At 24.5% G+C, this 72,089-nt stretch overlaps 2 protein-coding genes across 2 annotated transcripts; both read right to left on the bottom strand.

Moving 5' to 3' along the window:
* Positions 1–10,249: 10,249 nt before the first annotated feature.
* LOC145839301 (uncharacterized) lies at positions 10,250–18,191 on the bottom strand. The gene is made up of 3 exons (XM_082946898.1): positions 18,023–18,191; positions 17,617–17,686; positions 10,250–10,907 (listed from the first exon to the last, which is right to left on the bottom strand). Exons 1-3 carry the CDS (start codon positions 18,189–18,191, stop codon positions 10,250–10,252), a joined length of 897 nt encoding a protein of 298 aa, XP_082803024.1.
* A 2,088-nt stretch (positions 18,192–20,279) lies between these two features.
* On the bottom strand, positions 20,280–49,763 carry LOC145839300 (uncharacterized). The gene is made up of 6 exons (XM_082946897.1): positions 49,189–49,763; positions 38,973–39,481; positions 36,778–36,838; positions 26,592–26,764; positions 26,047–26,223; positions 20,280–20,452 (listed from the first exon to the last, which is right to left on the bottom strand). Exons 1-6 carry the CDS (start codon positions 49,761–49,763, stop codon positions 20,280–20,282), a joined length of 1,668 nt encoding a protein of 555 aa, XP_082803023.1.
* Between the last annotated feature and the right edge of the window lie 22,326 nt (positions 49,764–72,089).

Below are 72,089 nucleotides of genomic sequence, written 5' to 3'. Positions count from 1 at the left end.
TTAATTTACTAGGTTTACTATATAGATCAACTTAATTTTTTAGTTGTTATTTCTATTAATTCTAATTTTGTGAGTCATTTTATAAAATTAAATATAAAAAAACTTTTGATATATTAATAATCTTAAAAAATTGTTTTGTATAGCTAAAACTAAAGATATTCATTTAAGTAAAACATGTAACTTTTCTATAATAAAATATTTTCAATCAACATTTTTAAGCAAAAAATGTTGTTTTTATGATATGGAGCTTTAGTAAAACTTGATAGATCAAATAAAACAATAACCTTTTTCTTAATATCCTATTACTATCCAGTAAATGTTTTTAAATAAATTCATTTTCCCATAACACACTTAACTTTGTTTTTTATAATTTTTTTAATAAAGTTAAAATTTTGATACTCTTCTGAAATACATTAAAAAGTATACTTACTAAATATTTTAAATTTTTACTTTACCAAAGCAATATAGTTTCTTCTATTTCAAAATCAAACAGTTTGCCTATACTAATAACTTAAACTTTAAAAATATTATTTGCATTTAAAAATTGATGTTATATATCAACTATTTATTATACATTTAAACAACAGATTTTTAAATATGTTGATTAAAATATATTTACTTTGCTTTTATACTAAAAGATTAAAGAAATACTGTTTTTACTAATCCATCTACAAGACTTACTTCGTTTATAATCTAATTCATGCAGTTTTAATTTATTAAATAAACGAAACATTATGAAATAACTTCATTAAATGTTTATACATTATCGATAATAAAAACAAATCAATAACTTGAGTGAAATAAAACAAAAATAATTACTAGAATTAAAATACATTTGATTTAAAAACCATTCTTTGTTCTGAGTTTGTCAATAGATGAATGTTTTTACATTAAAAAATTACTTTTAATTCACAAATTAGTTTTATATTAGTTTTTAAAATAATAAAAATTAGTACTCATTATTTGTTTTAGTTTATTTATATTATTTGTTTTAACTTTATTTTTTGAAAAATTTAAGATGTTTGTATTTATCTCACAACAATAAGATTATTGTTAGAAATAAAAAAACTTGAAATTAAATAAGTTAAACACTTTTTTTTATTACCTATTTCAATTTTTTTTTTCTTATTTAAATATACAATAATGACCTTATGGAGTAAAACTTTTCAATATTTTTATGCAATGGTGTTTTACACACATTAATAAATTTTCATAATTTTAAACACCACTTCTTAAATAAATTAAAGTTTGTAATATAATTGCTGTCATTATAATTTTGTTTTAGAACCAATCTTACTTTAAGTAGTTGAGTACTTTACTTTATGTATGCATTGATTTAGTATTATATATAAAGTTATAATAAATAATACGAAAGAACAAATTGAGCATAACAATAAACAGTATGAATATTAACTTAAAAGACAAAACTTTGGAAATATCATATAATGTTTATTTTGACTAGTTTATTTTAACTTTCTAATGTGTTAATTTTTCAAAATGATACAAAAAAAAATGTTGATTAACAGCTAAGAAATTAAACTTTAGCAAAAGTATATAAAACAAAGTTTTTAAATTTTTTTTTTCATACATTTTGCTTAGTTTTAAAATAAAGACAATAAATTTAATAAATTATCTTATTAAAAAATGTTTATGAATAAAAACAGATTTTTAATGATTTTAGATAAGACACAAACTGAATTCAACAAATTTAATATTATAATGCACAAATATGTATAATCTATACATTAAATATTAACTAAAGTATAGTTATTTGTTAGTTTTTAGTTTCTGTACATTTTAAGATAATCTTATTTGAAATTAAATATGTTTTTTAAGTATAAACTGATTCATTTTTGTTATCTAACATTAAGATATCACATATTTTTAGTTATCATGTGTACTAAAAGAATAAAAACAGCAGGTTTTGTTTATATTGTTTAGAAATGGACAAGACAAATTTCAATAAAGATATGAAAATTTCTAATTGTTTTGACTGTGAGGTTTGTAAGAGAACCTTTAAATATAAGTCACAATTGAATATTCACAAAAAAGTACACAGTGAAGAAAAGCCCTACAAATGTGAAGACTGTGATAAAAGTTACAAGCATAAATATGATTTAAAGAGACATATTTTGGTACACAGTGGTAAAAGTGATTTGCAATGTTATGTTTGTCAGAAAAATTTCGATAGGAAAAGTGATTTAAAGAAACATTTTGTTACTCACACTAAAGAGAAAATTTTCAAATGTGAAATATGTCTGAAAAATTTTGCTCGAAAAAGTAATGTGCAAACACATATGTTAGTTCATACTCGTAAGAGAGACTTTCAATGTGAAGTTTGTGAGAAGAAGTTTTCTCTGAAAAGCCATTTGAAAACTCATATGTTGACTTATACAAATGTAAAAGCACATGAATGTGATATTTGCAAGAAGAAGTTCACTCAGAAAGGTAGTTTAGTCAGTCACTTCAGAATTCACTTGGGAGAAAAACCTTATGGATGAGCAAAATGTGGAAAATGGTTCACTCATGCTTCTACTCGAGATAGGCATATAAGTACTTATCATAAAGAATTAAGTAAAGAAAAGCAATCAGAACAGAAGTGTAAAATACAAAGAAGCATTGTTTATGATTATCTTCAAACAATTTCTGAATACAATTCAAAGTACTCATAATTAGCAATTAATTTTAGAACTTTGTCGTTGACACAATTTACGTCTTTATATAAATTTAATTTAATTTGACACAAGTTTACGACGCTCCTGTTTGGTTGTTTCTTCATTTGATTATTCTTTTTGAAAGCATGTACGAAATATTTTTTAAAACAACGAAAGTATATTTTAACTTTTAATAAATATGTATACAAATTTACTTTAACAGATTTATTTTAAAAGTTTATTTTAAAGTACGCTTTAAAGGTTATGGTTTTAATTTGTATATATTATTTTATAAACAGTTTAAAATTTTTTTACATAAAATTATTTAAACAAATTAATTTTTTTTAAATGTGACACATTATTAAACATTTTTGTTGAATCGTAGTTTATATATTAATAATTAGAAATTAAAACTTGTTAAAATACTAAATTGCTAACTGTTGTTATTTGACCATTTTTTTAGTTTTGTAAGTGCTCAACTTCTTAAATAATGTTATAATGTAAACTGTTTATTCAATTCGCGTTTTACATAAAAGTAAGGAATTTATATAAAAAACCTTAAAAAATAAAGTTTTACCTTTAAACGATTTGATAGTCTATCTGAATAAAAAAATTCGGAATTATCAGTTATTATATTCCCAATTAATCGATTAGTAAATTGTGTATTTTTTTAATTTAAATTTTTTGCAAGTTGCCACACTGGTTGTCACATCTAGTTTGTAATTTAAACATTGTAAATAACTAAATAACTAGTTTATTAAATGTAATTTGACTGTTGACCGTTTGTGAAATACATCGCATAAAGTGTTTATCTAAGTACGTTTTAAATAACCTAAATAAATTGATATTTTAAGCATTGTAAATAGATCCCTTGCAAAATTTTTAGGTAAGGTTTTTTAGAAAATACTTAATAACTTGTTTTCTTAATTAGTCTATTATTAAAATTAAAAACTTTTGAGAGCTTTGAGATCTAGGATCATATTTTTCTAAAAAACATTTGTTTTTAGCAAAAAATTCTTAGTTTTAATAAATATTATTATTCAGAACACCAGTAATTTTACTTTAGCTTATTTATATATTGAAATATGCTATTATATTTTTTTAGTAAGCATACAGTTTATATTAAGCGTTTTAAGTAAATTTTCATTTGTTATATAAAAATAAATCATCTTTAAAATATAATTCTTTTTGTGCTTTTTATCTAGCACTTAGTATAACTAAACTTGAATTCATCTATGCTTTTAAGTAAAATGTTTTCTTTTGTTCAGTATGGTCAACTACTCTTTTTAGTAACTAGTTTTTTTTTAGTCTATACAATAAACTAAACAAAAGAGGCCATTCTAAATTCGTACAAAATCTTATTCTGCTAATGAATTTGGATTTAAACCATAAAAGAAAAAATTTCAGAGGCTAGAAAATCATCATCATCCAATAAAGCAGTCAGCGAAAGTTCGTCCCTAGATCCAATACTAAAGAACCGAAAGCAATTGACCAAGCTTGTATTGAGAGTTATCGCCCTTTTATACAATGGGAAATAAACGATCAAAAAGCAATCAAAACTCATAAAAGTTATGAACATGATTGCTTTGAACAACCAACCATTTACAATCACTAGCCATCAATGTTCCATAGACTTGCTTTAGAGCCAGGTTACTTGATTCACAGCACAAAGTACTTTAGTAATACAATGCTTCCTCAAATTTATGATAGTTTGAAGATAAGTTTTAAACTGAGCTACCAGAAGCTTTGATTTTTGTCATTTACAAGTGACATATTTAGAAAATTCGATTACAAAGACAATTCGAAAAAATACTTGTAACTTGTCCAAGATAATGAAACAAAATGGAACTCAATCTACCTTATGCTGAAAAGACTATAAAAATTAAAAACACGTATCCAAAACTACGTGGCTAACAACAAAAACCCAAAAGTATTCTTACAGGTGATGATTCAATAACAGTACATTTGTTAAAGAAAAGATTTGAGCTTTTCAATTTAATGAATATGAAATCGTTCACATTTTCTTTATTATTTTTGAAAACATATAGGAGATGCTTAAATTTTTTTAGTATTAATATGAATCGCATTCACGTTTTTCTGCGAGACAATGCATTTTACATGAGGGCTAGTATAGTGATATTTGAACTGGGTAGGTGTCAGAATGACACAGCGACAAAATGACACGGAGGGTCACTTTGGCACGGTGCGTCACTTTGAAACGGAGGGTCACTTTAGCACGGCGACAAAATGACACAGTGCGTCACTTTGGCACAGCGACAAAATGACACAGTGCGTTACTTTGTCACAGCGACAAAATGACACGGTGCGTCAATTGAGCACAGCGAAAAATTGATACGGTGCGTCACTTTGACACGAAGGGTCACTTTGAAACGGAAGGTCACTTTGGCACGGCGACAAAATGACACGGTGCGTCACTTTGACACAGCGACAAAATGACACGGTGGGTAACTCTGGCATGGTGCGTCACTTTGGCACATCGGCAAAACGACACGGTGCGTCACTTTGACACAGCGACAAAATGACACGGTTCGTCATTATAGCATGGATTAACTTATAAGCAAAACTAAACTTCTTCAGTAATATAACTTTTAATTATAAAATTTTGATAGTAATCAGTTAAACAAAAGATTTATTTTATTTTTTCTAAACTATAGTAGCTTGATACATTTGAAACTAATATGATACAATGCTTTAAAATGTAAGTCATAGTATAAAAACAAAAATATTCTTAAGTTTTCTTTTTTACGTTTCACGACTTTTCATATTTATGTAATGAATACAATTTAGTACTTTTTGTTAAACATTTAAATAATTATTATTAGGAATTGTTATAAAAAATAACTAAGATTTAGTTTAATACAGAGTTATTTTGTTGTAAGAATAAGTCATGCGTGTTTTAACTCTAGTTTTTAAAAATACAGAGTTAAGATGCTTTTGTAGTAACTAGTCAGTTATATTAATATGTTTGATATTTTAACCTAGTAGTTTTTTTAAACATAAAAGTTTTTTCATTAATGTTTTTATAAACGACAAAAGATTATAGCTCGAAAAGTTATAACAAAGAACATTTCAGTTATCAAGTCGTAAATCACATGCTTTAACAATCTATTATGAGCGGTTAAAAATATTTTTTTTTAATGTTAAGTCCTAAATTTTCAACAACTTACAAAAAAAAATATTCAACAAAAGTTAATAAGTCAGGATGTTTACTTAAAACTCTGTATTAAAATTTGTATAATAAACTTGTCTAAAAGCAAATAATTAAAATAAACGATCCTGGAGCCTAAATTTATAAAAAAGTTAAAATAGTGTTATGAACAGTTGAGAAAAATTTAAGAGTTTGATACAACCATTCATGCGCATCTATATATTTATCAATTCTACGAAAATTAAGCACTAGAGGTTATAGATACAACATTGCTGCTGCAGCCTAGAATCAACATGTTTTTGAAGTTGTATTTGTTTATTGATTTATTCTAAGTCTTTTTAAATCAATCATTACTACTTTTGAGTATCTTTTGATTTTATTTCTAAGTAGTTGAACACCTTTAAACATAAATATTCTAAAATAGCTTTCTCTGAGTATTAAACTGTGTTTTAAGGGTCTTAAAACATTCAAAATATTTTGTAAAGTAAAATGTACCATTCACTTATTATAAAGCCTAGTTTGTATAAAATAGCATTAAGTACAATCCAGTGATTTTTAAAAATAAGTTTATTAATTGAGGTAATTTTGAACAAAAAAAGATTTTTTTAATATATTACTTTATGAGTATAACACCATAGTTTTATAATAAATTTCTAAAAACAAAATTTAAAATTAGTTGCAATAGCAATTTAAGTTTCTTATATTAAGAAAAATCCTTATCTAAAATTTTAAAAAAATTTCACAATAGAAATACACTGTTTTATAATTTACTTTTGTATTCTATTGTTAATCCTTTATGTTATGTTATGTTATGTCATGTTAAGAAAAAATTAGGAAAAATTTTATGAAATTAATATGAGCTAGAGGGTAGAACTGTTGTAGAAAATATTCATTGGGGCTCATTCAAATCTGAATATCATAGGGGTTAATGACAGACAAATAGCATTTTTCTGGCATTAACCAAAAATTTGTATTTTGTTAAAGCAAATCTACAATTTTATTACAAGTGTGTAGTAGTGGTTTATTGAGTTTTATTTAAATAGATGCTTGATGTAGGGAATGTTTTGCTAAAAAAAACTAATTTATTTGCGGTTATTGGTACTTATACTTTTATCTATGCATTTTTAGTGCTTAGGTGCACAATTTTATTTGCGAAAGAGCATTATATTTCTACTTTTAAGTTCTAGATATATGTTGCAACTAACATAAGTTGCATAGAGACGCAAAATTTCGATCATTCAATCATTCAATAACAAGATTAAAACACTTACAAGTATGAGAACTTTTATTTGTAAAAATACTAAATGAAACATCACAAAGAGCTATTCGAAGTTTTACTACTGCATTAACTTTGTTCTATCACAAAAAACTTACAGTAAGGATAAAATTAGTATTTATATATTGCCTTAAGATGCTTCTCTGTTTTTTTACGAATCAGTTGTGATTATTCTTCAACTATTTCCTTATGACAATTAAGTATATGCCAAATTCGAGTAGAACCTATAGTAAACTATTTTCTACGTTGTGCACAAAAGGTTTTGCTCATAAGTTAAATCGTATATGATAAACTATCTCGCTTAAAGATTAAACTTCTTATTGCTAAAATATCGTGTTCAATAGCTTTTACTTTATTTAACTTAACTTATATATCCTTACTTTACTTTTAATACAAATCTTTTTATGACAAGTTTCGTGCGACTTAACATTGGAATTCTTTATTATGTATGAGTTATGTTCGAACTTAGACGTGTTCCTAACATTACATTTTAAAGTAAAGTTTTTCTCACAGAAATTAATTTTTTTTTAACTATGAGAAACTACATAAAATTACACGTGATCATACTGTAAAATTCGTTAAGGGAGTATTTAACTATGTTTTTAATATGATAATATTTATCATTTTGAATACGTAGTTTATGAAAACTTTATTCATATTACATTATTAAATAAATTAAAATTATCCAAAGTTTTTCTGTGATAGTTTATACGTACTACACTACTTTTCGTCAGAGCTTAAGTGTAAAAAAAAAAAAATTATGAAAAGTTTTTAAACAAAAACACAAAAAGTTAAAAATAAAGAAGTAATCTAACTTTTATACGTAGTTCTAATATTTTTTTCTATCCACATTTATTTTTCTCTTTTTTTTAATATTTAATTTGGTTTTTTTGTCATAATTTTCACAATCACTATTACCCCTAACCCTAACATTTTTTAGGTAACTTATTTTTTCTTGTTTTATTTTTTGTTTAATACAAAAGTTTGTATTTATAATTCCGAAGTGCTTTTATGAATATATTTGGTCTAAAGATGTGTAAAATTTAAATTACAACTCTTAAAAGTAAAAAAATACATAAAATTTGGTAAACAAGGTCATAACTTTTATATAACCAGATTAAATGCCACAAAACCACTGAAAAATATTCTAAAAAGAATGATAAAACACTGATAAATAAGTTTTTTTCTTTTTGATACGAAGTGATAAGATATAATTTTATAACTTTGCGAAAAATAATTTCAACACAGGTTTTACAACTACGTTTTTTTGTTTCATACTGTAGTTCGCGAAGATTTTTTCAGATGACAAACTGTTTAAAAATCAATGACAAAAAAACTTTTTGAGTTGTTAATTAACAGTGTTGATAAAAGTAAACGTTTTTTAGTAGATCACATTTAGTTTATAAACGTTAAAAAACTAAGAATGTTACATTAAAACCTAACTTACAAACATAAATACGATTAGTTTGTTCATTTGAAGTACTAATAGTGAATAATTTAAGCATTTAGTAATCGGAAAAACAGTTACATCAAAAGTATAATATAACATTAGTGTTTAAAAAAAAGGTCTAATAATCGATTTGATTTGATTAAAACTTCATATTTAATTTAAACTTGTCTCACGGTATACGAAATCAAAGCTAAGGCTCTGTGAAGTTATTGATTTTTTTTTGTTCTTACTTAATAAGAACATTATTTAAACTACTTAAACCATTTTTACCTTATTTACGTCGAAAGAAACTAACTTTCATGATGTTTAGCTTTGGTTCAATATCTATCTTTAAAATGAATGTTATATTTAAGATACCAAGAATTACGATAAATATCTACCGAGAAATAAAATACTTATAATAATAATACCTTAAGAAAAAGTTAATTCGTCTGTAAAAGTATTAAGTTTGTAAGCTTCATAAATACAAATAAGTAAAAAATCTCAGTTACAAGCTTAAACTATAGTTCTAACATTGTTATCAGATAAAAAGTATAATAGAAAATATACTGTTTAATGCATAATTAAATTTTTTGTTTAGTATTACAAGTTTTCAAACTAAATTATTAAATTGTAATTTTAACCTTTAACCAAGTTCAGTTACTCTGTAAATAGGTACAATAAATAATATTCAAACTTTTTATGTGGCTCTTTAGTCACTGTGACTAATAAATCAATTGTTTTATCACAGTTTATTGCAATAAATTTAAAATAGAATCTAAACAAAAAAAATTTGAAACTCACAAAGTAGTTAATAAGAGTAGTGAAAATTAATGCAAAGCTTTAATTAAAACAATATATATTTCTACTAAAGAAAACAAAATGGTTACTTTAATTCAATAGAGACACATTATAATTAAACTATTTGTTTTTAGAATGATTTTTTTTTAACAGCTTCTAAATTAATGAAGTCAAACACTTTTGCTATGATATATAAATTTAGCCTAGATAAATGAAATTTTTAGCACAATCTATAGTATTTAGTAAATGTTTGACAATTAAGGATCTTTTAACAGTATTTGTGGCTACTGCCTTTTTTGATATATATTATCGTCGATACTTACATAATTATAAATAATTAGTAGATACTAAAACATTTTAAAACGCAGAGTTAAGTGAAACCTTTAATTAAAAAAATTTGTGGAAAATTCGTGTGTAATTTCAAAAAACTAAAACAATTGATTTGATTTAAAATAAAGTTTATTTTTCTAAATTTTAAAATTAATTAAATAAAAGGTATGAATTTAATCCTATAAGGTTACCTATTAAATAACTAGTTAAAATATTCCTTGAATTAAAATCGTAACCTTAGTTTTGAAAACATTAAAAATTTAGTTCAGTAGTTTAACGAAAATGAATTCACTTCCTAATGCAATTTTGTTTTATTAAAATTTGTACGAACTAAAATAATAAAACAAACAAGTAAATACTAAATTGTAGTTTAAAGTATTATATATGTTTTAATTTTTGCCATTTGAGCTAACGTATCTTTTAAGAGTTTGGTAACCTTCATACTTTTTATAGGTTATAAAACTAGTACAAGGAACATATAAATTAATAAAATAAGTAAATCACTGTATATGTAATCAAAACTTTTCTATATCATTTAAAATATATTCAATTTTTCAATCTTATTCATACTTATAAAAAAAACTGCTATTTTAAGGATAATTTGAATTGTATTCAGAAATTGTTTTAAGGTAGTCATAGACAATGCTTCTTTGTATTTTACATTTCAGTTCTGATTGATTTTCTTTACTAAGTTCCTTATGGCAAGTACGTATATGATGATTTCGACCAGAAGCTTGAGTATACAATTTTCCACATTCTGCACATCCATAAGGTTTTTCTCCCAAATGAATTCTAAAATGATTGACTAAACTACTTTTATGTGAAAACTTCTTCTTGCAAATATCGCATTCGTGAGCTTTTAATTTGGTATGAGTCAACATGTGATTATTCAAATCACCTTTTCGAGAAAATTTTTTGTCACAAACTTCACACTGATGTTCCTTTATACCGAAATGAACTACCATGTGTGTTTTTACATGAAATTTTCGACTAAAGCTTTTTTCACAAACTTCACATTTAAAGATTTTTTCTTTAGTGTGAGTAACCATATGCCGATTTAAATCACGTTTTTGAGCAAATGATTTTAAACAAACAAAGCATTGAAAGTCTTTTTTACCATTATGTATCAACTTGTGAACTGTTAAATTACTTATTTGATTAAAACTTTTATCACAAACATCACACTTGTATGGCTTTTCTCCTGAATGAATTCTTTTATGCCTCGTAAGACTTGATTTAGTTGAAAAACTTTTCGCACAAGTTTCACATGTTTTTGGTTTATTAACTGAATTATTAATTGCACGCTTATTATTAACCATCCTGCTGTAAAACTGAAAAAAAAAGTAAAAATATATGTACATTTAGGTTTGAGTGTATATGTTTTAGTTAGTTTTTTTTTTATTTTACTACTAACGTTACTAAGCATACAACTTGCATAACTTTTCATGTAATAAAATATTAAGTTTTAATGATAAAAATGTAAAAATAATATATAAAAAAAAAACAAAACAACAAAACTTTTTTTTTTTTCACACATATCAAGCACTTGTAGCCTTTCAACAATTCATTTATATTTTTTTAACGTAAGCCATGACTAATTATACTATTATCAATTAACAAAAACCGAATAGTTTTTGAAATTATGAGTTTTTATTTAATTTAAAAAGATCATGGTTGAATATGTGTATTTTTAAGTTTACGGAACTGTTTTTTGCGTAAAATAGTATAAAACTTTAAAGTATGTTATATAACTTTTTTGTACTACATATACTAAACAGAAGTTTGGGACATGATTTATTCTAAAAAATTTTTATTAAATAAATCAGATTTTAGCTAACCATTATCAATTACTTTTGTTAGCAATTAATTTTGAATTAAATTTTTAAAAAATAAGCAGAGGTTTCATCAAAAAATAATAGCAAAATTAATTAGAGATAGATTAACAGTTTATAGTTATACAATTACAAATAAAATAGTTATTAATTTAACTAAAATAAGCAAACTTATATAAACAATAACAAAACAAACACTAAGGTAACACCTTTTAAAGATTAGTCTATAACGTATTGTTGCTTTCATAAATTAGGTTTAAACGTTTTATACGTAAAGATTCTAAAACACTTGGATGATAATTATTACGCGCTTACTTATAACATAGAAGTCAATATCACTATAGTTCTTTGCATAATCAGAACTGTTTGATAAGTGTTAGGCAATCGGTGATGAATTCTAATGTAAGTAGATATTTAAAAAACCATCTAACAGGTCATCGACGATTGCCGAACTCTTATTATACAATGTTTAAAGTATATTAATTTTCCTACTTGAGTTACTATATAAATTGAAATCTTTTTTATTTGCTTTTGTTTGAGGTATAAGTACATTTACAAAAGTGATTAAATTTTTTTATATTTTATTTAATACAAATCAGATATAACTTTTAACCTTTTTATATTAACAAAGTTTATACTTAAATTATTTCTTAGTACGTTTAGTTAGTATAAAATTATTAAAAAAAAACAACATTAAACTTCTTATAAGTCCATTTTTGTACGAGTAATAAACAACTTGGACTTGAGATTTTTTACAGGTTTAAGGATAAACTTCAAATAAATAACAAACAATTCGTCAGAATACAGTTGATTAGAATAAGATCAATCAAGTTTTACATTTATATTAAATTATAGAGTTACTCATAACTTAAACTAATGTAAAAAATAATTTCGGCTCAACAGTGTTGCCATTAAATATTTTTCACAGAAGTTTAATTAAGTTTATTAATATTGACTTTTGAAAATAAGTGTTAAGAATATTATTAACAATTAGGAAATTATACATTATAATTGCTCTGATATTATTTAGAAAAATGTTAATATTTTGTGCAATGAATTAAAAGTTGTCATTTGTGAATTTTAATTAGTCAAACCAAAATTGTTTTAGTTTAAAAAATTAAAATTAACAGTTTTCAGAATAAAGATGAAGTATTCTATCAATAACATTAAATAAATATTTTTTAGAAATTTATTTAGAAAGTGAATGCTAATATTTTGTGGTTTTTTCTAAAACACTTGGATGTAAACTATTACGCGTTTTATTTATAACTAAAAAGTCAATACCACTATAGTTCTTCGCATTTTTATAACTGTTTGATAAGTGTTAAGCAATCGGTGATGGATTCTAATGTAAGTAGATATTTGAAAAAACCATCTAACAAGTCATCGACGATTTGCCGAACTAATATATACAAAAATGGGGAAAAAAGAAAATTGTTTTTATTTTGTTTTATATATTATTGATATATTTTATCAATAAAACTAAATATTTTACTACATAAAAAGTTTTGCAAGTCGTATGCTTAGTAATGATAATAAATAGAAATAAAAACTAACTAAAATATATTTTACATTTTACCAGTTTTACAGCAGTATGGTTAATGACAAGCGTGAAAATAATGATTCAGTTTATAAACCAACAACATGTGAAACTTGTAGGAAGAATTTTACAACTAAATCAAGTCTTAAGATACATCAAAGAGTTCATACAGGTTAAAGACCATACAATTGTGATGTTTTTGATAAAAATTTTAAGCGAAAAGCTCATTTAACAACTCACATGTTGGTACATAATAGTAAGAAGGATTTTCAATGTTATGTTTGTTTGAAAAAATTCGCTCAAAAATTAGGTTTAAACCGGCACATGGTTACTCACACTAAAGAAAAGGATTTAAATGGGATATTTGTTTGACAAAAGTTTTACTGAAAAAGGTAGTATAAAGAGACATATGTTAGTTCACACTGGAATAAAAGAGCATCAATGTGTGGTTTGTGAGAAAAAGTTTTTACGGAAAGAAAACTTAAAACGACATATGTTGACTCATACGAAATTAACAGCCCATGAATGTGATATTTGCAAGAAGAAAATTTTGCTAAAATTTAATTTAGTAACACACTTTAGAATTCATTTAGGAGAAAAGCATTTTCGCATTTTTGATATTTTTAAAAATAAACACAAAAACATTGGCATGATCAACCCTTCTGTTAAACTTTAGCTTGTCTCATGGCAAACGACAGTCCGGACTTCTGTTGTGCAGACTTTCGCCGATGTTTTTTGTTGAAATACAAAAAATGTTTATAAACTAGACAAAGAATACTAAAAATTAACTTTCTTTAAATAATTGTGATAGTGGTGTTATTGATTTATCAAAGTTACTTACTTTACTCAGAACTATTGGTCTTTATTCTATGCAGATATAATTGTTTTTAACGCATTATATTTCAAAAAACCAAAGTAAATTGTTTTTAAGTCTTTTTATAATATTTAAATTAACTTTCTTCAAAACTTGATTTAAAAACCTTGAATACAAATAAGAAAAATACACTTAATTGAAAATCTACACCTAGCTCTGCATTGCTAAATTTATTTTCTTTATTATTATTTAGCAATGCAGAGCTGTTATTTCCTACAAAAATATTCATCTACACATATAATGAGTAACGAAATAAGTCAATTAAGAGTAGATAACAAAATACAATTTATTTGATGATTTAAAAATCCTCAAAAAAGTTAATTTTCCCTAACTGTAAAAATTTAGTCTGTCGAGACTTTAAACTTATTAAAAAAACTAGTTGTATTTTTTTTATTGCTTAACAAATTAATACATTTGATGTTTCTAGTTATTATATTATATTTCTAGGTAATATTGATTTAACTAGCTGTATTTATTTAATTAGTTTATAAATCAGTTTGCTTTGTATGTATAGTAATTTCTTTATTCAATTAATTTATATGTATAAAACTTCTATTTACACAACCATTTGTGATAAACGATTGTTATAAAGACTATGTAAGCTTGTATACATATATTTTTTAAAATTATGAGTGCTGGATTTACTTTTATAACTAATTTAAATAAAAATAAGGAAAAAATTTATAGAGCAAGTTTGTTTTCTTAAGTTTAACATATGAAATATGTTCTTTAAATAAATTATGTTTGTAATGTTATATGTGTTGTTGAAAAATTTAGTTGTTTTATAAATGCATTTACTCAAATATAGATTAAGTGTAAATTATGTTATTTAATTTAGTTGTTTAGATAAGTATAAAAAAACATATAAAACTAAACCGAAAGCTTAATTAAACAACAAAATCTTAATAAAGTTTTTATTTAAAACCCATAAACGTCACTTTAAATAAAAACTTAAAATAAAAAAAATTACCGTAATTGTTATATAATTTGTTTCATCAGTCGGAACATCTAGTCCAATGTTCCATCTAAGTATAATAAGTAAAAAATATTATTCAATACTTAATAAGCAAATTGTTAGTGACTACGTTGGAAAATAAATCTTCAAAGGTTTAATGTAAGAATCGATTAGCATGATCTAAAAATCTTGAAAAAGCTGGTTTGATGTTCGTTCGGAGAAACCAACAAAAAAATACTTCTCGGCAATTGGGCAACATTTGTTGGACAATCAGAAGTGTGCTAAAAACTATAAAATTGAGAACTTTTTAGATTTAGTGAGAGCAGAGAACTCTTTTCAACTACATATTCTGAAAGCCTTATGCATTCAATTTTTAAGGCCCAGTTTAAGTAAGCAGAAAAAGTTTGTATACTAGACTTTTGAAATCCTTATATTAAATAAATTTAAAGTAATTAGTTTCCTGTTAATTTTTTTTTCAAAGTGTAGTTTTATCGGTTGTTTATTTGAGTATGATTTTAATCTAACGAGTTTTATTACTACAGCAAAGTTCTTTAGCATAAGCTTTTAGTTAGTTTTAACATTCGATTATTGCGTCATTAAAACTTTAATCTACAGTATAATTTTATCTTAATTCAGTTATAGTAAGATATAATTTTTGATAAGCATTACTACAAAAGTACTTAAATAAGTTTAAGAAAACATGAAATATGTCTTGTTATATTTTCAATATTTAAGTTTAATTTATTTTGAATTAAAATTGGACGGCAAACATTCAATTTTATTCAAAACAAACTATATGACCTAGTTTTGTTAACAAAAAACAACTGAAAAATATTGTCCATTTAGAAGTGCAAATAGTTTTTAAATAATTAAGAATGAATTTTTTTAATAGTTTTCTCAAAACTTCACCATTCTTTTAAGCTAACTGCATGTTTTGAAAAATTATATGTATAACAACGTGATGTCCAGGAAAAATATTTTAGTAGCTGTATCAATAATTAAAACTTTATTTTAACTACTAATTAAAAATTTTATTTTAAATATGCACTTATAAACTGTTGTAAAACATTTTTAAGACACTTCGAAGAGCTTTATACTTGTAACAACTATTATATTATTTATTTTAGTTTTTTGTTTACATCTGCATCTTTTTTAGTTTATTTGAAGAATCAGAGGTGTTTTAATAATGGGAGGGTGTATATTGATTCCTGCGCCGCATACAACTTTAGTACTTCCAATAGTGAACAAAAAATCTTATAAAATCTAATATTGTGCAAAGTATGGAGTAATTATTAACTAGTTACTACAAATTGTCTACAAATTGTTAGAAATTTTGCGAACGTCGCAACAATTTGCTTTACTACCTGCATTCGTACATAAAAGATTTACACCTTATACTCAACGAAACCTACCGAATAATTTTAAATAATCCATTAATTAATTCGCTGTCATTTACTTAACTTTTCATAAATTTTGATTGAATTTGAGTTCTAACAAAATACTTATATTTTGAAAATCGTTTACTTCGTTGTAGTTTAACATTTAAACATTTGCTATTTGAATAGCTATTTTGATTTTTATATTACAAAGTATGTATTATATTTCACAATAACAAAAAAGTTGTAAACTCGAAACAAACTACATTTAATATTCTTTCATCTTTAATCATCTTTAGGGTGCTTACTTTTTCGGCCACTTTTGATTTTTTGGCTTACAGTTTTATTGTGCTCGGGAAATATCAAAAAACCACTCTAAACTTTAAAAAACTTACAACCCGGCAATTTAATTGAAATAAATCCAATAATGACCAAAAAAAGAACCTCAGTCGCCCAAAAACACAGAAAATGTCTGCCAGCATGTAATAAAACATGTGTGTTATTATTGCGTCATCAATCAACTTTTATTCATAATAATAAACGAGCGTGAACTTGGCTTGAATGGCTTTTTTGTAATTATTTTTAACAAACTTTAAAACCATTTAGATTTAATTTCTTTAAAGCTAACTTGGATTTTTTTTATTCTATATAACGTTCTTTTGCTTTACTTTCAAAATAAAATAAAATGTTCCAAATTAGCATTAAAGAAATTGAATCTAAATGGTTTTAAAGTTTGTTAAAAATAATTACAAAAAAATCATATATCATCAGGAATAAAGATACGAAAAATATACGAAAGTTATTAAGATTAAGTAAACTCTCAGTAAACTTATTACTTTAAATAAAAATAGTTGATTACACCAGCTAAACGAGTTTTGAAATTTTTTAACAAATTATTCTACTAATTTTTTGCTACTGTTTTTGAAAATATTCAATTTGACTCTTAACCAACTTTAACTGTATTTGTTTTTTCATTCAACGTCATTGTATACCAATAAAAGTAAAGTTAAAACACTTTATTGGTTGCTGAAAGAAATAAGTTTTAAAAAATTTGAATAAAGTTTATTTTTTTATGAATGTTATTATGTGCAAATAGTTTCAGATATTATAGCAATTAAATTAACTTTAAAATAACAAATTACTGTCAACTTATAAATTGTGGTAATCAAAACTATACATCTAAATAAATTTTTCTCTAATTTATACATTTAAATTTCATAACAGTGCTAAGAATATTTACAGTTGTATTCAGATATTGACTTAAGGTAGTCATGAACAATCGTTCTTTGTATTTTACATTGTAGCTCTGATTGCTGCTCTTTACTTAACTCACTATGGTGAGATCGTATATGATAACTTCGATTAGATGTTTGAGTAAACCATTTTCCACATTTTGCACAACCAAATGGTTTTTCTCCTAAGTGAATTCTAAAGTGTTCAACTAAACTTCCTTTCCGTGAAAACTTCTTTTTACAAACATCACATTCATGAGGTTTAACTTTAGTATGAGTCAACATATGTCGTTTTAGATTATGTTTACGAGATTAATTCTTTTCACAAACTTCACACTGATAATCTTTCTTACCCGTATGAAGTAACATGTGTGTCTTTACACTACCTTTTCGAGTAAATCTTTTGTCACAAACTTCACATTTAAAATCTTTTTCTTTAGTATGAGTAACCATGTGCCGCTCTAATACTTGTTTATATGCGAATTCTTTTAAACAAACAAAACATTGAAATTCTTTTATACCACTACGTACCAACATATGCTTTCTTAAATAACCTTTTTGAATAAAACTATTTTCACAAACATCACACTTGTATGGCTTTTCACCTGAATGGATTCTTTCATGCTGCGTCAGGTTTGATTTAATTGAAAAATTCTTCCCACAAGTTTCACAAGTGTTTGGTTTATTAACTGAATCATTATTTGCAAATATAGTATCAACCATACTGCTGTAAAATTCTATTTAATTTAACTCTTTACATTTCCATTAATAATCAGATAAATATACCAAGCACTTATAAATAACAAAACAATCATCTTTGTTTGTTATATTATTATTAGTTAACAGAAACTTAACCTCTTTTAAAATTTTTTATTATATTAAAGCAATAAAAATTTATATTATGAAGTTAACAAACTATCATCTGCATTAAATATTATAATAGTGGTGACTATATTTACATGCGTATATGTATTAGTATAGTAATTGAAATTCAATATATTTGCTTGTGTTTGTTTTTGGACTCATACACTTAAAAAATCATTTAATTTTGTTTAACGTTATTTGAAACAAAAGAAACATAGCTTTGAAATCTTTATTATCAAATATAACAGTAAGAAAGCTAGTTCCTAACTATTTTTAATTGAATTAGTATTTCACTTATTCTTATCTTAAACATCTCAAAATAAACAATTGCCTTTAGTAATTCTAAAGTTTTTGCTTAATAGAAAAAAGTATAATGGTTGCCTAAAAATATATTAAAAGTTCTTTATATTTACTTACTGAGTTTAAATTGAGCTATATAATATTTTTGTTTAACTTAGTTGTTGTTTTTAATACTTTACAGTTTAGAAACATTTCAAAGTAGTCTACATTGGTTAAAAAACTTTATTTCTAATTTTGAAATTGGTGAAAAAAATAAGTTTTAATTCCAAAATAGATAATTTAGCTATGCAAAATTACTATTGGTGTGTTTATTTATTACTGCTTATATAAATAGTTTATATAAAACTATTTAATTATCATAACATGAATACAAAAACTTTGATTTATTTTTAAAAAGTTGTTAGAGTTATATAGAAGTTAATAGAAAAGCAAACATTATAATATTTATTTAAACGATATAAATTGAAAACATAGAAAACATAATTAGTTTCTAAGCTAATAAGCTTTTAAACTAAAATAACTTAGCTCATGTGAAGATAAATAACTATACCTTTATATAGTTAGTATTAAATTGGTCGTACATGCTTGTTCTGAAAACTGCTAATCTAAAAACTATAAATTTGATAAAATAAGCAATATTATTATTAGACGCTTAAAAATGGCGATTAACGTTATTATTTAGACTCGTTTCAGAGCTATTTATAGTAAAACTTTAGCTTATGCACAACTTTTATATCTAGTAAACAAGTAATTATTATTTCTTTGTTTGTATTTAACGTCTATTTGTTTGTAGTATTTAATTTGAAGTTTTGAGAATAAGCGTTGCTTAGTAATAAAAAGTCAGACCTATAACTTAATTTAAATTTAATTTATACCAACACTTTTGTTTTAAAAACTTATTACCATTAAAATAAATAGAATTTAAACGAAAATTTTAAAGATTTAAATCATTGCTATCTATTGCGCCACGAAGACGATTAATAAAAAAAATTACAAATTTTAATTAAAACATTAATTAATTTCTCAGTGGATGATAGAAATCTATAACTTATAAACTTTTATTTATTAATAAAATGACTTTAAAATTAAATCAAGTGTTGCTTATTTTGCAAAATTCTACTAAAATTGTTGGAGATTTATGTTAAATTAAACTTATTTCACTTCATTTGTCCATATATCGATGCATGCATTAGAATAAATTTAAAAACTTTTTTAATTAAAAATTCTTTTTGAAAGACAAGTTTCAAATAATAAATAACAACAGTTCTCTAATTTATATTTTAAATTCTATTCGATATTTTTTGATTGACAAAGGCAAAATAAATACAATTTTGTATCCATTAATTGCCGTGTGCAAAGACAGATGAGTATGTAAGCTGGCTATTAAAACCGTGCCGAAACACTTGCAGCTTCCAACATGCCGAGACACCTGCAATTGTCAACATGTCAAGACACTTGCAATCGTCTACATGTTAAGCCACCTGCAAAAGAGAGAGTAAAAATATATATAAACGATGAAGCACATCTACAAACAGGTTATTATACCTTAACTACCCTACGAAGCGGACCTAGGCCGCTTCAACGGGGCGACTCTTCCTTCGTGGAAGTAGTTGCAGCTTTTCACAAGAGACTTCGAGGCCGGAGACATTAATGGCAGTACGTTACAAAATAGTTGGCTTGGGACTGCGCGGCCGCAGAGGTTAAATAAAGAACGATATAAAACAGCTTACGTGATACTTCGAGGTCTAAGACGTAAGCTGTAGTACGATATGAAGCAACTTTGATAGAATTTCTACGTTCATACATATCTTCTTTTCCACCTTTATCGATATTAAAGTTCGTATAAGATTAATGTGTAGAAAACTGAAGCGTCGCGTACCATTTTGAATCGTTCGTTTGTGAAATAAACAAATTGTACATAGTTTTTGTTGTTTATTTTATAACTAAATTAAGTTGCTATACCTGTTTATACCTGTTAAAGATAGAGATATTTTAATATCACTTTATTTTACTTATAAATGAATATGGAATGCAATAACTTCTTTTACTTAATAAATACTAATAAAGCAAAAATGTTGCAGTAAATATTTCATTTATCTTGTTCATTAAACCTTGAAGGTTTGTAGGGTTATATAAAAAGTAAATCAAGTAATGCAAAGTTTAAGTTAAACCCAAAATTTCTAAATTAAGTTACAAAGATACAAAAGCGTATTTATAAAAATATGTATATTTATAAAATATATATTATCTTTTTTACTATATATTGATGTTATTGAAATATTTAATTTTTATCAAAGTGTTATGTATAATTTTTTACAGCTGTATACGCTTAAAAACTTATTTATTACCCAGCACTGTAAGGCTAAAATGAAAAATAACTTTTAGATGGTTTTAGTATTTACTTTCAACTTAGTTTGTCTGATACCTAACTTTTTTACTAAAACATCGAAAATTAACATGCTTGATTAAACAACTACAATCAATGCAACTGCGCTCTACAATGGTAATTAAAAGTATTTTAAATTGTTTTTAACTTATTTCTGCCCATATTTTTTTTAAATTAAAAACTTTAAAATTTAGAAAATTTAAAATCTTTGAATTTGTCTAAATAATTAAGTTTCAATATTATTTAGTTTTATTTACTTGTATCTTAATCTGTTATATGTTTGTTTTATATGTTGCATCACTGTTTTCTATATTTATTTTATCATTTATTTTTATTATCTTTGTACAATTACGGATAGCTGATCTCGGCTGATAGCGAGCCTACATTATTTTATTACTAACGTTTTTTCATATAGATTCTATAAATAGTAAACTAGTTTAAGTAAGTACAAATACTTGGTTACTTCTGGTTAGCGTGATGTTTTAAACTTGAGTGAACTCTTTTAGAAGGTAAATTTTCTTAATTACATGTGTAAATTAATGTTTATCAATTGTATTCGTAGTTTATGAGCTAATGTTTAACTGTAATTTTTTCAAAGTTGAAAAAACTGAGTTAAATTTATTGTATTGTACTGTGTGTATTTTTTTTTAAAGGTAAATTTTCGTTATAACATATTATGTAAATTAATGTTTATTAAATGTTAACGTTTAGTGTTCAACTGATTTTTTTTTAATTCTCTTTAACTTTTATGATTTTATCTATTCATTGAGCTTAAAGTAAGGTAAACTTGGTAATAACCTTTCAATAAGGGGTAAAAAATGAAAAAAAGTTTAGAAACCGCTGCTTTAAACTATATAATACAGTGGTCTGTTTCTAAGAAAATATGTAGAAACTTTGATTAATTTTTTAAAAATTGAATAATTTAAAAATCATGAAATACTTGTGCTTGTCATATAAATCATAAAACTCTAATATTTTCATTATTTGAGGAAATCTTATTTTTAAAATAAACGTCTTTAAAACGTACTTGAAGTTTAAATTTATTTTAAAACAATAATCAGAGTTTATAAACATTGATTTAATTAAAACTCATAAAGTATAAAACATATTAAACTTTTTGAATAAATATATATCATTCTTTAAGTTAAATGTTGATCTAAACCAGGGTTTTCAAAATTTGGCGATATTTTAGCAAGTCTTGGGGCAATAACTAGTAAAGGAGGGAGGCATTTTTAAAACATTGGGTTGTCAAAAAAGTTTTAAACTTACACTAGATATTCTTAAGTTGCAGATGAAGAGCAAAAAAAGGTCTTAGGTGTTTTTTAAATGGTAATGTTTTGATAAGTCTGGTTAGCCATAGCCTTTTTAATTTCTTTAGAAGGAGCGATTTGAAAAAAAAATTGAGAAGCCTTGATCTAAACTGATGATATGCTTTTATATGTAGGATATATTTAATTAAGATGTTTTTTCATTGAAGAAATATTTTTTAACTCACGATTTTTGCTTTTGTCTAATATGTTTTAATTTTAGATAGTGTATTAAGTATGGTATATGGTTATAGTAAAACATCTAAGTCAAATGGAAATAGTTTTACACGCAAAGTTTGTGATAAAAGTTTCATAACAAAACAAAGTATAAGTGTTCATCAAATAATTCATACGGGAGAAAAACCATACAAATGTGATCTTTGTGACAAAAGTTTTACTAAAAAAGGTAGTTTGACAAGACACATGTTGGTACATAGTTGTAAGAAAGAATTTAAGTGTTTAGTTTGTTTATAAGAGTTCTCACGAAATACGTAAAACTGCACATGGTTACTCGATATAAAGATAAAGACTTTAAATGTGATTTATGTGAAAAAAGTTTTACTCAAAAGGGCAGTATAAAGATACATACGCTAGTGCATAATAGTATAAAAGATTATCAGTGTGAAGTCTGTAAGAAGAAGTTTTTACAGAAAGGCGTTTTAAAACGTCATATGTTGACTCATACTAAATTAAAAGCTCATGAATGTGATATTTGCAAGATGAAGTTTTCACGGAAAGGAAGTTTAGTTGATCACTTCAGAATTCATTTAGGAGAAAAACCATATGGATGTGCAGAATGTGGAAAATGGTTTACTGCTAGTTCAGCTCGTAATCAGCATATACGTAATTGACATAAGGAACTAAGTAAAGAGCAACACTCAGAACTGAAGTGTAAAATACAAAGAACTATTGTTCATGACTACCTCAAGACAATATCTGAGTACAATAAATCAAATTAGCTTGATTCTTGGTGGTCATTCTTGATTCTGAATGAAGCTTGGTATGAAACTTTTTAGTTTCCTTATAAGTTTATAGTTTTGTACAAATCGTTATAGTTCTAATCTTTAGTAAGATGCATGAGCTTGGTTTGTTACTTTATATGTAAATTGTGTTAAATAAATTCATATAAAGTTATAAAGTTAATTATGAATATGTTGTATATTGTTTTTCTTCAATAAATTTATTTAAAAACATACTAGCTATGTCAAAAAGAGTTAATAGTTTCTAAATAACAAGTTGTATACATAGTTTTAACTATTACCTTTTGTTCTTTTATTGTATTAGTTAAATTTTGTCGGATCTTAAATGTTATCGTTAGATATATAAGTATAAATACATAATAAAACTAACTGAAAAACACTTTGGAAAATTCAAACTTATGAGGTAAATTATATAAAATAAGTTAAATAAAAATTTATGAAAGAAAAGTTAAACTATCAAGTACTTTGTTTTAAATTTATAGTTCATTATTAACAAGTAGATTTATTTTAAATAGAATTAGAAACAGGAGATTATAGTAAGTTAAATTTTAACAAGCTTTAAATTTTTATTAACTTTACACAAACAACATAAATATCGAATGTTATTAATGAATTTTTGGTGTTATTTTGTCAGATGTATAGTGCAAGCTAATTAAGGTAAAAAATATCTTTTTTTTAAACTAATTTACTCAAATTTTAAAGCTAGTAGTCAATTAATGACAGTAAAAGGAATAAAAGGGTAATCTACGTAAAATCAGGTATTTACCACAAAAAAAAGTTAGTTAACTAAGTTAATCACAGATATTCTTTTCTTTTAATCACAAAATTGCACTTATATTTTTCTTTATAATGAATCAAAATATTTTTTTGTTTACGTTTAACATGAGAGTTATATTTTATTGTTGGTTTTCGTCAAAAACCTTTTACTTGAAATTGTTTTAGTCTTTATATTTTAAAAACCGTTTGTTGGAATAGTTGAATATGTTTTTTATAGTCTTTATACAGTTTTTGGAAGTTTTTTGCCTTATATTGGCAACATTTTTTTTAGCAGTAATTAAAGTTCGCTGGTTTTCATTGAAAAATTACTTACAAAGATTCTTGATTAGTTTATAAGTTTATTTACTTAACTTAAAATATAGAGCAATTTAAAACAAAAATTAAATAATTTATAATTAAAAATTAAAGACATAATATGCATATACAACTATAGTGTATTATTCTCATAGTGTGCATAAGAGTTCGTCAATTTAGACATAAAATATGCAACATAGCAGAGGAACTTAGTTAACAATTCTAATTGTGGAGATAAATAATCCACAACATAATATGCATATACAACTACATTGCAAGTAAAATTACCAAGTATTTACTGAATGAGACTAATGGGTAATGACGTAATAATTGTAAATAAGTAGATTTTAAAAACATTACAAAATTACTTAACAATTGTGGACAAAAACAGTAACTCTTATAAACTTGTTTTCTTAAAATCAAAGCATATAATAATAAATTTGTTTCAAAATTAACATTTATTTATTATCGTTATTAACGAATTAGGGGTAAAAATATACAAATATATTTTTTTAATTTTTCTTTGAAATTTCATTCCAAAACTACAAATTAGTTAAGTAATTTTTATGAGTTTTTTTGGTATTACAATTTTAAAAACATCAAAAGTTAACCTAAACAAAAAACCCTTAAAATCGGCTGAAGCAAACTTGTGTGACTTGTGTTAAATACTGAACCGAATTTATAAGTTTGTTTTGAGCTTTAAATTCATTAAAAGTTTGACTTTCTGACCAAATAAAACCATTCCTAATCGGTATGAAGTATTTTGTTCAACTTGAAGTTTTGTTATATGGTAGTTACAGCTTAAACTAATTTTAAGTTCACTAATATTTAGCAGTTTTTACTAACGTTAGTTTAACTTAGTAAATGCTTATGCTCTGCTACCAAGTGCTTTTTTGTTTAGTAGTCACATTTTTGAAAAAACTGATAGTTAATATTTTTCTGACGATTTAAATAATACTATTATTGTTAAAAAATAAAAGTTATGTTGGTAAATTTCAAAACATTATAAAACTGCTTGTCATTTGCATAAAATATTTTTGAAATTGATTAAATTAAAACATTTAATTTCTACTGAGCAGCTTAACTATACAAACAAAAACGTAATTGTACACACTGTTTGCTATTAAATGTAAAACAGCACTACTAAATTATGTTATGTACTATATATGTACGAAAAAGTTACTAAAACTAAGTTAACTCTCAATAAATTTTTTTGAAAGTAAGTTTTTTATTCGCTTAAAAGTGAACAAACAAAAATTCCGATTACACTAACTAAACGAGTTTTGCAAATTCATCAATTTTTGTAGCAATTTAGTCTACTATTTTTTTGCTACTGTTTCTATAAGTTTTTTATATAACTCTTAAATAGTTCTACAAGTTTGTATTCGTTTTTTTATTTTACGTCGTTATATACAAACAAAAGTAAAATTTAAAGACTTTATTGGTTGCTGAAGGTTAAAAATTCTAAAAAGTTGGAATTTAATTTATTTTTTTATGAAATATAATAATGTGCAAATAGTTTTAGATATTAAAGCAATGTAATTAACTTTAAAATAACAAATTATCTTAAACTTATAAATTGTTGTAATCACAACTGTACGTCAAAATAAGTACTTCTCTAACTTATACATTTTTAACTTTATTACGGTTCAAGTGCTAAGAATATTTACAGTTGTATTCAGATATTGTTTTAAGGTAGTCATGAACAATGCTTCTTTGTATTCTACACTTCAGTTCTGATTGTTGCTCCTTACTTAGTTCCTTATGATGAATACGTACATGATAGTTTCGATTAGAACTAGCAGTGAACCATTTTCCACATTCTGCACAACCATAAGGTTTTTCACCTAAATGAATTCTAAATTGTGTGACTAAATTACTTTTCTGTGAAAATTTCTTCTTGCATATATCACATTCATGAGCTTTTACTTTTGTGTGAGTCAACTTATGTTTTTTTAAACTGCCTTTAAGAAAAAACTTCTTTTCACAAACTTCACACTGATATTTTTTTTACCAGTATGAAGTAACATGTGTGTCTTTACATTATCTTTTCTAGAATAACTTTTGTCACACAAATTACATTTGAAGACTTTTTCTTTTGTGTGAGTAACCATGTGCTGTTTTAATATATATTTACTTGAAATTTTTTTTAAACAAACAAAACATTGAAATTATTTTTTGTCCTTATGTACCAACATGTGTTAAGTTTAATTACCTTTTTGAGTAAAACTTTTATCACAAACATCACAATTGTTTGGTCTTTCACCTGAGTGAGTTCTTAGATATACCTTAAGACTTGATTTAGTTGCAAAATTCTTTCCACAAGTTTCACATGTTGTTGGTTTATCAAATGACTCATTATTTACTAGCTTTTTACTGACCATACTGCTGTAAAAATGTAAAATATACTTACGTTTTTGTTAAACGGTATATATTTTGTTTAGTTTTTATTTCGTTTACTAGTTACATTTTTATGTTTACCACCTACATAAAATTTAGTGTAATAAAAGTTTTAGGTTTAAAATAAAAGTATATTTACAATACTATTCAAAATTAGATAAAATACAATTTATCCTTTCTATTATTAGCTGAAATTTTCAAAAGTTCATGTAACTATGTATTAAATCATTTATGAACTAAAGCTATAACAATTTATGTTATAATCAGTAAACAGAAACTGAACGTCTTTTAAAGTTTTGAACTATCTTTAACTAATTTAAGTTTATATTATGAAGTCAATCAAAATGCTTTTGTTTGATATACAAATACATTCAAAAACAAACTTAAAATAGTTTCTATCCAATTCACGACAAAACATATTACCACATATATTGTATTTTAAACATTAACAACAACTGTGAAACTATTAGAAACAAAACAAAATGTTATTATACTAAATTATTAACCGTATAACGTGTACTTTAAACAATATGTAAAGCTGATTGAAAGACGAGTTAGTATAATAAAACATTTTGAACAGTTAAAAAACGGATTAGCTAAAATAAAATCTAGTTGTTTTTGACATAAAAAGTAACTCAAACCGATCATAGAACTTTTATATGTAATAGAATAGAATTAAAAAGTATTTTTAACTTATTTGGTATTTATTTTTAAGTATTTAACAAAAGAAAAGCTGTTAATCAAGAACTTAAACGTTGTTAAGAGTTTTATTAGTTTTATATTTTCAGTTTCCGAGAGATATTTTATATTCATCGTTAATATTTGATTAAGAAAAATTGTTACTTATGTTGACTGGGTGTCAACAGAAATGGTTTGGTTGTAGTTTTAGTAAATGATTTTTTTATCTCACATTAATTTAATTTTTACATATAATTCAGCAAAAATTGTTTTTTGTTGAACTTCACAGTTCTCTTTTCACCTTTTCTTTTATAAGAATTCTATTAACTAACTTAAAACTTTTTCATAAATAGCTCTAAAATTTACTCTCACTTATAAAGTTTTTTAAACATGTTCAAATATTAATTTTATTTTTTAGTTTGGGCCTTTTAGTTAAAATTGGCCCACTTGGAAACCATGACAAAATCTAAGTGGGTCAAGAGCAGCAAAGGAGCCACAGAGGTGCCTTGAGGTGACAATTTTAAACATATACTAAACATTCATGATTAATGATGAAGAGCAAAAAAATAAAAAGGTTTTAGATGTATTTTGAGTAATTTTGTTTGAGGGTACCATAAGACTTATTATTTCTTTGAAGGAAGCTTTTATAAAAAAAATGGGAAACCTTGCTTTAAATTGATATAAAGTTAATACTTTTAAAAGATTTTAAGTCTACTTAATTAATAAAAACCTTAAAATTTTACCAATACTTAAAAAGTTTTTAGAGCTTTCCAATCGCATATCGCATATTTGAGTTTTTTTATTAATATAAAATAGATATTGAAAATTATCTAGAAATTGCATAGAGAAAAATTTTTAAAGTTATGAATTTGTTTTACTTGGTTGACGTTTTATTTGTAGTTTAATTTACATACTTTTTATTTTAAAAAATTATAAGTTAAATGTGCTAAATAAATTTTATAAATATAGTTATATTGTAGGTTGAGTGATAAAGAGTTTCATAAAAGTAGTTTGTTTTCGAAATTCTATGCTTTGTCTAACTTAAATTACTTTTATTTTGAAATTATCTTCGAAAAAATTTAGCTATTTTATATAAAAATTTTTTAGTTTTTTTATTATTTCAACTCACTTGATGTGAAATATTTTTTAAAGTATAAAAACTTTTTTATATTTATAACTCTTTAAGCAAAATTTTTTATGCTTTTTTCTTGTTCTTTAGATATTTTTTTTATAGATTTTTATAAAAACACTAAATTAACTACTTTTATACAGTAAGTTAACAAATTATTGAAAAAGTTGTAAAAGTTTTATAAAACTAAATAAAAGGTTCAAAATTAATACTGTTCTTTAATTGATATATACTTTTTTGATAAAGTTCACAAAAGCTTATTTTATTGGTTTTATAAACCATAACAACATGTCTATTTTAATTTGAACTTTTTTTTAATTTTAATATTGATACTTTATAACTAAAATATTAAAAGAAAAAACAATACAATTCAAGTTTTTATATACCTAAGTACAAAAAATTAAATTCTACCTAATTGCACAACATTTTAAATAGTCATCATTAAACTTTTAAAGATATAATTTTTCTTTACAGCCGGAAACAAACCTTTTAATGCGTTTAACAAAATTAATCAAAACATCGGCAAAAATCTGCTAAGCAAAAACATGGACTTTCGTATAAATTTGTATGATCAATCTTTTTGTAAAGTGAAATTAGTTGGTATAAATTGAAAATTTTTTAAATGTTGTTTTACTAATTGATATAGAATGTAACTTCATGTTGTCTTCATCATAAAAATTGAAAAATTAGTGTACATGTAAAACTATAGTAACAAAAGAAAAATCAAAGGTTAAAATTCATAAGCTTTTTTATAGTGTAAAAATTAACAATCAATATTTGGTGTCACAGAACTTAAAAATTTAGATTGTTTTCATTGAATGTAAGTTGAACATTATTTCTAGCCTAATCATTTATAACATTTTAAACTTAAAATTAAATTGCTTAACTGTTGAATACATATATAGTACTACGTAGATTAGTTACATACAAATAGTTTAAGTCTGGCACCTAAAACCACTCAGCCATCGTAAATTACGAGTACAAGAAAAATATAGCTTATATATATATGTGTATTTATATTGTTCAATTTTAGTTGAAACGTCACAATGTGTTTTTTTGTTTTATTCTTTAAAAATCTTACTTTGTTCTTTATTATCGTTCTGAGGAGATGCATAAAGCATCGAAACTAAGTAAACAATTTGAAACTAGTTGTTTTTCATATTATAAATATATGTATTTATATGTTGCACAGCTTACAACTATGTTTAGATGTTAAAGGTAACTTTATTAGTTTTTAGTGAATTATAGCCTTATTCTTTAATGTTTAAGGAACTTCGTTAAAATCATTGAAAATATGTAGAACTTTTTTGAATACTTTTGAATGTAAGAAGAAAAATATATGTTACACTAAAAACAATAAAAACATTAATAAAACCTTTTAGAGACACATAATCACATTTAAAAATCAAGTTTGTTATAGCAAGGCTAATAAGCGATACAAAGGGGAAGCAATAATATAAAAGAATTCAGAAGTAGGATTCGAATCCACGTCCTCAATTGTGGACCAGAATACATCGTACCACGATTAAAGCTAATTACAAATAATCACAAAACTAATAAATATCTGGAGTCTGGCGCCTTAGACCACTTGGCCTCCCTAACTTACGAGTTTAGGAAAAATATGGAGTTTAAATATACTACTCTAAGTAGACCATATTTTTAATGTTGAATCTTGAAACTATATTTAGATTTTTATAGTAGCTATATTATTTTTAAATGAATTATATGCTTATCCTATATGTTCATTATACGCTTTTCTATCAATTAGCTAATATTAATTTCTAAAAACAGTGAATATTTAGCTATCAGTTAAAGAGTGTGAATGAAACAGGGTACTAAAGAGGATTCTAACATCATTATACCAGCCTTCATGTAAAATGCATTGTCGCGCAGTAAAACGATGAATGCGATTTAATACTCAAAATTTCAAGCATATCTGAAAGATTTCTATTTCCTTTATTATTATTTACATTGGAAAGCTTAGTTATATACTCAAAGCTTTCATTTAACCAATGTATTGTATTGAATCATAAGATGTAAGAATATTTTAGAGTTTTTGTTGTTAGCCAAGTAGTTCAAGGCAAGTGTTTTCAAGTCTTTTCAGCAAAAAGAAGGTTGAGTTCCATCTTATTTCAACATCTTGAACAAGTTAAAAAGAATTTTTCGAACTTTCTTTGTAATCGAATTAGCTAACATGTCACTTGAAAATGACAAAAAACAAAGCTCCTGGCTACTCAGTATAAAAATATAAAAGTACAGAAATCGCCATTAAAAATAAGTCTTCATTAGATTTTTATCTGGTTTTTTCAACTATATTTTCTCTAATAAAGTTAAACAAACATTTAATAAAAATTAAAGTTAAACTTAAAACTTTTTGTTAATTAAGGTCATAAGATACCTTTTTTAACAAGTTGTTTTGTAAATTTCTAATTAAGCTACAAATTCATTTTACTGAATTAAAAATTAAAATTGTTTTTTCGATAAGGCGATTAAAAGTTAGAGACTATTATAAGTGTCTCAACGGAGGGGAAAACAAAATAATTAATTTAAATAAACAACTAAATCTTTTATTTTCTTTTACTATTTAAGCTAGTAACCTAACTTTTAAAAAGAAATGTTCCCAGCAGTTGAGTAGCGTAATATTTTTTTTAGGGTGGCGTAAAATTTAAAATTTTACGAATTAAAAAAAAAAAAGCCTAATTTAAATTTTTATTAAAGTTATATATAAACATTATTTTAAGTTCGACAATTAATATAAGCTATAGTATATAAAAAAAATTTTTGTTAGTGTTCCAAAAACAACTTAATTATTTTAAAATTTGGCTTTATTTAAACAACTGTAGATAATTTTATAAAATTAATTTTTGATTATAGTATTCTGTAGTTGCACAAAAAGCTGAGGACTATAGGCTAAACTGTAAATATTTTGATAGAAGTAAGTTTGTCACAAGACTTCATCAAAAAGTTCGATTTCCTGTACTATCTAAACAAGTTTTAAAATTATTGCATAAGTTTGTTTACGCGATCGTTATCTTTTTCAAAGAACAACTCATTTTTTTTAAATATAAACAACTAAAATTAAGCAAAAACAAAGTATTTAAAAAAACAAACAAAGCAGTTACTTTACATTCAGATGTTGTAACAGCAACTTGTTTTTTTTATTACTTTGTGTTGGGTCTACTGAAGAACCTTAAAAAATAGACACAAAAACTTACCAGACCGAAGCTTTGAATCAAAAAAATAATGTTGTTATGGAACAGTTAGATTAAAAAGTGGTTTAAGTGTCAAAATAGTTTTTCTTTGAGAAAATATAACTATAAGCTTACATAGTCTAAATAAAACTTGTTTGTAACGTTATTAATATATATATTATTCATAAAATGTAAAGTTATCAAATTACTTATTACTTAGACATGTAGTACACAAACCATTTCTGTTTTTGAGACGCACATTAATTGGTAACTTTTAACGTCTTTACAGGACTAACAATGTATAAATTAAAAATAGATATAGTATAATATAATAAATAACACAAAAAATATAAATTTAAAATATTATACAACAATTAAAGTCGCGATTGCAAAAGCCGACAGAAGAGATAACTTGAATAAACAGTACGAGCATTTTTATTCCTGCCGGCACTTCAGAAAACTCCATTTCAAAACTTAAGTTTAAGTTGCCCGTAATACAGGTTTTATGCATGCTCTTTAAAAGTTTGTACCTAATATTTTCTTGAAACTAAAAGTTTTTCTAAAAATCGTTAAAGCAGAATTTCAAATTTTCGTAGCTATTACAAGCACTAAACTGTTTGAATTTTTAATTGTTACGTCACAATTAAACTTAGCTTAATCAAAAAGCATCTCAACTAAACATCACTTAGTATTCGAAGCATAAAGAAAGCTACTCACAGCTTTTTGTTGTTATTTTTGTTGTTTTATTTTAAAACTTAATTAAAATTTAAACTTAATCATAAATTCAATCTTAATATTAAAAATTAACTTGTTTCGTTTTTGAGTAAAAATTTGTTTTTAACTAAAAGTTTTATAAAAAGCATTCATGCAAATTTAACACCTACTACAAGTACAAACATTTTGCAGTTTTCAATAGTTACCTCACAATTAAAATTAGCCTATATTAAAATGAATCTCAACTGAAAGCTCTGTAAAACTTTTGTCACACAAATCACATGAAAAACGAATGTTTATTAGTTTTTATTAAGTGTATTAACCACCTAGAATAATGTTAAATTATGAATAGTCAATAGGTAATCTAAACTAAATGATTTTAAAATTTTACAAAACTAATAACTAGTGTATAAACATATATATAAGTAATTTTTTTGAAAAAGTAAACGAGATACTAACTAAAAACATTAAATCACAGCAAATTAAGTTAAAGTAGATATTTTACATAAAAGTTTATTATTAAAAATAAAATAATAATACATTTTTTGGAAGTTTGAATTGCAAACTAATAGATAAGTTTTATTATCTCAAACAATTATTAACAACTGAAGCTGTATTTTTTAACTACTCATACTAATAAATTAAAAGTTGGTTAGCAAGTCCTAACCTTTTTGACTTGTTATACTTCACTACTACTTTCATATGTTATATTTAAAATGTTTAATTTGCAATTAATAACAAAACTCTTAAATGAATTTTCACATGCATGTACTTTTTAGTGTATAATCAATCTTAACTTACATTCGAAATTTTTGCTGAAAAATTAACAATTAGTTGGTTTAGTAAGCTCAAAATTACCAGTAATATTTATTTTTTATCGATAAAACGTTTTAAAAAGTTTTTGTATTAAATGAACATTTAACTTTACGATTTTCTGTGCTACGAACACCAAAAACTTTAATTAGAAAAAAAGGCACTGAAATATTAGTAATTTAATCGCTAACTGTCTTCGTTTAATATTTTTTTTAAACACAAGTTTTTTTATATTTCAAAAAGTTTGTTTAAATGTTTTAATAGTATTTTTGCACTCTCTTGGCGCCATTATTGTTTAACTATCTTGTTAAATAAATGTTTAAAAACTTGTTCATAATAACAATAAAAAGTATTAAGTAAAACACAATGAATAGCTGACTTTTATTTTAAAATATACTTATAGTCGTAAAACTGCCAAGGTTCGCATTTTAAACCGGGTGAAAAATTAGCTACTTCCCAGCTACTACCAATATTTCAACTTTAATGTGTAACTAGCCTTTTTGTAGGTGGTTTGGGTGTAATTGAGGATATGGCGACTGCAGCTACTTCACAGGAGATCCACAATTGAAAATAGCAAAGACTAGCATTTTGTATTTTCTCTGTTAGTTTGTATGTAGAAAGCCAAGGTTCTAGCGCATTTAGTGCTTAAAACAAAAATTTAATCAACGGTTAAAGATTAGAATTATTGGAAAAAGTTAATTATTTTTGGTTATTATCGTTAAAGTTCTTGAAATTAATTTTAAAAATCTACATTAGTTTGTATTTACTTTTATAAAGTTTAAATGAATACAACTTATTTCATCTGTGTTTACCTGTGTGAATATTACTGTTACATAAGTGTATATAAATTTCTTTTATAGAGACAGAAACTTTAGTATTGATACAAAAATGTTTGGTTTGTTTAAAACGCTAAAAAACAAAAGTTTATAACACGTGGTTTATACATTAGGAAACTTAAAAAATAAAAGTAGTGACAATAGTAATTTCGTAAATACCTGATAGTCAGTTTTAGTAAGTAGAGTTTTCTGAGAAAATGATTTCAAACAAACATGACATTGATAGTCTTTTTTACAACTATGTACCAACATACTTCGTGTTAGACTACTTTTTGAGAAAAATTTTTTCTCAAAATTACAACATTTTTATTGCTTATCTCCAGTATGAATTATTTTATGAATAACTAAATAAGGTTTACTTTTGAAAGTTTGTTTAAAATATAAAAAATATATACTTTAAGTCTCCATAATCATAAAATATAAAAAAGATGTAATGATGAAATATACTGTTAAATATTTCTTACAATTAAATTTCAACATAGTTATTACTTTTTTTTTTGTTTCTTGTGGCAAGGTCGTTTTCAGATGGCAACCTGTTAAATAGTCAAAGACAAAAAACACTTTTTAAATTATTAACTAACAGGTATTTTATTAGAGGAAAACTAAAAATAGCTTAATTCGTCACATTTAGTTTGTAAACATTAAAAAAGTTAACAATGTTTAGTGATGTACCGGACCCACAATTTCGGGTCCGGCCGGACCCGGATCCGGACTTTTTTTTCAAGTTAGAATCCGGCCGGAACCGGACCCGGACTTTTTTTTCAAATTAGAATCCGGCCGGAACCGGACCCGGACTTTTTTTTCAAATTAGAATCCGGCCGGAACCGGATCCGGACTTTTTTTTCAAATTAGAATCCGGCCGGATCCGGATATCAGACAAAAATGGCAATATCCGGCCGGACCCGGACCCGGATAGTGAGTCCGGTACATCACTAGTATAAACTAGCCTGAGTCAGAATGAGGTTTTTAAAAACTGAAAAAAAAAGAATTTTAATCTAATAATAAGTAAAACAGCTAGCCACAAGTTTTACAAATTTAGGTTTTATTTACAATTGAAAATCTGAAATCAAGTTCTTGAACCAAATACACTAGAAAATTACCAAATATTGAAAACTGGATTAGCTCAAACTCACTCAAAATTTAAAAGAAAACTAGCCTGTGCTTTTATAAAAAACTAAACTAGCCTAAGGCAGTCCAAGATTTTCAAACTAGCAGGGTTGCCACTGTTTAAGTCAATAAAACTGGCTAGAGTGAGTATAAACAAGCCTGAGTCAGAATGAGGTTTTTAAAAACTGAAAAAAAATACTTTAATCTAATAATCAGACAGCTAGCAAAGGTTGACAATTTGGTAGTAAAGTTGTAGACTGATTGTGGTACACTTAACTTTCTAGTACTACCCACCATAATTAAATCCTACCTTGTTTAATTAATATCTAACAAATACTAAATTCTAACTGAGGCTACTTTCTATAATCAGACACGACAGTTTTAAGTGATGAATCTTTTATATAAAACACAAAAAAAAATACTAGCATATACAAAACTTTTAAATACTTTGGTAACACTTTAAAAACTGGAAGCTATTTAAATCTATATCAAAAGGCTTAAAACAATAAACTAAAAATTAAATAAAACTTTTAGTAAACAAAAAACAGTGAAATTTTTAATAAACTACTAAACTATAAACCTGGCTTAAATATTAAAACAATTAAACACCAGTTAAAATATTCACTTATCACAAAATTTCACAAAAAAGTTCAAAATATATTGTTGCTTCAAGCTGCACACCAAACTAACTAACTGCTTACATATAAACTGCCTGTCATGTTCTGATGTTTTTTTGAATCAGTATTTAGTTTGAAACATTTTGTCATATGATTCTCATTGGCTCGTACATTCAACCGTATTAACTCTAAATATTCTCTGAGCTCAACTTTAAACAAAAAATAATGCAAGTATTCATTTTAAAGTTTTCAATTTTACAACAAATGTAAAAAGTTGCATTTCTGAAATGTTTATTTCATAGTTTAAATTTAAACAAATGTAAATTATTCACATGTACAAAATGAGCCAATCACGGTAGGTGTTTAATTTTAACTGACGAAAATGACTCTTATTAGTTTACACATGGTTTGTTTTTAAAAAAATACTTTTTAGTATGCTCTTTTCTACTAACTAGATCCGGGTCCGGCCGGATCTCTGTTAGGATCCGGCCGGACCCGGATTCGGACTTTTTTTTCAAATTAGAATCCGGCCGGAACCGGATCCGGACTTTTTTTTTAAATTAGAATCCGGCCGGAACCGGATCCGGACTTTTTTTTCAAATTAGAGTCCGGCCGGATCCGGATATCAGACAAAAATAGCAATATCCGGCCGGACCCGGACCCGGATAGTGAGTCCGGTACATCACTAACAATGTTACACTAAATACTAACTTATTAATATAAATACGTTTATCTTATTCATTTAAAGTACTAATAGTAAACAAATTAAAACATTTAGTAATTAAAAAAACAGTTTCATAAACAGTCTAAATTAATATAAAAATTTTAAAAAAAGGTCTGATTATCGATTTGACGTTATTAAATCTTCTTACGGTATGCGAAAGTCCTCTTTATATTAAATAAAAACTTGTCTCACGGTATACGGAAGTCCAGGTTAAGTCTCTGTGAATTTTTGTCGATGTCTTCTTTGTTCTTAGCTGAAAGTAATAAAAATTTAACTACTTAAACCATTAATTAACTTAATTAAGTCGAAAGAGACTAACTTTCATGATATTTAGCTGTAGTTCATTATATATCTTTAGAATAAATATTATATGTAAAGTACGGAGATATCAAATATATTTAACATTAATAACTCGAAAAAATAGTTTATTTGATAATCGTTTAATACTGTCTGAATTAAATTTTAATAAACTAAGTAAATTAATAAACTTTTAAAGTTTGTCCGTTTGTTTAAATTCCATAGTAACTGATTTAGTAATAGTTTGAATTTTTTTTTCACTTATTTCTAAATATTTATTTGTTTTCTTGTCGAACTTTAAAATGTAGTCGTAAATTTAAAATTACTTTAAAATTTGTTTATTTAAAGTTACTAACAATCTATTATAGACAAGTTATTAGACAATTAAAGAAATTTTTGTAATAAACTTGTAAGAAAAAGACAATGATAATTAAGAATAATATTATAAGTAACAAGCAACGTGTTTCAAAATGTATTTTAAATAGTAAAAGTTTATAATTATCATTCAAAATTCAAAGTCCTCAAGTTCAAAGAATTAAAAATTATCGAGACTTTTGTCTGTAAAAGTACTAAGTTTGTAAGCTTTATAAGTACAAATAAGTAAAATTAATCAGTTACAAGCTTTAATTATATTTACAATATTTGCTATAAGATATAAAGTATAACAAAAAGTAGTCAATTTAATGCATAAGTAAAGATTTTGTTTAGAATTATAAGTTTTCAAACTGAATTATTATGTTGTAATTTAAATCTTTTAACCAAGTTTAGTTACTCTGTAACTAGGTACAGATAAATAACACCTTAAATTTTTATGTGACTGTTTAGTCGCTGTGACTAATAACTGATTTGTTATATTACTGCTAAGTATGTCAAAAACTTAAAAGAATATAAACAACAAAATTTGAAACTCACAAAGTAGAGACACATCTTAAATAAACTATTAGTTTTTAGAATGTTATTTTCACTATTAATAGTGTTTGAATTGATAAAGTCAAACATTTTTGATATGATTACAAAGTTAGCCTAGATTTTTTATAATTCTAGTACAATCCTTAATATTTAGTAAATGTTCGACTTAGATGATATTTTAACCTCATGTTTGTGGCTGCTATTGCCTTAATTGATAAACATTATCGTCAATACTTACATCATCAAAAATAGTATTATATTAGTAGAAACAAAACAATTTTAAAACGCCTAATTAAAGTAAAGCATTATTGAAAAAATTATTGTTGAAAAGTTTGTGTTAATTTCAATAAGCTAGAATAATTGATCTAAACTCAATACATGTTTTTTCTTCCAAACTTTAAAATTCATCATGTAAAAAATATGAATTAATCAAACATTAATTAAATTAAGCAAACAAGTTTAACTAATTTGTTTTATTATAATTCTTCTTTCATTTTTAACCTTATTTATTTACATTAACTCGTGAACTTAATAACTAGTTTAAAATATCTCCCAAATAAAAATCGCAACCTTAGTTTCGAAAAACATAAAACATTTAATTCAGTATTTTAACAACAATGAACTCAACTCCTAATCTAATTTTGTTTTATTAAAATTTCTACGAACTAAAATTGCAAAACAAACAACAAAATACTAAAACATAGTTAAAAAGTAGTATATACGTTTTAATTTTTGTCACTAGAGCTAACGTATGTTTTAAGTTATAAAGTAAATAAAAGTTTAGTAAGCATAATAGTTTTTAAGGACTTTTATAGATTATAAAACTAGAACAAGTAACATATAAAATTTAAACACAAGTAAATCATTGTAGATTAATATTCAAATTTCTTTTACATCATTTGAAATATATTCAAAAATTTTTAATCTCATACTAACTTATAAAAAAAACCTTTAACATTAAGGATAATTAGAATTGTATTTGTCTATTGTTTTAAGGTAATCATAAACAATACTTTTTTGTATTTTACACTTCAGTTCTTGTTGCTTTTCTTTACTTAGATCTTTATGCTGAGATCGTATATGTAAATTGCGATTGGAACTATCAGTAAACCAATTTCCACATTCTGAACAGCCATAAGGTTTTTCTCCTAAATGAATTCTAAAATGTTTGACTAAATTACCTTTTTGAGAAAACTTCTTCTTGCAAATATCACATTCATGAACTTTAACTTTAGTATGAGTCAGCATATGTTTTTTCAAGTTACATTTTAGAGAAAACTTTTTATCACAAACTTCGCACTGATGTTCTTTTATACTAGTATGAACTAACATATGTGTTTTTACACAACCTTTTGTAGTAAAGCTTTTATCACAAACTTCACATTTAAAGATTTTGTCTTTAGTGTGAGTAACCATGTGCCGATTTAAATCGCTTTTTCGTGCAAATTCTTTCAAACAAACATAGCATTGAAAGTGTTTTTTACCACTATGTACCAACATGTGAACTGTTAAATGACCTTTTCGAGCAAAACTTTTTTTACAAACATCACACTTGTATGGCTTTTCTCCTGAATGAATTGTTTTATGCCTAGTAAGATTTAAATTAGTTGAAAAATTCTTCCCACAAGTTTCACATGATTTTGATTTATCAACTAAATCATTTTTAGCAAGATTTTCATTAACCATAATGCTATAAAAATAAAAAAAATGTAAAAATATATGCACATTTACGTTTAAATGTATATATTTTAGTTAGTTTTTATTTAATTTTACTATTAACATTACTAAGCATACAACTTGCAAAACTTTAAATCTAGTGATATAATTAGTTTTAATGATAAAATTATATCATTAATTTATAAGACAAAATAGAAAACAAAACTTTTTTTTTTCCATTTTTACATATATTAAGGTTTTGTAGCCGTGTAAAGGGTCATTTATATTTCTTTGAACCTAAGCCACAATTAATTGTATTATTACCAATTAACAAAAACTGAACATCTTTTGAAATAATGAGTTTTTACTTGATTTGAAAAGATCATGGTTGAATATCTGTATTTTTAAGTTTACAGACATGTTTTTTGCGTTTAATAGTATAAAATTATTAAGTATGTTTTATAATTCTTTGTACTTCATATACAAAACAGAAGTTAGGGACATGATTCATTCTAAAACATTTTACAAAACAAACAAGTAAAACTGATTTCAGCTAACCGTTATCAATTACTTTTGTTAGCAATTAGTTTTGAATTAAACTTTGAAAAATAAGCAGAGGTTTCATTAGAAAACAATTAAACAAAATTATTTAGAGATAGATTAACAGTTTATAATTATGTAACTACAAACAAATTAATTAGTAATCTATCTAAGATAAGCAAACGTATGAATATAGTTACAAAACAAACACTACATCTAATAAAATGAGCGACAATAACAACCATAACACCTTTTAAATAAAAGTCTATAACGTATTAATGCTTAATAAATTAGGTTTAAACGTTTTATACGTAAAGATTCTATAACACTTGGATGATAATTATTTCGCCCTTTACTTATAACTAAAAAGTCAATATTACTATAGTTATTTCAATAATCAGAATTGTTTGATAAGTGTAAGGCAATCGGCGATGAATTCTAATGTAAGTAGATATTTGAAAAAACCATTAAACAGATCATCGACGATTGCCGAACTCTTATTATACAATGTTTAAATTTTATTAGTTTACCTACTTGAGTTACTATGTAAATTGAAATCTTATTTATTTGCTCTTGTTTGATGTATAAGTACACTAACAAAACTATATAAAATATCTTATATTTCATTTAATACAAATCAAACACAACTTTAAACCCTTTTATATTAATAAAGATTATACTAAAACTATTTCTTAGTACGATTAGTTAGTATAAAGTTGAATGTTGCATCTTAAACAGATAACAACATTAAACTTGTAATAAATCCATTTTTTTACGTGTAATAAACAACATAGACTTAAGATTTTGTACTGGTTCAAGAATAACTTTAAATAAATAACAAACAAATTGTCAGAATACTGTTGATTAGAATAAGATCAATCGAGTTTTATATTTATATTAAATTGTAGAGTTACTCACAACTTAAATTAATGTAAAAAAATATTTTCGGCTTATAAAGTTTATTAATAAACATTTAGGCAATTATACATTATAATTGCCTTGAAGTTATTCAGAAATATGTTAATATTTTGTGCCTAATATTAAAGGTTTTCTCTGTGAATGGTAATAAGTCAAACCAAAACTATTATAGTTTTAAAAATAAACATTAAAATTTTCCGGAACAAAGATTTATTATTCAAGTCAAAAACATTAAATAAATATTTTATAGAAATTTTATTAGAAAATATATGCGAATGTTTAGTATTTTTTTAATATTAAAAGAAAAAGACATTACAAGATGTATTTATATAAACAAAAATCAGTTGAAACTACTGAACTTGAACTTTTTTGTGAATGCTTATTGTAAGTATTGTTTTGTTTTAATAGTGAATATTTTAATTGGTGCTTAATTGTTTAAATATTTAAGTCAGGTTTATGGTTTAATAGTTTATTAAAACTTGTACAGTTTATTGTTTATTAAAAGTTTTATTTAATTTTTAGTTTACTGTCTTTTGAAATAGATTTAAATAGCTTGTAGTGTCAAAAGTGTTTGTCATAGTAATTTATATTTTCAATATTTTGTTTTTATTGTTTTGTGGTTCTTAATATAATTGATTCATCACTCTAAACTGTCTTGTCTGATTATATGAAGTAGTCTCAAATAGAATTTAGTATTTATTAGATTATATATTTATAGTTAAATAAAATTTTATTTAATTATGTTGGGTAGTACTAGTAAGTTAAGTGTACAAATGCAATGCTACAAAGTGATTTTGATCAGTTACATATATTTAAAAAAAAAAACCAAAGTTTTAATAGTTTTATACTTGTTCTATTTTTTTTGATTTTTCTTATTTAGAGTTAAGTCTTAAAATTATTTTTTTTTTATTTTAAACAGTATTTTATGCACGATGTAATGAGTAGTAATATTAATTGTTACATATTTAGCTATTAAAAAAAAAAGTTTTATAAAGTTAAACTGATTAGATATGTTGTTTAAGCTTTTTACGCAGTTTAAGTAATGCAGTTGCTTATGTTCAATTTCAAAACAAATTCACAAGTTTAGAATTCTTTTAGAATATAATTCATAAAAATAAACCTGTAAAATGAAAAATTGAATAGAAATAGATAAAATAGTAAGTTTTTTAAAATTATACTTCTGTTATTATTTAAAAACACTTTTATTTATACACTATTGAGTTTATAAAATTGTATTTCAATTAATAATTCAAAAAACATTGCAAAAGTATGAAGTATTCAAGTTTTATCAACTCTTTGTAAAAATATGTTAATGACCCTTTTAACTTCAACATTTAAATTATAGTGTGTTTAACGTTTATTGTAACATCAACTTAGATTTATTGTTTAGTTCTGATTCGTTATTTATTTTCTTTTACATATTATTTATAAAGTGGTACACGTACTGTACTAATACAAACAAATGATTTAGTCTAAAGTAAATATAAATAAACTTTTATTTCTTAGGCTACTATTTGCTAATAACAAAAATAATTTCTGTAAAGACTTCGCAAAATACTGTTTATTCTTAAGATCTTAACGTTTTTTTTATGATAAATGTTTAGGTTAGAAACATTCATCATAAGTTTTATTTCCACTCTTTAAAGCAAAACAGGCAGCCTTAGTTTTTCCTATATTTTTGTATACAAAAATCAATTTAAGTAAAAAACTGAAAAGATAACTAATTTGCCTGAGATTTAAAGTCTTCAAATAGTCTGAGTGTGTGCCAATGTTTAGTTATTAAATTGCTTAAATTTGAACTATTTTGATTAAAAAGGTACAAACTAAATAAATTCATCATCCCTAAGTTTACTTTGTATTAAATAGGTAGTTTCAAAAAACAGCAATTGTGTATATTAGTATACCACGCATAAAATTTAAGTTAATTTGCCAAAAAAACACTGTTTTAAAAATGAAAATGTATACTTAAGAACAAGTATTTTAATTTATGTCATGTATGAAGTTTTAAATGTGTCTGTGCACACTTAGGTATTACATGTATAAACTAAACTTAATCTAATTTCAGTATAAAAAAGTGGTTTAAAATTTGAGAATCTCTGTACATTGGTGTGCAAATGATTTAATTTAAAGTGCAAAGTAAAATCAAATAGTGTCAAAACCAAAATCAAATATCCTCATTTCTTATAATTATATTATTTTAAATGTTTTTGTGCACACTCAAGTATAACATTTAGTAATAAAACATCTATAAAATAAATTTAGGGACATAAACATTTAAAAAGAATGCCTTAACTGTAAAGAAATTACATTTTAGTTAATTACTGTGCATTACTTTTGTACAAAACAGAAAACATTTGCACTTATTTATTTTAATAAATTAGTAATATATAACTAACTTACTTGATCCAACCACTCTAGATCTAGTCTTTACACCTTTTTTCAGATAGTTACTTACTGTTGTAAGAAGAAAGTTATTATGCAACTGAGAAAAAAAAAAACCTGTTAGAATGCTAATCTATCGTTTTAGCATTTTTAATCTAACCGATTAAGTCTTTTAATTATTTAAAAATTTTATACAGGGACTTAAACGAGATTAATTAAACTATATCAATTACCGTAAAAACTTAATTTAAAATAATTTTTTCTTCAACGGGCCACATTTACATACTTGCGGGCCACAAAATTTTCTTTCGCGGGCCGCATTCCATTCAAAAAAACGTGCTCTCGGGCCGCAGATTTACCCTTTGAGAGCAGCAATTGGCCCGCGGGCCGCAGTTTGCCGACCCCTGGTCTAACCATTTACTTATACAACACTACGACTTTTTTCTCAAATTTTAAACAAAATAGATTATCGGTCAGTTTATTAAAAAAATAATAAAATTGAAAATCAGTCAAAATATGGTTAAAACTATATTAATCTTCTAGATTTTACGGTATTAAAATATCAGTTTATATATTATACACGCTAAGCTTGCAAAATAATCAAAACTTCTAAAAAATAGCTTTAGAAATATTAGAAATTATAAAGTTCATTACGTTCATTTAAAGATAAATTTTTGTGTATTTATGAGATCTCATACTTTCGGTATTGCAAAGAGAAGAAGCAGATGAGTCACAAATTGTTTGTTTTGACTATGCAACTTGAGTTTGCAAGTAGTTTGTGAATGATAAACTATTTTCAGTTATATATCATGCTGAATAACAATACTTGATTTTAAACTGTGTGTTTTTTTTAATAAGTTACTTACTTCATCTTGTGTTTAGAAAATACCTTTAGAACTTAAGATACACAAAAAATCAATTCAATATAAAAATATAGAACTGATTAACTAAATATTGATAAATTACACTCAACTAATATCAGTTTAGAGTAATAAGCAATTTTTTTTTAGGTTCTGCAAAAATCCATATTTTTAAATTAATATTACTGACAATATTTATTTCAGCAACAAAAATATCTTCCTTTGGTAAGGTTAATTTACTTAAAAAGGCATCAAAATTGGCAACTCTGTTTTATAGTTGCTTTTCATTTATTATTATAAGTGGTAGAAAGGTAAACAGTTAATGTAACGATTGTATTGCGTAACGATAAGTAGTTTAAATATGTTTCTTTAATTAATTTGGTCCCGTTGTATAATTGTTGTCACACTGGACTTTAAATCAAATAATTCTAATTCAGGTTTGGCGGTACCTCTTTTTTTAGTTTATTTCTTAAATACAGTTTTTGTTTATTTGATATAAACAAATTATTTATTGTGATAATTAAGTATTAAAACCTGTAAAAATGATTAAAAGTATTAACGTTAGTAAAAAAAAATTGTACTTATAAGTTTATAACACACAGTTTTTTTTACTTTACTATACGCTTTGAGGGTTTTGCTTTAAACCAAAGTTTAAGTTAGTCATATGGGTCCCTTACAGGCCATTACAAAAATTTAGGTTACCATCTAGGCCATAGTTTGAAACTTTCACTAGATATTTTGGATTTGATGGTAGACCAAAAAATATGTTTAAGTTTTTTTGAGGGTAGTTTTTCGAAAAGTCTTGTCCGGTGAGGCAATAGCTTTTTTTTTAGATTTTATTTAAGGAGGCCCTAAGGAAAAATAAAGGAAACCGTGCTTTTAATTATTGACAATTTGTTAGCAAAAATAAGAATTAAAAAATTTTATTTCATAAATAGACATTTATACTTTTCACTGCAGAACATTTAAAAAAGTTAAAGTTTGTTTTTGCTTAAAATTTCTATGAACAGATTTAAATCAGTATACTGTTTAAAACTTAAGAGTAAATTATTAAAAACAATAATTAATTGCTTTTATGTATACTATCAAAAGTTTTTCTAAACATAATAGTTTTCATATTGAACGTTTTTTTTTTTTTGAAAACAAATGATAACAACTGATTGTATAAACTTCATTGCTAATGCATGATAAATATATATAATTATTTGTAATTAACATATTAAATAGAGCCTTATAGTGGACTTGAACCTCAATAATTAAATTTAAGCGTTTAAAAGTTATACATCGTGCAAAATATTTTAATTTTTGTGATCTAATATTGCAAGAATAAAAAGGACATTTTAACAGTTTTCTTTAGCTTTTAAACAATTGCAAACTATCGCTATTGCAACACTGTTTATAATATTTGAATTGAAAATGTAGTACTACTATTACAATATTAATTAAAGTTGCATACACTAAAGCAATTATTTCCAATTTTGTTGTTTTTAATATTTATTTGATGATAAAAAACTCAGAATATTCTTATGTATTTTACTTTGAACAGTTAAGCAATCAGAATGGAAGATTTTTAATATTTAGTTTAATTTATTTATTTAAAAACAAACTGTTTATTGGACGGTAAAAAAGCGCTTAAAAAGTTTTGTCTAAGGACCTGGTGTACAAAGGAGCCTTTCAGTTATCAGATCATACACCACATGCTTATAAAGTTCCAAACAAGCTATTACACATATTTTTTTCAATCAATTAAATATTTATATCTACAATAAAAAAAACAGTCAATTAAAGGAAATGAAATAAACGAAAACAAAACGAAACAAAAATTGACTGAATTTAGTGTTTAATAATGTATATAGAAACTTGTTTAGTAACATAAGAACAAAAAAAAAATTAAGTGTAAACTCACATATAAAAGGATATAAACAATACTAACAGCAAACGTGTGAATGTATGAATGATAATAGTTTATACAACCTCTTTTAAGAAAGTAAAAGTAAAAGAAAGTGTAATTCGCTTTTAATTAGTGTTGTACCGGACTCACTATTGTCTAAGGACCTGGTGTACAAAGGAGCCTTTCAGTTATCAGATCATACACCACATGCTTATAAAGTTCCAAACAAGCTATTACACATATTTTTTTCAATCAATTAAATATTTATATCTACAATAAAAAAAACAGTCAATTAAAGGAAATGAAATAAACGAAAACAAAACGAAACAAAAATTGACTGAATTTAGTGTTTAATAATGTATATAGAAACTTGTTTAGTAACATAAGAACAAAAAAAAAATTAAGTGTAAACTCACATATAAAAGGATATAAACAATACTAACAGCAAACATGTGAATGTATGAATGATAATAGTTTATACAACCTCTTTTAAGAAAGTAAAAGTAAAAGAAAGTGTAATTCGCTTTTAATTAGTGTTGTACCGGACTCACTATCCGGGTCCGGGTCCGGCCGGATATTGCCATTTTTGTCTGATATCCGGATCCGACCGGATTCTAAATTAAAAAAAAAGTCCGGATCCGGTTCCGGCCGGACTCTAATTTAAAAAAAAAGTCCGGGTCCGGTTCCGGCCGGATTCTTATTTAAAAAAAAAGTCCGGATCCGGGAAAAAGAGCATACTGAGAAATATTTTTTCAAAAACAAACCCTGTGTAAATTAATAAGAGTCATTTTCGTCAGTTAAAATTAAACACCTACCGTGATTGGCTCATTTTCTACACGTGACTAATTTACATTTGTTTACATTAAATTATGAAATAAACATTTCATGAAATGCAACTCTTTACATATGTTGTAAAATTGAAAACTTTGGAATGAATACTTGCATTATTTATTGTTTAAAATTGAGCTCAGAGAATATTTAGAGTTAATACGGTTGAATGTACGGGCTAATGAGAATCATATGACGAAATATTTCAAACTAATTACTGATGCAACAAAACATCAGAACATGACAGGCAGTTTCATAACGCTCTGTGGACTTTTGCCGATGTTTTATATATTCTTAGCTGAAAGTTATAAACTTTAAACTACTTAAATCCTTAATACCTTAATTAAGTCGAAAGAGACTAACTTTCATGATGTTTAGCTGTAGTTCAATATATACCTTTTAAATAAATATTATATGTAAAGTACCGAGAAAATAAATAAATTTATTAATAATAACTTAAAAAAAGGTTATTTGATAGTCGTTTAATACTGTCTGAATTAAATTTTAATAAAATAAATTAATTAATTAACTCTTAAAGTTTGTCCGTTTGTTTAAATTCCATAACTTAGTAATTGATTGAGTAATATTTGGATTTATTTTCACTAATTTCTAAATAATCATTTGTTATCTTGTCGAACTTTAAAATGTAGTAGTAAATTAAAAATTACTAAAAAACTTGTTTATTTAAAGTTACTACTAATCTTTATTATCACGAGCGACAAGTTATATAAAATTAATATAAACTTTGTAATAAAATTGTATGAAAAAGACAATGATAATTAAGAATAATATTATAAGAAACAAGCAACATGTTTCAAAATGTATTTTAAATAGTAAAAGTTTATAATTATCATTCGACGTTCAAAGTCCGTTTTCAAATTAAAAATTCTCAGTATTTGTTTGTAAAATTACTAAGTTTTTAAGCTTCATAAGCACAAATAAGTAAAACTAATTAGTTACAAGCTTAAAATATATTTATAATATTTGCTATAAGATAAAAAGTATAACAAAAAGTAGTCTATATAATGCATAAGTAAAGACTTTGTTTAGTATTATAAGTTTTCAAACTGAATTATTATGTTGTAATTTTAACCTTTTAGCCCAGTTTAGTTACTCTGTAGGTACAGATAAATAACACCCTATCGTCACAGCGACTAATAACTGACTTGTTATATCACTGCTAAGTATGTCAAGAACTTAAAAGGATATAATAAACAAAATATGAAACTCATAATGTAGAGACACATCTTAAATAAACAATCAGTTTTTAGAATGTAATTTTAATTATTAATAGTGTCTGAATTACGAAGGTTAAACGATTTTGCTATGATTATAAATTTAGCCTACATTTTTTATAGTTCTTACTAAAATCTTTAATATTTAGTAAATTTTTGACAACTGAGGATATTTTAACAGTGTTTGTGGCTGCTATTGCCTTTATTAATAAACATTATCGTCGATACTTACATTATCAAAAATAGTATTATATTAGAAGATACTGAACCATTTTAAAACTCCTAATTAAAGTAAAGCATTTGTTAAAAAGTTTGTGTGTAATTTCAGAAAGCTAGAATAATTTATTTATACTAAATACATGTTTTTTCTTCCCAACTTTAAAATTAATTAGTTGAAAAATACAATTTAACCAAACATTAATTGAATTAAGCAAACAAGTTTACCTACTGTTTGTTTTATTACAGTTCTTATTTTTTTAAACGTTAATTTAGTTACAATAACATGTGAACTTAATAACTAGTTTAAAATATCCCTTAAAGAAAAATCGTAACTTTACTCATGAAAACATTAAAAATTTAGTTCAGTTTTTTAACAAAATAAACTCAACTCCTAATTTAATTTTATTTCATTAAAACTTCTACAAACTTAAATTACAAAACAAACAACAAAATACTAAAATAAAGTTAAAATTATTATATACGTTTTAATTTCTGCCACTAGAGCTAACGTATGTTTTAAGTTATATAGTAATTTAAAATTAGTAAGCATTATAGTTTTCAAGGACTTTTAAAGGTTATACAACTAGTCAATGGGCATATAACATTTAAACACAAGTAAATCATGGTAGATTAGTATTCAAATTTCTTCTACATCATTTAAAATATATTCAAAAATTTTGAATCTCATTTTAACTTATAAAAAAACCTTTAACATTAAGGATAATTAGAATTGTATTTGTCTATTGTTTTAAGATAGTCATAAACAATACTTCTTTGTATTTTACATTTTAGTTCTTGTTGCTTGTCTTTACTTAAATCTTTATGCTGAGATCGTATATGTAAATTGCGATTAGAACTATCAGTAAACCATTTTCCGCATTCTGAACAGCCATAAGGTTTTTCTCCTAAATGAATTCTAAAATGTTTGACTAAATCACCTTTACACAAAAACTTTTTTCTGCAAATATCACATTCATGAACTCTAACTTTAGTATGAGTCAGCATATGTTGTTTTAGATGATGTTTAAGAGAAAACTTCTTCTCACAAACTTTGCACTGATGTTCTTTTATACCAGTATGAACTAACATATGTGTTTTTACACAACTTTTTCGATTAAAGCTTTTGCCACAAATTTCACATTTAAAGATTTTGTCTTTAGTGTGAGTAACCATGTGCCGATTTAAATCGCTTTTTCGTGCAAATTCTTTCAAACAAACATAGCATCGAAACTGTTTTTTACCACTATGTACCAACATGTGAACTGTTAAATGACCTTTATGAGTAAAACTTTTATCACAAATATCACACTTGTATGGCTTTTCTCCTGAATGGATTCTTTTATGCCTAGTAAGACTTGATTTAGTTGAAAAACTCTTCCCACAAGTTTCACATGTTTTTGGTTTATAAACTGAATCATTATTTGCAAGCTTATTATTAACCATACTGCAATAAAACTGATACAACTGTAAAAATAGATTTACTCTTTCGTTAAAATATATATACTTTAGTAAGTTTTAATTTCAATTTTCTATTAACATTACTAAGAATACAACTTGCAAAACTTCAAATCTAGTGAAGTAATCAGTTTTAATGATGAAAATTTATCAATAATATATAAGACAAAATAAAATACTTTTTTTTCCGATTTTTTCATATATAAAGCAATTGTAGCCATGTAAAAGTTCATTTATATATCTTTTAACCTAAGCCACAATTAATTGTATTATTACTAATTAACAAAAACTGAACAGTTTTTGAAATTATGAGTTTTTACTTGATTTGAAAAGATCATGGTTGAATATGTGTATTTTTAAGTTTATAGACTTGTTTTTTTGCCTTAGTTAGTATAAAATTAATGAGTATATTAAGTAACTTATTTGTCCTACATATACAAACAGAAGTTTTGGGCATGATTTATTTTAAAACATTTTTATTAAACAAACAAAAACAAAAACGATTTCAGCTGACCATTATCAATTACTTTTTTAGTAATTACACTTTAATTAAATTTTGAATAAATAAGCAGTTAACAGTTTCATTAGGAATAATTAAGCAAAATCATTAAGAAATAGATTAACAGTTTATTATTATATTATTACAAATAAAATAATTAGTAATTAAACTAAGATAAGTAAACGTATAAATATATTCACAAAAAAAAAACAATAAACAAACACTACATATAATAAAGTATGAGAGAACAACAACCATAATACCTTTTAAAGATTATTTTATAACGTATTGTTGCTTTCGTAAATTAGATTTAAAAGTTTATACGAAAAGTTTCTAAATCACATGGGTGATAATTATTACGCGCTATACTTGTAGCTAAAAAGTCGATATCACAACAGTTATTTGCATAATCAGAACTGTTTGAAAAGTATTAGGCAATCGGCGATGAATTCTAATGTAAGTAGATATTTGAAAAAAACATCTAACAGGTCATCGACGATTGCCGAACTATTATTAAAGAATGTTTAAAGTATATTTATTTACCTACTTGAATTACTATATAAGTTGAAATCTTAATTGCTTTTGTTTGATGTATAAGTACACTAACAAAACTTATTAAAATATCTTATACTTTATTTAATACAAATCAAACATAACTTTTAACCCTTTTGTATCAACAAAGATTATACTAAAATTATTTCTTAGTACGTTTAGATAGTTTAAAATTAAATGTTGCATCTTAAACATAAAACAACATTAAACTTTAAACAAATTCATTTTCGTACGAGTAATAAACAATTTAGACTTAAGATTTTGTAATTTGTAAGGATAAATTTAAATAAATAGCAATTAAATCGTCAGAATACCGTTGTTTATAATAAGATCAATTAAGTTTTATATTTATATTAAATTACAGAGTTACTCACAACTTAAACTAATGCAAAAAATAGTTTCGGCTAAATAGTGTTGCCTTTAAATCATTTTTACAAAAGTTAAATAAAGTTTATTAATATTGACTTTTGAAAATAAGTGTTAAGAATATTATTAACATTTAGGAAATTATGCTTTATAAATGCTCTGAAATTATTTAGAAATGGGTTAATACTTTGCCATAAATTTAAAGGTATCATTTGAGAATGTTAATAAGTCAAACCAAAATTATTATAGTTTAAGAAATAAACATTAACAGTTTTCAGAAGAAAGATAAAGTATTTTAGCCAATAACATTAAATTAATATTTCTTAGAAATTTATGTAAAAAAAAAGCTAATCTTTAGTATTTTATTTAAAATTAAAAGAAAAAGACATTACAAGATGTATTTATATAAATAAAAAACAGTTGAAACAGTCGTAAGATTGTAATAAAGTGTACTACCGTACTAAAAATCATATTTAAATTTTAACTTAATTTAGATTTAAATGATACTTCCAGGCAACGTTGCCATAAGTACTATAAGCTTGTAATGCTTATAAAAAGGAAAATAAGCTACAGCAAATTGTGTAGGAATAAAATAGTCACATAAAGCTTAAATAAATTGATACAACAAAAGTTTCTGCTACGTATTAATAACCAGCTTAAAGAAAAAAAAAACTTTAAAGGAGTTTGGACTATTTAATTGGAGATTTAGTAAAAAGAAAACTAAACATAATCAGTTATTTTAATTTAATTGACTAACTTAACTTTAAAATAAAGTAAAATATAATAAAATTGTTGTAACTCACTGATTATTCTTAATTTTTTTTTGCAAATAATTTATAAAATATTTCTATACACTATTCAAAAACTATGTTTATTTTTGAATAAGTTTTTGTGAAGCATAACACAAATTGACACACAAACATTTTTACTACTCGAAAAAAACAGTTTTATAGCATAGTTAAAAAATAAAATTAGCTTAAAAGTTTAAATAAATTGATGTAAACTTATTGCTAAACTCAATTGAAAAATTTTAAATTAAAGATGCAAATGAAAAAATTTATAATTATTTTAATCAATGACGTGTTGCAATGAACTTGGATATGAAACATTTTTTATGTATATAACAAACAAATAGATTAATAGTTTATTTTTAGCTATAAGAATTTTACTTACATAATATAAAAGTATGTGTTTATTAAAAATATCTAACCATCTATTTAAGGTTTTTCATCTCATCAAATTATTTATTTGATCAACAAATTGAAGAAAAAAATCAATTATCACCTTTTTTCTTTCTTCACTTCAGGTGATAGTGTATTATTACTTTCGTTTAACAACATTATTAGTGCATGACAAATTAAAACAAACAATCGAATATCAAATGGTATCCCACAAGTATTCATTCAATAGTAAATTTAATATTAAGTATTACAAAGTTCAGTTTTGAGTAAATTCACAAAAACTATTGTGCATATTAAGTATCATTGCAATAATTTTTTTTATCTAACAAAGTGTTTTGTTTATTTAAATTCAAGTAAACTTTATTATCATCTGTTTCAGAATTTTGTCTTTGTTTTAAACTAGCTTTGTTAATTTTTTTTAATGTTCATTAACTGTGATAATCAATGATAAAATGTACGTTTATTTTTGTTATAAAACTACTAAGTATTCTCATTTTGAATGGATTGAAACCAAATATAAACTTAAAAAAAAAGTCTTTTAGAAACGAATCAAAGTATTTTAAATATATTTGCAATTATTAATTTTTACTTTCATGTAGCTAAGACGAGAAACAAACTTTCAAAACCATAACATACTAAATAATGTTTTCAAAATTAAAACTAAATAATGAGAGTACTTTACATAAACGTTATACTTGACATTTTACATAAAAATTAAAAAATAAAAATATAGGTGGAAGCTAATTACTCTTTTATTGCAAGTTTTCAGTGGATCCTACCTTACCAAGTATCAATAGTTTTGCGAATTTTACATCTGTTATGTTTTTTAGAAGATAACATACCTTAAAAAGGCGTACAATATTAAAACTTTTAGTAAATAAAACTTATATTGTATATCAATGGCTAGCGTGGTATTTTGGTCAGGGGTGCGCAATTTTTTTTCTCAAAAAATCCTCTAAATTAAAACATTTGTAATATTCTATAAAAAAACTTTTTATAAGTAATATAATTGAAATAAATTTATTAATTGAAATAAGTTTATTAATTGAAATAAGTTTGTTAACTGTTCTAGAAAAATATTAATATATTACAAAATTAAATACTTAAATAAAAGTACAAATTTCATAAGAATTACTTATACTTCCAAAAATGTAAACTTACTAAATAAAAATTGTTTTTATTACTTACAGTAAGCTTTATATCTTTAAAAATTAATATATTCAATAAAACGAAAATATCTGTTCTTTTTTACGAAAAAATACTAAATAATCAATCTCTTTAATATACAATACAACAGTGATAACAACACCTCATTGCACATAATTTTAATAAAACTACACAGAAGTTAAAATAGACCAACTTTATAACTGTTATAACAGTTTATTACAACTTTGTAAAATAGTTAAAAGTATACTTTTTAAATTTAATCCATTTGATTGTATTTTTTAAAATAGAAATCACAAACAAAGTTTATTTCTCATAGGCCGACACGCTTTTTCTTGTACGTTTACAAAAATAAAGTTCAGAAAACTAGCAGTAGTCTTAACAATGTAGCTCAGGAAAAAGTTTTGTATAACTGCTTAATTTTTCTTTAAGCGTGACGTATTTTTGTAAACTTTTTGTAGAAAAATAATCTGACATAAGGTTATACTACAGCGGTGCGCTATATTAATTGTGTGCTTTTTGAGTCTAAATTCTTATGAAGTTAATGAAGTTAAAAAAAATTTCCGTTTGGAGTTTTTCATCAACATCGGTGCGCATTTGCAATTACGCACCGAATCAGTATATTGAGTAATAACATATACTTTCCTAACTTTTCACTAATTGGTATTCAAAATTTCGTTTAACTTTTTGAATATTAGATAAACATAGTTGAAAAAAGGCAAATTAAGCAGAAAAAATAAACTATAAACGATAAAGATACTACATTCTTTTTTTTTACACTTTTCTTTTTTTGGGTTGCACGCATGCGCCAGTGTCCCTCCCCACACTACGCCCCTGGTGTATACTTAATTTTATTATTATGAAAATGATGTGATGGACTTTTAAAAATAATAAAAATAGAAAAAACTAGCTGTGCTTTTTCAAAAAAGTTTTTTTAAGAACAATCGATAAAAATGTTGTAATGAAAGTGCAAAATTCCTTGCATTGTCATTGTTTTGGAGAATATATAGAGTTAGATACGCTTCATTGCACGAGCCAATGAGAATCATCTGATGTAATGTTTCAAACTAAATACTGAAGCAACGGGGCGTCAAGGTGACAGGCAGTTTCATGTGAGCAGTAGTTTGTTTAGTAGTGCAGCTGGGCAACAACTACCTTCAACTGATTTGTGAATTTTATTGTTAGTATTGTTTTAAAAGTGAATATTTCAACTGGTATTTAATTGTTTAAATATTTAAGCCAGGTTTATAGTTGATAGTTTATTTTTTTACAGTTTCTTCTTTATTAAAAGTTTTATTGAATTTTTAGTTTATTGTTTAAAGTCTTTTAAATAGATTTAAATAGCTTGTAGTATCTAAAACGTTTGTCATAGTAATTTATAGTTTTGTATATGCTATTATTTCTTGTTGTGTTTTATATAAAAGATTCATTCTTTAAAACTGTCGTGTCTAAATATATAAAGTTGTCTCAATTAAAATTTATTATTTATTAAATAGTAATTAAATAAGGCAGGGTTTAATTATGATGGGCAGTAATAACAACTTAAGTGTACCAACATCAGTAGCCCACAATGTATTGGTTTTTCTAAATCTAGCAGCTGTATTTTACGTTTTATTCATTATTTACCATGTTGATACTTTAACAAGTTTTAACTTTAACACTTATTAAAATTCAATTACAATAATATTTAATGAAGGTTCTATACAAAAGACAAAGTTTAATATATGCGTTTGTAGAAACACATTAGGTAATTTTTTTTTTAATGTATAATCTTAACAAACTTTAAAAACTTAGACTAGTTTTTTTAATTTTTATAATTATAATTTTTATATACTTTCAATTAATCTAGTGATTTCTTTTATATGCAGTATAGTTTTTTAAATTACTTTATATGTTTTAATCAAACTTAATATAAAGCAAAAATATAGTAAAATGATTCAGAACTTTTAAAAATAAGTACAATGTGCTCATCGATAAGGTACGCAATGCAACTTATATTTAAATAAATATTACTTTTGGTTAAATGCAAATTTAAAGCTTTTTAAGCAATTCTTAAGTTCTAAGCTACAAAAGCATGTCACAAAAACATACAAAACTATTATATAAAATACATAAATAAAGTTTTTAAGCAAATTGTTTGATTTTAAGTCTGCACTTCAGCATGAAATTTAAATACGACAAAACTTTTAATAAAGTAGTAATCATCACATGTTTATGATCTTTAAATCTATTACACATTTATGACTTAAGTATTAAGGGACCAAAATATTTTATAACAATAACAGCGTTTAAGTCACATTACTTCTATAAAACGAAACAATCGGTTAAACTGTTTTTTATAGTTTACAAATATCACTTCGTTTTAAAATTTTGTAAAAAAAATAAATTAGCTTAATAAGTCATATAGTACAAAACTGTACATTGTTATTTTAGATTATAAATGTTTAGTTAAAGGTCAAATAAATTCCGCTTTAATAACAATTACAAAAATATTGTCCATATAGTTACCTTACGTAAATAAATTATAGTACAAAAGGTTAGTATATTCCGTTTTTATAAAGAGTATTTTTAATTAATAAAAGCACATTAAACATACAAATAATAAACTAAATAGATCAAGGCGAGTAAAAATGCAATTTGTGTGATACAAATATAGACAGTACATCATAAGTTAGAGTTTTACTGTAGTCCTAGATGGCCTGTAGGAGCTACTGTTAATATCTACGGGGGGTTGCGCGTCTAAGTTAGGGGGAAGTGAGCTAGAACTTGTAGGTTCCATGTGGGAGCTACTAGGTAAAGAAGATGCTCTGCCTGCGTCTCTTTTTTCTGCTAAACGTTTGGACCTTTCTAAACCTGGTGTCAGTAAGTTACTTACAATATTAGGGAATGGGTTTCCTGAGTTTCCTGAACTCATATCGTTAATTATAATTTTAATGAAACTATTAATAAACTTAATTAATACAGTTTAAATGTGATGTGAATTTATTCAAGTTAAAGAACACAGCTAAATCTGTAATATTGAATAGGCAAAACTGCGAATAAACGATAACAAACAAATAAATTATGATGACAAAAATATGTGTTATTGTGACAACTAGAAAATTAGAAGTGAAGTACATTTTAAAATTTGTTTATATTTTTAGTAAAAGATTACGTGGCCAAGTTAATATTGGCCCTCTCGCGCCACCTAGCGGAGATTTTAATAACAAAAATACAATTTTGGTTACATTACGACGTTTTTTAATCCAAAACAAACAATCTGCTAACTATGTAAAGAGTTGTATTCAGATATTGTTTTAAGGTAGTCATGAACAATAAACTTTTGTATTTTACACATCAGTTCTGATTGTTGCTTTTTACTTAGTTCTTTATGGCAATTACGTGTATGCGTGTTACGATTAGAAGCTTGATTAAATTATTTTCTGCATTCTGCACAACCATAAGGTTTTTCTCCTAGATAAATTTTGAAATGATCAACTAAACTACTTTTAAACTAAACTTTCAATGACTTATAACTTAACATTGTTTGTCACAAATTCACATTGAAAATGTTTTTTACCATTATGAGTTAACATATGCATCTTAACATAATCTTTCCGCGTAAAACTTTTATCACACTGATTATATTTATGTGGTTTCTCTTTATTGTGAATTAGCATATGTCGGTTTAAATATTTTTTGATCAAATGGTTTTAAACAAACATGACATTGAATTTTTTTTTACCATTATGTACCAGCATGTGTTTCTTTAAATAACCTTTTAGAGATTTTTTTTTTCCACAAATTTGACATTGTAAGTCTTTCTTGCCACTATATACCAGCATGTAGCTTGTCAAATCACCTATCTGCTTAAAACTGTTATCACAATCTTCACATTTGCATGTCTTTTCTCCCGTATGAACTGTTTTGTGAATAGTCAATTGTGAATTACATTCAAAACTTTTACTGCAAACATCACAATCAAAAATTTTATAACTTTTCTATTTTTCTTAAAATGCGCCTTTTCCATTGATATTAAATAAAACTGCTATAAGTTTTAACAAGTCAAATTTGTAAAATAAAATCATGTCGATATTTGTTAACAAACAGTGATAATGATAGTTTTATTGTGCAAACCTAATCCTAATTACTGAGTATATCTTGAATGTAATTTCAAATTTTATTCATTGTGATTACCTTCCATTTTCCAGCAATTTAAAATACTACATTTATAAAGTTTTTAAACTACATAAAATATATCCTGTTTTATTTCATAATATTCCTTTTCTATTTATATGAAGCTGTAAAGTTTGTTTTCACATTGTTTATGCATTTTTCCCATAAAGACATTTCTAAGTTTTGATTAGTTTTTAAACTGTAAGATAAATTTTAAACAAAAACAGCGGTAAGACTTTTAAACATCAGAGTATTTAAAACCATAAAATAGTAACTTAGATATGAAAAGCCGTAAATACAAAAAAAATCTAGTTTTCCAGGTAAGTAGTAAATGCTCAAATGCACAAAAATAAAGGGTATCAGATAGTTCAATAAACTATACATATATTAACAAATGTACAAAACTAAACTTAAAACATTTTACACATTTTTTTAAACATAACTCAACAATATTTAATTATAAACATTGTACGTTTAATTTTTTTCAAACTTTAGGTATTTGCATTTTTTCCTAGAAATAAATAATTTAAGTATTTGATAGTCTCGAAAAATTTCCTTTGTCATCTTTATATCAAAAGTTCTTTCCGGCTTTGTTTTATTTTATTTGCTCAATTCTACACAACTTAATAAGCCATTACGCATATTTAATTTCTTTAATTAAAAAGCGACAGTTCAAATAAATACAATTCTTTATTCGGGTTTATTACACAAGTAGAAGTACTTTTACCAATTTTAGTTTTTGGCTGAAACACGTAAGAAGTTGTATTTATATTTAGTAGTATTTAGGTAAAATGCGTTAATTAAGAAAACACATCTTACAGTTCACTAAAATTTCGTTGCTAGGCACTAGACAAGAAAACTTTAGAATTTCATTAAATTTTCAATTATGACGTAAAACTAAATTTGATAGTTAAGATTTACTAAAAACTTTGTTGCTAGGCACTAGACAGGAAAAACTTCAATTTTTCATAAGTTTTGAAATCATGACGTAAATTAAATTTGATAGTTGAGAAAACTATATCTTTGTTTAATGGTTTTGATACATTCAAAATTCTTTAGCAGGCCACATTATTTGAAAAAGCAGTCTTTGCCGGCCAACAAAACTTTAAAATCTGTACCAAAAAAGTATTCAAAATATCTTTGACAAAAAATAACACGTTTTTATACATTTTTTTAAATTAGAACATCTATTTTGCTTCTTTGATAAACTTGAATTTAATTGTTTTATTTTATTTTATGTTAAGTTGTTTTCGTTCAAAAGATTGCGTTGCGAACCAATTTTTATTCATTCGTGTCAAACTTGTTGTAATGTCTTATAATAAACTAAATTGTTTTTCTTTTTTAAGTCAAGCAACTAAGTATCTTTGAAATAATTTTTTATTACTAAAAATTAAACCCAACCGGTGCCCGATTAAAAAAACTCTTAAACTAAAAATGCAAATGACTTTAATAATTTTATGTTTTTGAATTTGCACTTAAGCAGCTTTGAAACACAGTTATGGCTTTTATATGGAATATTTTAATAAAAGTTTGCCTTAAATCGTTATTTTTAGAACTTTTTTCAATGGTTTTAAATAACTTAGCCTTTAAAGTATTTTTGTTATTAAGTTGTCTATGAAAAATAGTTAGTATAAACACATTTTGTTTACTTTAAAGATTTGTTTGAACTGCGGTTTTGGGCAATATTTAAACAAAGCAAGTTCATAATTAGAAAAAAAATTCCGTTACTTTTAAAATTAAATCCTTGAGCCAAAACAAAATAAAAGCGTTACACCTTAACCAATTTTACTATAAAACTTTATTGAAAATATTAAAAGAATAGATTATCTAGTTTGTCTTATTCAAAGATATTTTAAATATTTTTTGTTCAGATTTTAAAATCACGTTGGCCGGCGTAGACTTTTTTCTAAAATAATGTGGCTTGCTTTAGATTTTTTAATATATTAAAATCCTTAAACAAAGAAGTACAGTTATCTCGATTTCGTGTTTATTTTTAGAATTAAATATTGTTTTTTTAAGTTGTGTTTAAATAAGCAAATAAACTAAAACAAGGCCGATTTTTTTTGATATAACGTTGACAAAGGATATTTTTCGACACTATTAATTATTTACATTATCGATTTTTTAGAAAAAACAATTATCATAAGTTTGATCAAAATAATACGTACAATGGTATAATTAAATATTGTTGAGTTTTGTTAGAAAAAATTCGGAAAAGTTTTATATTTATTATTCCACATCTATTAATATATGTATAACTTGTTGAAATAAACATATGCTTAACTTTTGGGCATTTATACATTTTACTACTTATCTGGACAACTAGTTAATTAATACAGAAAAGTCAGAAAAACAACAATCTTATTTGGTAATCATAACTATGTTGGTGTTTACTATAAAAATTTTGACATTTATTGTTTTAAGTTATCTATATGGACATTTTTTTTTTGTAATTGCTATTTAACCAGATTTTATTTGACCTATAACTAAACAATAATAATCTACAAAATAAAAATTTAAAGTTTTGTACTATATGCTTTATTAAGTTGACTTAATTTTTTACGAAAGTTCACAACGTAGTGTTAGTTGTAGATTAAAAAAAACAGTTAAACTGACTGTTTCGTTTTAAAGAAAAAACGTGACTTAAACGCTGTTTTTCTTATAAAATTTTGGTCCCTGAATACTTAAGCCATTAATGTGTAATAATTTTAAAGATAATAAACATGTGCTGATTACAACTTTATTAAAAATTTTGTCTCATTTTATTTTCATGCTGAAGTGCAAACTTAAAATTTAAACCACTTGCTGTAGAATTTATTTATTATTATATAGTACTTTTGTATGATTTTTGTAACATGCTTTTGTAGCTTAGATCTTAAGAATTGTCCAAAATCTGAAAAATTTGCATTTCACTCAAATTAAGCAAATTTTAGGTATAAGGTGCATTGAGTACCGATGTGCACACTGTAATTATATTTAAATGTATATAGGTTCCTTTACTATATTTTTGCTTTATACTGAATTTATCTAAAAAAGTTATATAAAGTTAAATAACTATACTGTATTTAAATAAAATCCCTAGTTGTGGATATTAATTGAAAGTATATAAAAATCTATCAACTGCCCTGTATTGTATGTACATAAAAAAAAAAAATAGTCTAAATTTTAGTTTTTTAAGATCACACATTAAAAAATTTCTAAAAACACATATATTAAATTTTATACTTTTGTATAGAAACTTATTTAACTATAAATTCAACTGAATTTTAGAAAAGTTTAAATTTTAATTTGTTAAAATATCAACATGGTAAATAAAGAACAAAACGAAAAATATAGCTGCTAAAATTATAAAAAAAATATCATTTAACCGAAACTTTAGTAGTAAAGATTTTTATTTTTTCAGTACGTATGTAAAAGTGGTATGTTAGTTACATTTAATTAAACCTTCGGTTTGTTTTATATAATTTCATTAAGCTAGCTCTTGCGTTGTATTGTTACGTAATGATGTAATGGAAGTACTAAGTATTATTTTGTTTAATATAATGCATTAAATCTTGTATTTTAATTAACTTTATCGTTGATAGTAGAATACAGCAATTTATTAAATTTTCCGAACTTATGCTTGTATAATTTTTTTAAAGCTTTACTTCAACGAACATAAGATAAATAAAGAAGCATAATTTACTATTACGTTTAATTGATTGTTCATAGATATGCCAAAAGTTAGATAAGTAATAACAGTATTATAAAAGTGAGATTATTTTAACAATCTTTTAAACTTGAAACACTGATAAAAGATTAAATTTAGTTATTAAGATAAAAAAGAATTTATTACTTTATTAGTATTCAGTATAAATTTTTATTTAAATTACTTTACTATCCCACAGATCAAACTTTTATTTATAGTCAGAATACCAATTTGATATAGAAGTTTTCAGTTTTTAAGTTGTTGAAAAATATAATAGTATAAGACATTTTACTTCTCTTTACAGCTTACTTTTTTGATTTAAAATAAACTTATCTTACATTTAGAAATGTTAAAATTAAAATATTTATTTTACTTATAGAGCAAATATTATAACGTGTAAATAGCTCCAGATATGAAAGCTGTTTAATTAAATATAATATAACAAATTATTGTAAATTTATAAATTGTGCTAATCAATATAAGTAATCAAAAATTTTTTTTTACTTTTTCCTGAAAATTTAATTTCAAAACAGTTCAACTGTTAACAATATTTAGAGTTGTATTCAGATATTGAGTTTAGATAGTCATGAACAATGCTTCTCTGTATTTTACACTTCAATTTCAATTGTTGCTCCTTACTTAGATCCTTATGTTGAGTACGTATGTGATAATTTCGATTAGAAACTTTAGTAAACCATTTTCCACATTCTGCACAACCGTAAGGTTTTTCTCCTAAGTGAATTCTAAAGTGATCAACTAAATTACCTTTCAGAGTAAACTTTTTCTTGCAAATATCACATTCATGAAGTTTTACTTTGGTATGAATTAACATATGTTTTGTCAAATTATGTTTAAGAGAAAACTTCTTCTCACAAACACCACTTTGATAATCTTTTTTACCAGTATGAACTAGCATATGTTTTTTTACGCTTCCTTTCTGGTAAAACTTTTGTCACACAAATCACATTTGAAGTCATTTTCTTTAGTATGAGTAACCATATGCCGTTTTAACATAAATTTACGTGCAAATTCTTTTAAACAAACAAAACATTGGAAGTCTTTTTTACCATTATCAACTAGCATATGCCGAGATAAGTCACCTTTTCGAGAACATCTTTTACCACAAACGTCACATTTGAATGGCTTTTCTCCAGTATGAATTCTGTTGTGAACTTTCAGAAAAGATTTACTTTTGAATATTAATTTGCAAACATTACAACTAATACTTTTGTTTTCAATTTTAATGCTTTCCATCTTTAAAATAATAACAAATTTAAATACTTGAAATAGAATACAAAACTTTTAATGTACATAACATGTTTTAAAATGTTTATTTATGATTACAAAAAACAAAATTTTATTTATTAAAGTTTAAAACAATCTCATGATATAATAAAACAAGGGAAAATTAATTAAACACTGTTGTCTCTTACAATGCAATGAAAATAAAGTTAACACAACAAATTTTCAAATACAATTGTATGAGCATACATAACTAATAAAAAAAGCTAACAAAACTTTTCACATAATTCGGAAAAGCAAACAAGTTGATGATCATTATTTAAGTTATTTTATTATTATCAAAATTTCTAGGAAAATATACTTTATCGTTTTAACAACTAATATTTCAAAAAGATATAAGTTGAATAACTTTAGTTATACTTTTAAGTGAATAACTATAAATACAATATTTTATCATGAATCAAATAAAAAACTAAAAAAAATTAATGCGTATCATTTTTATAACCCTAAACAAACAAATGTCAATAAAGAAAAACCAATACATATTAAAACGTATTATAAATTTACAAATTTGAATCGAAAGTTTTCTTAATGACCTAAAAAAGATTTAACACATTTTACAACATGATAAAAGCTATTAATAAACTAAGTAGCTTACAATCTGTCTAGCTTTCTTTTACTATATTGATTTATAAAAGAAAAAATTTCTGTTTAAGTTCCTAGTAATTAAAACTGATTATAAAACCAACACATTATATTTTAGTTTTAGAACTTTTTCAAATTTTTGCTAGTTATATTATATGTATATTTAACAAATAGTTCTTCTTTACTGTTTTTAATCATGATATGTCTAATAGTTAACAAAGTTTTTAACCATTATTTAAAACTCAAGGTGCTATATAATATTTACTATAAAACAGAAGCAAATTAGTTAATTAATGTAATTAGGGTTTTAACCGTTTTGTTATTGCAAGTTTCGTTCTGTCAGAAAAACTGTATCTTATCAAATTTAAGGTTATTTGCTGTTTGAATAATGATTTAAAAAGTTTTTAACTTAGAATTAACATAGAGTTAAAAATAAAAGAAGTTGTGTGATTTGAACTTAGAAGTAGTAAACCTAAATGTCTTTTTCTAATAAACCACTTACGAAAAGTTTAATTCTTTTTTATTTTCATCAATATTATTCATTCTAATTGCGTTTTGCGTTTTTTCTCAATTTGAGAGCAGTTTATCTACGAATTAGTCACTTGACTACAAAATCTTAAAAACAAATCTACTAAAATAATAAATATGATTTATATTACGTAGTTTACGAGGGCTTATTAAGTTAAATAAAATCGAATCATTTTAAAGGTACGTTAGCTATAGAGTACTCTTGTTTGTTATATAATTAATTAAAACCAATATTTATATATGTACTTTCATTTTGGTCTTTAAGTGGACTGTTTTAGCGGATAGTTAAAATTTTAGCAATACAAACATTTTTGCAATACGTTCGTAAATAAATTAAAATAAATGTTTTTTTGTTTTACGAAAATAAATATTTACAAATTTTTCAATTCAAAAACATTACCACCCTTAGAACCGTCTAGTTGCCATTTTATAAGCAGCATCGCGCACTCTTTTCTAATCTAAAATACTTTCAGTGACGAATTCTTGGTTAAAATTTATCAATCAGGTAAGATAACAAGGCACTGGTAGGTGCTATTTTAAACACATTAAAAACCAATCACCTATGGAACAACGTTACATAATGTTGACCAAAAAATTCAACGTTGAAATCGACCACATGGCTTGGTCAGCTATAAGGTTGCAGATACCCTTAGCAGACCACCATAAGTATAAGCAGTATTGGATACAACCCTTATTATATTGAACCATAGTGACTAATCAGTAACCAGCGAAGTACATCAGCTGATGATGAACTAGATCTTTTAGGTGCTGACTTTTTAAACAAAATAGTGATTGCGATACTCCAAAAAAAAAGCTGTTGTTTTGAAAAGTTAAAAAAATTTAATTTAACACAATTTAACATAAAGCAATTTTTGTAATTTAAATTATTCTGTTCAAAACAGTTCAAAAGATATAAAAAAAAATAGTATGAAATGTTCGTCGTTGTTTTTTAATTATATTTAAATTGTGATTTTAAATCCGTTAATTAAATATAAACTATAGGTACTTAAACGCAGTTTTAATATATAAAACAACTAAGATAAAACGTTTTTTTTATTAAGATAATTTATAAACAAAAATTTTTTACAGCATTTTTATGTAATATTAAAACTAAATAAAAATTCTAAAGTTCTTTTGCCTTGTTAGTTAATTCACTTGTTACTACTTACAGGTATGTATATAGTGATTTTAAAATAAATGTAATAAAAGTAAGGGACAAATAAAAAACTTGTAACTGATGGTTTAATTAATATAAATAAATAAAAAAAGTTGTTTTTCTTTGTTTCAACCTCGATAAAAATGGTTAAAACTTTAAAAAAAAGCAGAAGAAACAACGATTTACAGATAATTAATTATATTGATAAATTTTCTTTCTTCGTTTTACAAAAATATTTTAAAAAGTTCGTTCTAAAAATATACATTGATATGTATAATTTTATTAGTTGCGATGTTTGCAAGTAAAACTTTCAAATCGGTTCTCAGTTTAAAATATTAATCTTTTATCGCCTTGTAATAACAACACTTGTTTTTTATGACATTTTTGTCAGTTATGATCAACGAGATAACGGTTTTCTTAGTTTTTCTACTTGTTGTTCACTTTTTTGTTTCTTTGTATGAACTGTGTTTTCAATTGATGATTAATGATTCAGTTTTGACTTGATTTTCATATTCATGATATATTGTTTTAGTCTGAAACTGTCCTTTCATCAGGGATGCTTTACATACTAATACTACATAAAGAAGTTTTTTTTTGCTCAAACTAGATATTTGCATTTACATGTGTTGTGTGTTTAAATAGATTAAAACTAGTGATCTACTGAATCCACATATGTTACATCGAGCCCATACAACAAAGTTAAAATACTTGATGTTCAACTCAAGTATTTTATATTGTTACAAAAAACAAGTAAGAACATTAATTTTATCATGTGTTAAAAATTGTAGAACAAGGCATAATTGAAATTACTATCTTAATTTGTCGGCAATTAGCTGAAATGTTTTTTTATTGATAATGAACAAAGCAAAAATATGTTTGCTAAATTATGTGCGTTTCTATTGTAAACATATCACACATTGAAATATTTTTCATTAACATAAAAAGAATTTAATGATATACAAAGCATTTATGTTTGTTTCTGATCTAATAACGTCTGGTTTCTTACTAGAACATTATTTTTCTCGAGTTTTAAGTTAGAAAAAATAGAACAGAAAATAAAATGAAACCATCATAAAATTGTTGTATTTAATTAACTTATTGTTTTTAATTTTGCTATTAAATTAATGAGAATTAGTAAATTTTTAAAGAAAGTTTAAATTTTTTCAAATACACATGCAGTAAAATTTGACAAAACAAAATAACTTAAGTACTTTTCCTAATAACTTAGTTTAAAAATTAGATCAAAGAGTCATTCAATTTGATTTGCTATTTAAAAAACCATGTTTATAGTAATTTAGAAAATTGTATTTTATTTTTCGTAGACAATTATGTTAAATGTTGATTATTGTTAAGTAGTTTAAAACTCGCAATCAAAATCTTCTAGAAATATTATTTAAAATTCATTTTTATGTTAGTAATATGCCTAATCTCAAAACTTCTCAAAAAAGAATGTCTCGGCGTATAATTATAACCTTGAAAAAATATTTTTGATACTAGTTATGTTTATGGTCTTAAATATGTGGTCTAAAAGTACTAAACGAACCTACGTGTGTTATTTAATGATAGCTAATAGTACTAAAGTTACAAACTTTGGTCTTGTAAAGTAATTAATTTCAAAGTTATAAATTAAACATACTTTGGAATAATGTTAACTATTTTTTTGAAAAACAATTATTAAAACTCCAGTAAGAAAATGTATTAGTAAATAAAAAAACACTGTATTATAATACCATGTGTGCAAAAACACTTACAGTCTCGAAAATTAAGTTGTTCGATTAAGTAGCTTAGATCGATTTCTTCAAACGGTGTTCTTGTTGCTTGACTAAGTATAAACTATTCATCACTGAAACGTATACTTTTCTCGATGTAGATTATTACATCAAGAAGTGATCAAGTTTAGGAACTTGATCACTTCATCGTGACTAACGACGGTATAATGCAGCACAACTTTAAATAGGAAGACAAACGCCAATATATATGCATCGGAATGAAATTAATTCCTTCGAATAAACATTGGTGTTTAAATTGGGTAAATTGTTTTGAGAAAGCTTTGAAAGTTTCAAATTTATTTACACTTTTTAAAACTACCAAATTAAATGTTTATTTCAAACAAGGTTTATCAGTTTACGACTTAAAAATAATTTTCAAAAACAAGAACTTATTTTAATATACAACTGTAAACTATTTTATACAAAGTTATACGTTATATAGAGTTTTATAAAGTTATAAAGTATATTTCACATACAGCAAACGAATACTAATTTTAAGGGTAATAAAATCTTAGTACTCAAATGTTGTCTTAAAACATTTACACTTAAGTTTTTTATTGTTCTTCGTTGCTGAATTACTTATGAAAGAGACGTGTGTGCCTAGTTCGATATGTCTCTAGTAGCCATTTCCCACATACTGCACATAAATACGTTTTCTCTTCAAACGAATTATAAATGATGAACTAAACTTCCTTCTCAGGAAATTTTATTTTAGAAAATATCGCATTCATGAGGTTTTACTTTGGTATGAGTCAACATATGAAGCTTTAAACTACCTTTTTGGGGAAACTTCTTTTTACAAGCTTCACTTTATTGTTCTTTCATTCAAGTATGAACGTATGTGTCTTTACATTATGTTTTAGAATTTAAATTATGACACATACTTCACATTTATTTTTTAGCATGAGTAGCCATGTGCTGATTTAATGCACATTTGTATGAAAACGTTTTTAAACAAACATTTTATTCGCGTTGTTTTTATCAAAATGAACTAGAAGATGTATTGTTAAACTATTTTTTCGATTAAAGCTTTTATTAGAATAAAAACGTGATATTATAATTTCGTTTAATTTTTACTAGCAGATGGTTTGTTTACGTGCTTTTACTTTTGCCTCAATCATTAAATGTGTAAGGCTTGTCTGCTGTATGAGTTCTTTTGTGAACCTTTAGGTAAGATTTTGATTTGAAGCTTTTCTTGCAAGCATTACTTGTATTAATTTCACTAACCATTTCTAGACGAATTTATAAAATCAGTTTTATTATACATTGATAGCATTTTGATAAATATAACTAAATCTCTAATTACAACTAGTTCTTTATTCCATACAGTTTCAATAAAAATTGGAGACAGAAACTCATTTTGCATTTTATTTTTTTTAACTCAAAATTTTTCAATTTACGCTTTTCATAAGTTCATGTAGTCAACTAAACGTATTTGTGTAAACATATTTGAGTAAATGAAATTCTAATATTATGACTTAAAATTAGTAAAAAAAAATTATACTTACAATGCGATGCTATTATAAACTTAACGCACAAAAACAATGTATAAAACTATAGTGCTAGAAATTGAAAGCATTAATAGCAATTCTAATGAGAGAAAATAAATTTATTCAAACTTTCTTCAAAAATAAAATAAAACTAAACAACATAAACGAAACTTAGTAAATAAATTAGAATTATGTACAAAGTTTTGTTTAAATGAACTTGGTTTATTAGTTTTTATAAATAAACATTCTAAAACACTTAAACGATACATTTTACGTCCTTAACAATTTTGTCTTTACATTAAATTTTGTTATAAAATTTTTGTCACACGAATCACATGTAAATTAAGTTTTCTTCTAGTATGTCTTATTAAATGTGAGCAATCTGAAAAAAAAAATCAAATAATTAAGATTTAAATCTTCTTATAACTATGAACCAACATGTGAGTTTGCAAATTTCTTTTCTGAATAAAATTTTATATCAATAGTAATGATAAAAATTTCAACTACGTTTTAATTGGTGATATAGAACGACGAAAACATCTTTAACTTGTTCCACTACCTTGCAGTTAAAACTATTTATAAGCACATATTTGCTTAACCTTCAATAACACTTATGTTTTAAAAAACTTCTAAATTTAAATAATTTACAAATATATATGTTAATAAATATAAAACAAACTTGTAAATAAAAATTTTAAGGCGCACGACCTTATTTACATATCATCAGGAATAAAGATACAAGTTTGTACTGGTATGCAAAAGTTACTAAGACTTATTAACTCTCAGTAAACTTTAAACTTTTTGTAAAATTAGTTTCTTATTCATTTAAAAATGAATAAATCAAAAGTTCTGATTACACCAACTAAACGAGTTTTGCAAATTCATTAATTCTTGTAGCAAATTAGTCTACTAATTTTTTGCTACCGTTTCTAAAAATATTCCATATAACTCTTAATTTACTTTACAAGTTTGTATTCGTTTTTTATTTTACGTCCTATATACAAATAAAAGTAAAGTTTAACCTTAAGTAAAGAAGGATAAAACTTCTGAAAAGTATGAATTAAATTTATTTTTGTATGAAAGATAATAGTGTGCAAATAGTTTTAGATATTATAGCAATTAAATTAACTTTAAAATAACAAATTACTGTAAACTTATAAATTGTGGTAATCAAAAATATACATAAAAATAATTTTTTCTCTAACTTATACATTTTTAATTTAATTACACTTCAAGTACTAAGAGTATTTACAGTTGTATTGAGATATTGTCTTAAGATAGTCATGAACAATACTTCTTTGTATTTTACACTTCAGCTCTGATTGTTGTTCTTTACTTAGTTCCTTATGACGATTACTTATATGTTTATTCCGACCTGAAGGCTGAGTAAACCATTTACCACATTCTGCACAACCATAAGGTTTTTCTCCTAAATGAATTCTAAAGTGTGTGACTAAATTACTTTTCTGTGAAAATTTCTTCTTGCATATATCACATTCATAAGCTTTTACTTTTGTGTGAGTCAACTTGTGTTTTTTTAAACAGTCTTTACGAGAAAACTTCTTTTCACAAACTTCACACTGATAATCTTTTTTACCCGTATGAAGTAACATGTGTGTCTTTACATAATCTTTTCTAGAAAAACTTTTGTCACATAAGTTACATTTGAAGTCTTTATCTTTAGTATGAGTAACCATGTGTCGTTTCAAATCTGTTTTTAATGCAAATTCCTTCAAACAAACAAAACATTGAAAGTCTTTCTTACCACTATGTACAGACATGTGAATTTTTAAATGACCTTTTTGTTTAAAATTTTTATCACAAACATCACACTTATACGGTTTTACACCAGAATGAGTACTTTGATGCTGCGTCAGGTTTGATTTAGTTGAAAAATTCTTCCCACAGGTTTCACATGTGTTTGGTTTATCAACTGAATCATTATTTAAAAATATAGTACCAACCATACTGCTGTAAAATTGTTTTAAATTACCTTTTTCATCTTTTTTTATGCTCTTCCGTACAAACCCCCAGTTTAAGTGTAAATTTTTATAGTGTTTTTGATTTAATGGGCCATAATTACATTCTTGAAGACCACAGCTCGCCTATCATACATTAAGTTTATGTAATTTATGTTAAAAGTTTCAAAGTAGCTATTGTGTACCAAACTAATTATACCAATAAGTAAATTAGTTTTGCCTTATCGTTATAATCGTTATATTATATAAAAAATAATATTTGTTTTGTGCACTCTAAATACTTTTATTTCTCACTAAGAAACATTAAACTTTAAAAATAGATTATTTTATACTACTGTGCTTTGGTTCGTTAAAAAAAAGTTAAGACAGTTGTGTTTAAATTCAATAAATTTATATTTGAACAGTGTTTTAAAACTGTTTTAAAAGGTTTAATTCTAAATTGTTAAAACCATTAAAAAATTAGTACGTGCTTTAGTACCAATATAAATTTTTCAAAGAAAAGAGTTAATTACAGTAAATGTATAATTTTGTCATATTATTTATTTATACTTAGTTTAGCTTTTTTGTTAGATAATTCAACAAACTAAATTTGGATTAAAAACACCTTTAGTAATTATTGTTTTCAAAACTCTGATAATTAAGTTTTTTTTTGGTTGAGTAGTAAAAATATTTTAACATATAATCAATGTTTTTTTTTTAATTCTATTATCTTTACCTAAAACGACCAACAAACAAAAGCAATACACTAAGTAAATATAATTAAAACAAATATTTTAATAAAACTTAGTAAAATGTAAAATTTGTACTTTTAGGCTTCATAGTTAAACAAACTTTAAAATTATGAATTTTTAAAATGCACAATTAACTTGTAAACATTTTCAAAAAAAAAACCGATATAACACTTAGTTTTGTTTTTTTAAAAATATTCTGTGTAGAAGCATAAGAGAACTTATATGTGACGTCAAATTTAAATAATAAAATTTAGTGACGTCATTTTTATTCAAAACTAATGTTCACTAACAATTAAAATATCAAATAATAAATTAAACATTGAAGTTGTGCACTTACTAAAATAAAAAAAGTAAAACTAAATTTTATAGCAGCTTGCGAAAGCTGTGTTTTTTGATATGATATTAATACCATTAAACTTTTTTTAGTAGATCTATTAATAAACTATTGTTGGTAAGCATAAATTGTCTGATTGTTGAAATATAATAGTTTGAAACCATCCTTACTCTTGTTAAACTTTACTAAAGAATATACTTATTTTTATAAAGTGATTAGTAAAAGGGCCATCAGACATTTTTTAAAGCTTAAACTAGATATTCTTGTGTTGATGCGTAAGAGCAAGAAAAGTCTATAATGTGTATTAAAAAGTAGTTTTTACATTTGTACTAGAAATTCTAGAAGTGATTTTAAAAATTCAAAAAAAAGTCTTAGCATATTTAAGGTAATTTTTAAAATACACACAAAACATTGCAAAAAGTCTTGAAATACGCAATAAATCAGACCTTCCTATAATGGCTAATTTTAAAAGATAATGGAGTGTTCATAATGCACTAGATATTTAGGGTTAATGTATACCAAATTAAAAGAACAGAAATAACTCAGAACTCAGAATAACTCAGAATTAAAAGAACAGAAGTTTTTGTGAAAAAAAAAGACTAGTTTATATCTAATAGTATATTTAGTTAATTGAACTACAAAAATAAATTTTAGTTTGTGTTATATATTTTTATTGATTGAATTTTTTCAACTAATTTTAGTTGCTAAAGTTTTTTATGGTCTGAAACAGTTTTAAATAATTTTATTCAGATTACTTGTATTTTCTACAGGTTTTTTGTAGACCTACGCTTCAATTAAGATAAAGATTCATTTTTTACACCACATAATCTAAGTA

Source organism: Thalia democratica, chromosome 6 (genome assembly GCF_965202585.1).
Source record: "Thalia democratica chromosome 6, ktThaDemo2.hap1.1, whole genome shotgun sequence".
Lineage (NCBI taxonomy): Eukaryota > Metazoa > Chordata > Thaliacea > Salpida > Salpidae > Thalia > Thalia democratica.
Note: the sequence above shows the minus strand (reverse complement) of the source record. Positions and strands in the feature narration are given on the sequence as shown.

Bases quoted from the DNA above. Each gene is read 5' to 3' on its own strand.
- LOC145839301 (XM_082946898.1), bottom strand. From the start codon at position 18,191: ATGGTTGATACTATATTTGCAAATAATGATTCAGTTAATAAACCAAAC. The intron at 17,687-18,022 runs GTTATTTAAGAA...TTTCACGGAAAG, and splicing joins AAATAGTTTTATTCAAAAAG to GAAGTTTAGTTGAACACTTT. The intron at 10,908-17,616 runs GTTTACTCAAAC...TTGTGCGAAAAG, and splicing joins TGTGCAAAATGTGGAAAATG to TTTTTCAACTAAATCAAGTC.
- LOC145839300 (XM_082946897.1), bottom strand. From the start codon at position 49,763: ATGGTTAATAATAAGCTTGCAAATAATGATTCAGTTTATAAACCAAAA. The intron at 26,765-36,777 runs GTGAGACAAGTT...ACATTTTTACAG, and splicing joins AACCTGGACTTCCGTATACC to CAGTATGGTCAGTAAAAAGC. The intron at 26,224-26,591 runs GTAATTAAACTT...GAATTCATTTAG, and splicing joins TAAAAGTTTTACTCAAAAAG to GTGAAAAACCTTATGGTTGT.